This window comes from Lithobates pipiens, unplaced genomic scaffold, assembly GCF_037356315.1.
Source record: "Lithobates pipiens isolate NorthernLeopardFrog02 unplaced genomic scaffold, aLitPip1_a1.2 Scaffold_1, whole genome shotgun sequence".
Lineage (NCBI taxonomy): Eukaryota > Metazoa > Chordata > Amphibia > Anura > Ranidae > Lithobates > Lithobates pipiens.
The window spans coordinates 19,660,569-19,732,657 of NW_027507685.1; the positions used below are offsets into that span (position 1 = coordinate 19,660,569).

A 72,089-nucleotide genomic window follows, 5' to 3' on the forward strand; every position below is an offset into this window, starting at 1 on the left:
TGAAGTCACATTCCCACAGTGTCTCTTCTACTGGCCCGCCCCTTCCCTTTATCTCAGTCTGAGTGACAGAGTCTCTTCCCCCGCGATGTGCTGCATTCCGCCCCTCCCATCCCTCCTCTGCGGGGCTGCTGGAATACATCGCTCTGCACAGCGAGTATACTGACTCCCCCCGGAGACACTGTGTGCAGTCCTCCTCCCCCTCCCACCACCTCTCATAACCTTTCAGGGAGTCTCAGCTGCTGCAGATCTTCTTGGGGGAGTGCAGGGTTGCTGTGTGTTGTAGTGCAGGGCAGTGATTGGATGCTGCAGCAGAACTTCTTGGATGGGGGAGGGCAGGGCTGCTGGGTTTTGTAGTGTAGGGCAGTGCTTGACAGCTGTGGGCTCAACAATAACCCCCTCCCTGCTTCTTTACCATCAATAATAACCCCTCCCCCACTTCTCCACCCTTAATAATAACCTCCTCCCCACTTCTCCACCCTCGATAATAACCCCCCTCCCCGCTTCTCCATCCTCAATAATAACCTGCCTCCCCGCTTCTCCACCCTGAGCAATAACCCCCCTCCCCACTTCTCCACCCTCAGCAATAACCCCCCTCCCCGCTTCTGCACCCTCAATAATAACCTGCCTCCCCACTTCTCCACCCTCAGCAATAACTCCCCTCCCTGCTTCTCCTCTCTCAACAATACCCCCCCTCGCTTCTCTACCCTCAATAATCACCCCCCTCCCCGCTTCTCCACCCTCAATAATAACCCCCTCCCTGTTTCTCCACCCTCAATAATAACCCCCCTCCCTGTTTCTCTACCCTCAATAATACTCCCCTCCCCGCTTCTCCACCCTCAACTATAACCCCCCCCTCACTTCTCCACCCTCAACAATAACCCCCTCCCCACTTCTCCACCCTCAACAATAACCCCCCTCCCTGCTTTTCCACCCTCAATAATAACCCCCCACTTCTCCACCCTCAATAATAACCCCCTCCCCACTCCTTCAGCCTTAATAATAACCCCCTTCCCCGCTTCTCCACCCTCAGCAATAACCCCCCTCCCTACTTCTCCACCCTTAACAATAACCCTCCCCCACTTCTCCACCCTCAACAATAACCCCCCTCTCCACTTCATCCCCCTGTCAGCTCAGTAGAGGGAGATCACTGTACTAACTTTGCATAGTTATTACAACGGCTCTAACCGGAGCTGACAGGTGTATTATGCCGCGTACACATGATCGGAATTCCGGCCAGAAAAATACAGATGAGAGCTTTTCATCGAAAAATGCGATCGTGTGTATGCTCCATCGGAATTTAGCTGTGCGAATTTCGGCCAGCCATAAATTCCCGATGGAAAAATTCCCGATGGTAATTCCGATCGTGTGTATGCAATTCCGACACGCCAAAAATCACGCATGCTCAGATTCAACTACGAGACAGAAGCTATTGGCTACTGACTATTGAACTTCCTTTTTCTTGTCACGTCTGACGTGTTGTACTTCACCGCGTTATAAATGATCGGAATTTGATGTGACCGCGTGTAGGCAAGACAGCTTGAGCCGAACTCCGTCGGAATTCCGGTGGTGCAAACCATCAGAGCTTTTTCTGACGAGAATTCTGATCGTGTGTATGCGGCATTAGACTTAAAAGTGACCATATACCGCTAGTTCAAAAACCTGATGCATCAATGTGAATACCGAATTCCACTAAGAAGTCTACATTTTGGTCTGCCATGTTGTAAGCTTCACTTTTGATCGTAAAATGTGATCCATGTATAGGTAACCAATATTAGGGCACAGGAAAAGGCTAGCCAACTTCCTATCTGAAATTGATATTTGTATTAAAAGAGTTCCCTTTGTTTCAGGCTCCTGAGGAGCAATCAGATCATTTTTAATTTTCATATTGATGGAAGGTTTACTTTAATAAACAAATGTGACTACCCCATGTACATTTAGAAAAAAAAAACATTTTACATAAACACACTTATGAGGTTTTATACACCAAGCTTGTTTTTATACAGTAAAACCTTGGATTATGAGCATAATTCATTCTGAAAACATGCTTGTAATCCAAAGCACTTGTATATCAAAGCAAATTTCCTCATAAGAAACAATGGAAAATCAGATGATTCGTTCCACAACCATTTATTTATAGGTCTTTCAGTTTATACTCCATATAAAAAGATTATATGTGATAGGTTGCGTAACCATAAAATGCCCATCCACAAATCGCAGCCTCCACAAGGGGATTGGAAGCAAAATCCAGCAGGAGTTCCTGAGTATAAAAGAGAAGAGGTGCCTCTAATGCCGCGTACACACGAGCGGACTGTATAGCGTACTTAGTCCGTCATACAATCCGACAGACAGTCCGTCATACTTTTGACTGAACGGACTTGACCACACACGGATGCACAAACAGTCCGTCGAAAGCTTGCGCGATGACGTGTACAGCACGTACGACGGGACTAGAAATAGGAAGTCCAATACACAGCAAAGCACCCTTCCGCCGTGTAAATCCTTTCTGGGCATGCGCCATTCTTAGTCCGTCGAACTAGCCTACTGACGAGCGGATTGTCCGCTGAAACCAAAGTACGACGGACAGAATTTCGAAAAATCAGAAATTCTTAGTACACCAGACTGCACGCTGAAAAAGTCAGCTGAAGACCACACACGAGCGGACTGTCCGCTGAAATGTGTTTCGACGGTCTAAGTACGCCATACAGTCCGCCCGTGTGTACGCGGCATTAGTGTAGAAATATGGTTACATTTAATGAAAGTACAACATTTACATTCAGATGGTTGATGATTAAGAGGCACATCTAATGCCCCATACACACGGTCAGACATTCCGACCACAAAATCCTTCGGATTTTTGTTCAACGGGTTTTGTCCGAAACGTGTCTTGCATACACACGGTCGCACAAAGTTGACGGAAAATTTGATCATTCGGATGGGACTACGTAGAGGCCAGTAGCCAATAGCTTTCATCTCCAAATTTTTTCTGAGCATGCGTGGCACTTTGTGCGTCGGAATTCTCTACACACGATCGGAAAAAGTCTGATCAGATTTTGTTGTCGGAAAATTTTAGATCCAGCTCTCAAACATTTTTCGTCGGAAATTCCAACAGAAAAAGTCCGATAGAGCCCACACACGATCGGATTTTTCAACAACATAATCCGATCTGACTTTTTCCGTCGGAATTTCCGAAAAATGGAAAAATGTTGTCTGGTCTGAGGAGTCTTGATTTCAGCTGTGACATTCAGATGGTAGGGTCAGAATTTGGCTTAAACAACATGAAAGCATGGATCCATCCTGTCTTGTATCAACAGTTCAGACTGGTGGTAGTGGTGTAATGGTGTGGGGGATATTTTCTTGTCACACTTTGGGCCCCTTACTACCAATTGAGCATTGTTTAAATGCCACGGCCTACCTGAGTATTGTTGCTGACCATGTCCATCCCTTTATGACTACAGTGTACCCATCTTCCGATGGCTACTTCGAGCAGGATAATGCACCATGTCACAAAGCTCAAATCATCTCAACACTGGTTTCTTGAACATGACAATGGGTCCATTGTACTCCAATGGCCTCCACAGTCACCAGATCTCAATCCAATAGAGCACCTTTGGGATGTGGTAGAATGGGAGATTCACATCATGGATGTGCAGCCGACAAATGTGCAGCAACTACGTGATGTTATCATGGCAATATGGACCAAAATCTCTGAGGAATGTCTCCAACACCTTATTGATTCTAACACGAAGAATTAGGTCAGTTCTGAAGGCGAAAGGGGGACCAACCCGGTACTATCAAGGTGTACGTAATACAGTGGGCGGTGAGTGTATATATTTGAACAATGCGTCTAGCTGTGGACCTGGAGCCTTGCATTTATTCTTAATGCAACTCCTTTAGGTCTATAGATAGCTGAATAAGGTAAAAAGGATAGTAATCTTGACATCTAATGCTGCGTACACACGACCGGACTTTTTGACAGCAAAGGTCCGACGGAACGAGTCCTTCGGACAATTCGATCGTGTGTGGGCTCCATCAGACCTTTGCCTGCCAAAAATCCGGCGGACTTTAGAAATAGAACATGTTTTCAATTTTTCCACCGGAACTCCGCCGGCCCGAGAAATCCATTCGTATGTAAGCTAGTCCGACGGACAAAAACCAACGCTAGGGCAGCTATTGGCTACTGGCTATGAACTTCCTTATTCTAGTCCGGTCGTACGTCATCACGTTCAAATCCGTCGGGCTTTGGTGTGATTGTGTGTGGCCAAGTCCGTTCATTCAGAAAGTCCGTCGGAACTCCGCCGAAAGTCCGTCGGACCTAGTCCCTCGAAAAGTCCGGTCGTGTGTACGCGGCATAAGAGATGATTTGTATTGAGTCCTACAAACATCCTAATAACAGAATCGTTGTTTTGGTTGGCACATATATTGCTTCTGTAGTGACAGTTTGTACAAGTATGTATTTATATTTAATAATTTATGTATATAATAAATCACATTAATGGCTTAATTTCAATTTATTGTCATGACTTGAGTACACAGTATAATACTTTATTTTACCTGATTATAATTCACTTGGAAACTTTTACATTTGTATGTGTTTCTTTTATTATCTTTATTATATTTATTTTTGTATCTTTGATCCCTCTTGGGGGTGCAATCGTTAGCATTTAGGTATGTTTATTATGTGTTTTATTATTTAACATTTGACATTTGTATTTGACATTTTTTACAGCTTTTTTAATATTGTCAACACATAGTGATTGCATTTTCCCTTTGTTACACAGGAACAATTTGCCAGCCTTTACTGCCAGGCACTTTTGGCAGATTTATGTCAATGTCTGCTGTCAGTGAGCACAAATAGGGCAAAATGGGCTTGGGAAGAGTACAAGCATGTGTGCAGTCAGATAACCTTGCTCCCCTGAAATAAATAAACATTTGGAAGCACAAATCCACAATGTACCACCTAATCAATTAAGGTAAAACCCTTCTATATGTATTTTGTTCTTCAGTAATTGAAAAAATTTATGAAATGAAATTTTGATATTAAAGTCACAGAAAGACATATGCAGCCAAATAGACATTTGGGTTGATTTAATAAAACCGGGCAGTGCAAATTGAAATCTGGTGCAGCTCTGCATAAAAACCAATCAGCCTCCAGATATTTTTTTTTTTTTGTCAAAGCTTAATTGAACAAGCTGAAGTTAGAAGCTGATTGGCTACCATGCACAGCAACACCAGATTTTGCACTCTCCAGTTTTATTAAATCAACCCCATTGCACCTCCATTTGTATAGCCTTCCTGAGTTTTCTTATTATAGCAGCCAATTACTGTGCCTAAATACGAATGTGCAGCCCAACAGGCATTTTGTTAGACCCAATGCTCTTAGTAATGGTTTGCGGAGATAAAAAGTTAAAGCAACTGTTATAATGCCAAGGTGTTAGCCCTTGTACACACGGTCGGAGATTCCGACAACCAAATCCGTCAGATTTTGTCCGACAGATCTTGTCCGAAACTGTTGCATACACACGGTCGGACAAAGTTGTCGGAAAATCCGATCTTTCAGAACGTGATGACGTAATTTCGTTACGATGGGACTACGTTCAGGCTAGTAGCCAATAGCTTTGATGTAGGAATTTGATCTGAGCATGCGTGGCACTTTGTCCGATCGGAATTCTCTACACATGATCGGAGTATGTCTGATCGGAGCAGTTTGTCGGAAAATATTTCCAGCAAGTTGGAAAATTTGGTCCGACGGATATTCCGACGGAAACAGTCTGATGCATACCACACACAGTCGGAATATCCGACAAAACGGTCCGATAGGACACATTCCGACGGAATCTCCGACCGTGTGTGCAAGGGCTAACATGTGTTCTTTTATTCAAATATGTAGTTCAGGCAGCAACAGCCTGCGATTCTGGATTTTTACTCAACCTGCAAAAGATGGAAATAATGTTTGATGTAGATGGCTATCTATGAAGGCATTGTCAGAAGGATGCTTTAAGAACAGAACTGAGAATCATTGGTGGACCAGGTACTCTGGGGGACAGCTTTCCATAGAGAGTGTAATGTCCCTCTCAGCAAGACAAGGCTTTAGTTCTGAATTCAGTACACAGTGATTGTTAGATCAACTTCTGACAATTTCATTGGCCACACATGGATTGAAATATGCCCAGTCCGTGCTGGGCCAGCTGAATTACGATCCATCTTTGGCCAGCTTAAGAGGGGATTTTCCCTTACATTTTAGAGACTTTCACTCACTTCCTGGCTCATCTTCATGACAGGATGTGAAGAAAAATCTCCTTAACAGGAGCCAGACAGCAAAAAATACACTGAAAGGGATTTTAACCTTTTGCTTCTCTATCCAAAACTGGAAAAAAATTGTGGGTAGTCATACATGTCAGTTGGTGTACTTTAATATGTTAGTTTAAATATCTAATAACTTTAACTGCTAGGTGTACAGAGTAAGTAAGTAATGACCAGCAATCCATCAATCTCTGTATATTGTCAGTATAGGGATGGCTTGGTCTTCTTTCCAGCAAAACATGACAGCCATGTGCAGATGAGCATAGCAACTGCTGCTCCACCTCCTGTACAATAATATGCCCAGCCAAGCTTGCAGGAGCCTGGAACATAAGACAAAATAAATGTGTTACATTTTATAATAAAGACATTAAACAATTAGGTAAACTGGCTTGACAGAATATATGAGAAAAGTAAGCTCATTGTCTCAGTTTTTCAGGTTCTCACTTTGCTATAAACCTGTTGTTTACAAAATTCAATAGCTCAAGCTAAAATGACACTAGTGCTTTCAGATTAAAAGTCGCAATTGGTTGCACTGGTTGAAAAGTTTTGTCTCTGATTTGGTTTATCTCTACAGATAAATATGAGATTGATTCTCAGCTTCTGAATGAGTTAATATTTCTTCATTTGTTTTACAACTAACCTAGGGACTTTTGCATGGCCAAGAACAGTTTGAGCTTGGAATTAATGTACCAACCCTAAGGGAATCATTGACAGTGTCCAGGGTGTTCCAGACTCTTTAGTAATTATGCAGATGAAGTTTAATGTCTTATAGAGGACAGGAATAATGTACCCGGGTGGTAAATGCAAGAATTAATTTTTAATGTTGTGTAATAGCCTTCTACTTTACCTAAGCTTGCCTTCCACTTCATTGCTTGCATATATTATAATATTTATGTTCTCTGCTCTGCATCATTTTGATGCTTGAATCACCTATTCTTTTTTCCTTTTTTTTACAATAGGCAAAGGCAATGTGCTTTATATCCAGTTGAGAATTTTTCATTTCATACATCATTTACAGAGCAAATATACTGTGATTTAAAATTGTACCCATAATGTTCACTTTGCAAGGGAAGTTGCACTTTGCAAGAGAGTTTTCCCCAAACCTCAGGGAATGTGGTAAATATTTACTATGCAAAGAATACCTAATCACATGCAAATATAAGTTAGATACAAATTAAAAAACAGCTTTTTTTTTTCTTGCACATGATCGGACGATGGACGTCAGCAGAGCTTCTCCTCAATCACTGAGCTCTGGGAAAACTTCCCTTGCAAAGTGAACAGCATATTTGCCTTTAGTAAATCGGCCTCAATTTTTTTTAATGATATGAAAAAGATAGACATTATGTTATCACCCGCCCCTAGTGTATTTTTCTATGGATGTATAGGGGTTGCATTCTGGAAAAAGGAACTTAGTTCAAATCACAAGCACTTCTCAAGACAATGGAAGGAGATCTGTCTGGCATGTTCACCGACACCAAAAGAAAGGTCAAGAGAAAAGGGTCAAGAGTAATCCCTGAAGCCACATGGGCATCCCCATGACTAATCTCAGAGGGGTGAAGCTAAATACATTGGGGGCATGACCTGGTTGGAGCCCAGACTGAGGTTGCCACTCTGACACTAACCACAGGACAAGACGGGTGTGCGGCTTCAGGAATTACCTCTTCCCTTTTCCTTTGAGCTACAGCAGGAGCCAGGATGAGCTCCATCCCTTACTGGCACTCCCAGCAGTTGCAAAATGACCATATATACCCAACAAAGAGCATGACTGGCACATCAACATATCATAAGTCACCAAAAGAGAGGTGGTAGGTTGAACGTCGCATATTTTCTCCCAAATAAAAATAAAAAGGTTTGGGTGGAGATCAAATACAACTACATACCAATGTGAACTACATGATACAGCAGATCTTCCAGGTACACAGATACTGAGCAGTAGTAGAAATGGTGCTAAAAGTCATATATAGCTAGATGGGGTTGTGGGGGATGGGGCATTTTCCTCCTAACTGCTTAGGAACTCCAATATCAAAGATGTGAATGGACCACACTGGATGGAGTGGGGACAACATTAGAATAGCACTTTAGAAATTATTTTGTTTCTAAAGTATGGTAGATTACAATACACCACCATCCTGTCTTTCACTTTCCGCCTGCCAGCAAATTATATAGTTTATGGGAAGATTCGGGAGCTTTGTGCTGAGCTAGATAAGAAATGCTATGCCCCAGAGCAGCAAGTGAGATGATGGGCCTGGAGCTGAAATCTCCTTAGCAATAGTGTCTACTTCCCATCAGCAACAATTTGCAGCTCCTAATTACTATTTTCTTTATACAGCATCTGCCTTTTCTGGAGTTTAAAGCTGTATTGAACCCAAAAATAATAATGTATTATATTGTAGCTTACTGATTGGAGATGTTATGGTTGCATTATTTTTCTTTTGTTAGGCTTTATTTCTTTTATTTTCACCTGGTGGTCCAGCCATTAAGTTTGTTATTTTTCAGCTTCGAAAAACAGACCAAGCTGTCAAGCAAACATGTCAGTTAGAGGGTTGAGAGTAACCATTTACCTCCATCGGGGGCTTTTAGAATGGCCAGCATTTGATCATTTATAGGGAACCTTTATCCCAAAGGGAAAGAAACTGTTGCTGTAACTGCTTAGGCCGCGTACACACGGGCGGACTGTCTGACGGACTTGGTCCGCTGAAACGTGTTTCAGCGGACAATCCGCTCGTGTGTGGGCTTCAGCGGACTTTTTCAGCGGACAGTCTGGCGGACTAAGTCTTTCGGAATTTCCGTAATATTGTCCGTCCAAACTTGGTTTCAGCGGACAGTCCGCTCGTGAGTAGGCTAGTTCGACGGACTAAGTATGGCGCATGCTCAGAAAGGATTTACACGGCGAAAGGTTGCATTGCAGTGTATTGGACGTCGTATTTCTAGTCCCGTCGTACGCGCTGTACACGTCATCGCGCAAGCTTTCGGCAGACTGTCTGTTCATCGTGTGTGGTCAAGTCCGTTCATTCGAAAGTAGGATGGACTGTCTGTCGGATTGTCTGACGGACTTAGTTGGACGGATAGTCCGCCCGTGTGTACGCGGCCTTAAAAGGTGTAAACTGCAGGTTGGCTTTAATTTGTTAGTAGAGTCCATCTAAATCTGCTAGTACAGTTCAGCAGGGGCCAGATGAATTTTGATCTGTGTGTTGCCATTCCGGTTCAACCAAAGCCAATCATTAAATTGGCTTCTGTTGAACGGGACAGCTGGAAAACCTTGTTCAATCAGCAGCTTGCGGCCAATCAGTTGCAGGGTTGTTCTGTGTATTTTGACAGAGGGAAGTTCCAGTGGGGGGATTCCTGCATCCATATTACTTGTGTGGATGCAGGAAATTTTTAGATTGTCTTTTGTGAAATGGAACAGTTTGAAAACCTTATTCAAATGTATTCTAATTAGGAATCCTCGTGGGGGGGGGGGGGGGTGGATTCCTGCATCCATATTACTTGTGTGGATGCAGGAATCTGTTGATCTGCTGAATGAAAAAAACTGACAGCGTGTTTCCAGCTTAATACTACCCTCTCCCAAGATGGACAATGCTGTTATCCAATGGTGTCTCAGTTGCTCCTTCATCAAAAGTGAAGACACCATAAGACAGTAAATGCATTACTGGTAAGACCAATAAAGCAAAAGTCCTAAAGAAAATAATCAGGCTACAAATATACAGTTAATAAAATGTATATAGATGCTTGTTAATGCAATTTTGACAGCTGCAGTAAACACCAAAATGCTCACCCTGGATATCAGATGCACTGCAGATGTAAAACCCAGTGAACTGAAGGTTACAGAAACCTCCCCCATAGGCGAGCAAAGAAAACTCCCAAGGGCTACAGTATGTGAGTAAAATAACAATAATACATTTGGTGTCATATATAGTATGGTAGTAAGAAATACAAAAGAAAACTTTCTGACATAATATAGCGAGATGGACAGATATTCCATACATACCAAGTGCTAATGGTGATAATTATCAATGGGAAAGCCCTTTTATTTATAATGGCTGCTGATTGAGAAGCCTAAGCACGAGGTCAAGGCCTGGGATGAGTGAAATGTATCCAGGAAATAGAAGCCCCTGGAGCACCTCTGTGTTTTCTACAGCTGTCAAAATTGCATTAACAAGTGTCTATATACATTTTATTAACTGTATATTTGTATATCTATATTCTTTCTTTGTAGGATTACTGTCCCCCCATTTTTTGAACTCCTGAGGAAGTGGTTCCAACTGTGAAACATGTTGAGTATGCTAACTGTGCATACCAACTAAACTATGTGTTGTGCTTTATAGTCTTGGTAAAAACATTACTCTTGCTCTTATTATACTGTAATTGTATGGTTTTTCATATGATATAATAAAGACTTTTGTTGATTTTATGTGACTGTTATGCTTTTGCTGGTACCAAAAAAAGCCTTGCTGCCCCCCCGTGCAAGACTGAAGGTAAGGCTGGGGTCCAGCCTTAAGTACACTGCTGACAAAAACTATTTTATTGGTTGCTATGGGATACTGTAGTTTTAGCTGATGCATTGTTCCTGATACAGCAATACTAAAAAGTCTGTTAGTGATCAGCAGGGGATGAGTTAATTACATATTGAAGCCATGTAAATATTCTGTGTATCTTGTACTGTACAAATGGAAAGTCGGCTGTATTGATTTCAATCCCTCTCAGCTATAATGAGTTTTACTCTGATGCACAGCTAGTGCTCCTCATATACACACTTTCACCGGCCACGATTGGTGATTGTGAGTCACTTGTTACCTAATTGGAACTGACTGGATGCGTTGCCACATGCCTGTCGGATTTCAGGGCTGTTCCACCCCAGTGGATACAGGGCACATCCGGAGCTAATGAGGAGTCCTACAGAGAATCACATAAGGAAAAAAAGAGCATGTTTGTTTACTCAGTGTGAGCTACACAGCAATCTGCAATATTCATTACAACCAATTACACAGCTACTTCTATGCAAAATGCTCTTTTAGAGGCATATTTGCCACTTGAGAAACAACAAATATTTAACTGTAGTAGAAACAAAGCAAAAAAAAATGGAAAACATTTAAAATTCGATTTTTTTATTGCAGGAAATGCCACCCAATTGTAGAAACCTAATAGGCAGGTTAGTCAGGCTGAACAATTGATGTCACCTCAAGCAAAGATTAATAAGGCCACAGAACTGTTGCTGAGTTTAGACAGAGTTCTTCCATTTTATCTAAAAACATATTCATATATGGACAGAGAAAAATGTTCAAAAGTTTTTAGGTTCCCCCCTTTTATCCTAATCATGAAAACTTTCTGCCATTCAGTTTTGGTGTTCAGCTATTGTGTTTGTTGCCACTGCTTGAAATCCAATTGAACCTCCAGGTCAACCTCTTAGTGCTTACAGCACACAAATATGCAGCCTCTTGGTGGGTGGGCCTTGGTGGGTATTGCCAGAACAGCTGTGCCGAGAGCGCCAAGAGGGCACTCCCAGCACAGTTATAGATGGCTAACTGTGGTTACATGATCATAAACCCCGCTGCTCCTCCTGGCATCTTAAACCCCTTAAAGGGCCGGGAGGAGCCGATGTCAAGGGGTTGAATCAGTTAATAAATTCCAGATGCATCAAAAAAAAAAAAAATATGTGTTCAATGTTTTCCAGTTTTCTTTCTTAAGCAGCCAGAGTAAAAAAAAACTGTCCTCTGCCAGCAGCTCCGGGAAAAGCAGTAGCCCCATTGCAAAAGTGCAATGTGTCCCCTACTGAGCCAGACTTATAGCTTTGCAATTGACTCATGTTCAGTAGAGGGTGTCAGACCTCTTCGTAGAGGTAATTTCTTCCCTAAGACCCCTTTCACACTGGGGCGTTTTTCAGGCATTTTTCAAGCCCTTTAGTGTTAAAAAAAAAGCACCTGTGAAGCGCTTGAAAGAAGCCTCATCTGCAGTCCCAAAGTGAAAGCCCAAGTGCTTTAAGAGCCCTTTCACAATGTCAGCGCTCGAAAAACGATTGTAAAGCGCCGCTTAAACTAGCAGCGCTTTACCAGTGTTTTTCGAGCGCTATTGGGGTGCTTTTAACCCCTTCTATTGGCCAAATATGCCATCATAATTGATTTCAATGGGAAGGGGCGCTTTAGGAGCGGTGTATTCACCGCTCCAAAAGCACTGCAAAGAAGGTGCTTGCAGGACTTTTTTTGACGCCCTGCCAGCGCAGCCCTCAGTGTGAAAGCACTCGGGCTTTTACATTGGGATTGCAGTTGTGGCTTCTTTCAAGAGCTTTACATGCACTTTTTTTGATGCTAAAGTGCCTGAAAAACACCTGAAAAACGCCCCAGTGTGAAAGGGGTCTAAAGATAGCAAGGGTCCCACTCTGCAGCATGCTGGTAGGACACAGGCTTTTCTACTCAGGATGTGACTTTTTGTGGGAAAACTAATTGTAATAGTGTGTGTAACTTTTGTTTTGTTTCCCTTGGAATGCATCTAGTTAACTTAAACTGAAAGTTTATTTGGGCTTTAAGTATGTGACTTAGACCTAGTATACTAAATGTATTTTTTAAGAATGAAAAATCAGTGGTGAATGTTTATCAAAATTTAGGATCCCCATTCATCCCAAAAGCCCATATACCTGGTGGGCAAGTCTGGTAGATCTCTTTAAGGTTCCATTTATTCTATTGTCTTGCATTACCAGAAGTACAGCAGGCACAAGTGTGAGTGAGAGTGTGAATGGGCCCTAAAAGGGGAATACAGCGTATTGTATTTGAAGTTACTGTGAATTTAACATAAATTCATTGCTTAGTGCCATGGTATTTTCCCAACAGCAATTTCTTGTATCCTGATTTAGAGAAAAACAGTGCTTAAACACACCTTAAAACATTTCTATATTTCAACATGTGACTGGCAGTCACATGATCTTGCAGGCAGTGGGTGTATTCCTAATATCCGACTCTCTGAAAAAGTAGGATTTTCATACAGGATTTTGAGAGATCCTAAGATATAATGTACATGAATTTTAGGCAGTCAGAGGTATGTGTAAATGCTGGGCGGTGCCGGCTATTATGCTATAAAACTCACATTTACTACCTTTATATTTTGCATACAAAGGATTAGGACTCATTCACACAGGTGTATCTAAGCGTATGTTTGTATGAAGGGCCAGATATGTCATTATAGGATGTACAAAAGTTTTGTGCAAATATGTGCAGGCAGTCCTATTCATTTTATTGGGGCTCAGCAGCTGTACAGACACAGCTGATGGTCCCAATTTGATGCAGCTGTGCATGGTATCCAATCAGCTTCTAACTTCAGCTTGTCTAATTAAGCTTTGATAAAAAAATAAAAAAAAACTGAAGCTAATTGGTTTCTATACACAGCTGTACCCAATTTTGCACTCTCCAGTTTTAGTAATTAAACCCCACTGTTTGCTTTTGTGGGTGTGCACCCACACCTACACAGCTGTCAAATTTGGACCAGTGACTGTGTCTGTGCAGCAACTGCATCCCAATAGACATGAACTGGACCATCTGCACACTGATGCATGGAACACCTGTGCATCACAAACAGGCAAACACAGCCCTTCGAATGCCTCAGCCTTGTGAATGAGGCCTTACTACTTCTGTTTTTGATGTCAACTTTTATTTACTACAGTCATATAGCTGAGCATTTCCATATTCTAATTTCACAGTTCAGTCCTAATAACATAATTAAAATGCAATGCTTAAAAATATACCCTTATGCCGCGTACACACAAGTGGATTGTATGGCGTACTTAGTCCGTCATACAATCCGACGGACAATCCGTCGTAGTTTCCACTGAACGGACTTGACCACACACGGATACACAAACAGTCCGTCGAAAGCTTGCGCGATGACGTGTACAGCACGTACGACGGGACTAGAAATAGGAAGTCCAAGACACAGCAAAGCACCCTTCCGCCGTGTAAATCCTTTACTGGGCATGCGCCATTCTTAGTCCGTCGAACTAGCATACTGACGACCATATTGTCCGCTGAAACCAAAGTACGACGGACAGATTTTTGGAAAAACCGAAATTCTTAGTACTCCGGACTGCACGCTGAAAAAGTCCGCTGAAGCCCACACACGAGCGGATTGTCCGCTGAAATGTGTTTCAACGGACTAAGTACGTCAAACAGTTCGACCGTGTGTACGCGGCATTAGAGGCTCAAAAGTGCTCAAGCGTAAAATTCTCAACGCTTTCTCGTGCCTGGGAAGCCACAGGTGGCATGTACAGCCGGCCATATAAGTGAATGTCTGAACATGGCTGTACTGGTATAAACCCTGATGCACCTGCCCCTATGGCATATTCAGCGTTTGGAAACATTGGCCATATGGGCATTCCCAGGTATCATGAAAGGCTACCTTCCTTGTAGGGCTGGCTGTGCACACTACCTGTTGCTCCATGGGCATGGGAATTTTATGTTTGAGGATTTTTAAGCATCTAAATATCTGTGTGCATGAGGCATAAATTCATGTCAACTTTAAAATAATACTTGTTTTTGTCAAGCAGATTATAACATTCAAGCGTTTGGGACTAATTACTAAAGAAATGTTTTGGTGAAGTTAAACTTTGTTAATAAAAACCTCAAACAAGTGAAGAGGAAAATAAAAAGTAAACTTCTAAAGATAAATGAATGTTGTAAACAAATAAAGATTCTTTTTACCCAGAATAAAAAGTGACTCATCAGTAAATAACCCTTTTAATAAATCATCAGTATTAGAGAGGATATTAACATTTAATGGTCTATCATTATTGACCGCACCCAGGACATTTGGACAGACACACAGTGGTTTTTCATTAAAATATGAAATAATGTGAAATACTCTTTGAAAACCTCACAAAGGGATTACGCAGAGTTCTCTCAACAAACTCAGATTGTTAATACCAATATAAAAAAAAAGGTAAAACCGCGCTGAGACCCAAAAAAAAGGTTTTTCTTACTTATCAAATAAGAAAAAAAAAATGTGTTAAATGAATAAATATAAAGTCAATATATAAAACAAATACAAATAATAAATGAAAAAATGGACAAATCAATGTTCAAGTAATATAAGGCTGCTGTTCCACTGTGGGATACACACACATAAAAATAGAAACAAATCGGAAAAAGAGCTGCGCCAAAAAAAAAAACATATATAAAAAAGAAAAAAAGGAAGAAAAAACTACACCAATAAAAAAGCAAATAAATAAACCAATCCTATAGGCAAAAAGTCCATAAAGAATTTTGTGTTATTGAAGAGAAAAGTCGATCGCACCACAGTGATTCCACACTTCCTTATCACTACTGTACCCAACCACCGACAAATAAATGCGCTTACCAGACGGTAAAGCGTAAGGAGCGTTTATGATCTCAAGCTACTGACAGCTCCTCGCCTCCACCGAACGCTTTGCCAATCGGGAACAAACGATCCATATATTGAAGATTCATATGACGCTCCACATTTTTATTAATACCCAATGTGTACGTTCAGAATATAAAAAGAAAGAAGCTTCCCATAGTGTAAAAAACTTCGGTACTCATGTAATTATAATAGAAATACACTTACATAAAACCAAGAATGATCGCACATAAAAAACAAGCCGGCCGGCAAAACGAGAGCCCGTCCGCCTCTCATAACACGTGGTGACGTCACAGCGTGTTACGAGAGGCGGACGGGCTCTCGTTTTGCCGGCCGGCTTGTTTTTTATGTGCGATCATTCTTGGTTTTATGTAAGTGTATTTCTATTATAATTACATGAGTACCGAAGTTTTTTACACTATGGGAAGCTTCTTTCTTTTTATATTCTGAACGTACACATTGGGTATTAATGAAAATGTGGAGCGTCATATGAATCTTCAACATATGGATCGTTTGTTCCCGATTGGCAAAGCGTTCGGTGGAGACGGGGAGCTGTCAGTAGCTTGAGATCATAAACACTCCTTATGCTTTACCGTCTGGTAAGCGCATTTATTTGTCGGTGGTTGGGCACAGTAGTGATAAGGAAGTGTGGAATCACTGTGGTGCGATCGACTTTTCTCTTCAATAACACTAAATTCTTTATGGACTTTTTGCCTATAAGATTGGTTTATTTATTTGCTTTTTTATTGGTGTATTTTTTTCTTCCTTTTTTTCTTTTTTATATATGTTTTTTTTTTTGGCGCAGCTCTTTTTCCTATTTGTTAATACCAATGCCTCACTCTTTATACACCCCCCTATTTCTTATACAAGGAAAAGAAGTAAGGGTATATCTTCTCCATGGAGTCACGAACAGAAATAAATGCCTAACACAAATACTAACTCTTCCTGACTTTGTCTAAAATTTTAGGAAATATTTATTCGTTTTCCACTGTAAAAACATCCCGACCAGGGCTGTTGTGTTGCACTTAGGAGAAGAAAAAAAAAATCCATATAATGTCCCTCCTTCTTCTCTTAAATGTGTGCACACATGTGCAGATTATCTAAAGGAAAAGGTCAATTTAAACCTACTGATAATCAGTCAATCTAAAAGCCAATCAATGCTAAGTTGGGATAGGTGAAGCCTTCAATGCTAAGTTGGGATGGGTGATGTATTTGTTTTCAGACTTCATTGGAGTATGAATGTTACTCTTTTACAATTGCTCATATTGTCACCTGAATAATATAAATGCACTCATCTGAACTATCGTACCTACACTTTTCGTAGTTTCTATGAAAACCTGTTTCAAACTGGGCCTTTTGTTCCTAGAAGGGCATAGATAGATGGAAAGTCTTGCCACAGGGAAAAGATAACAAGATGCCTGCTCCATCCGAGATTAGGCAGAAAAGCTTCTTTACTGTGCATATGATGCTGGTTTTGCTTTGTCACCAAGGCCTTGATTTCATTGACTTTACGAAAAAGCCCTGCTCCATCTACACATCGACCCCCTGCACCAATTAGACAGGGGGTTAGTAGATGGGTTTAGCCTCAACGCAGAGAATGCTGACACTTTAGTAATAAAGTAAAACCAATTTCCAGGTACACATGCACAATTTTCACCTTTAAATAGTAAAAAAAGCTGACAAGTTCACTTTAATACACCTGTATAATGCCAAAAAACTATACAAATAATGAAATGCAGATAACTAATAACAAGATTTGCCAGGGTGAACAAGGTTCCCAGAGGTGTTTGTTGTGTGACCCAGATTAGCAAAATCTGGCTGTATCTGTATGCGGTCACCTGTCACGTATCCCATTTCATGAGCTAAAGTTCAAATTACCATTTGAGTACCAAAGACCAGTGTCAGGAAGATTCACATTTGTTTATTTACTATTATAAATTCATGTAAAATATCTCACAAATAACTTGTATGTATCACATGGATCACATATGCAGGCATTTTATTATGTTCTTGGGGAGTTTTACTGTAGGTTACACGTAGCACAGCACAGTGGGAAGGTAGGGCAGTGGAGTATTATCTCTTTGCATCCACTGGGGATTAGTGTGATACACACCTGGTGGAAGGTCCCTGCACATTTGGGAAATGCTGACTTTCTATGTGATCATGCAATAATGTAGAGCTTTGCTCTTTGAAACAAGCTTATTGGTGTGGTAATGACATATTTTTCACAGAAAATGATCCATAATTATGCATTGTTCATCACATACTAAGTTTGTAGCAGGTTTGTTTTGAAGTGCATGTAAGTGCAAAATTTTATCTCTTGTTTTAGATTAAGGTAGGGAAGGTGAGGGTTAAAGCCCCTATCAGTAGATTTTTTTTTTCTCTGGTTGCTGCTTTGGAGATTTTCCTTAATTTCCTTTGTTTGGAGAGGCAACCAGAAGGACAAAATTTCCCTAATGTGATGGGCAGTTCTAGCTTGAACAGTTTTTACTGGAATAGCTGTCCCCATTTGGAAAATTTCCCCTCGTGCCCTCATGACAACTCTAATATTCAAGTTTTTTTTTTCTCACTTTCTGTCTCAGTGACAATGGTCACAAGGTCATATAAAGGAGTAAATCTCCCCACAGACTGCAATACATACTTGGCCGAGGCTTTAACCACTAGGTGTCCGCTATATAGCCGAAAGACGGCTGCAGAGCGGATGCCAATTGCCGGGAGGTCGTCCCTGGACGGCCTCCTGTTTACTTCCGCAATGCGCGTGCATCGGGGAAGTTCTGTGCTGGCCGTGTCCCCTGGACACAGCCAGTCACAGATCCCTGTGAAACGGCCAATCACAGCGGCCGTTTACAGCACGATCGGCGTGCCCAATGAGAGATGATCTCATATGTAAACATATTAGCTGAAAAAATAAGCTGAAAATTGGTCTGGTCAAGAGGGGTGTTTAAGTGCCCAGTTGTCAAGTGGTTAAACTTTCCATGCTCTATTCAAAACAAAAATACATACACTTTAAATATATTATCAGCCAATCTTCTTTTCATCTATCATCAATTTATAGCCACCAGAACAATGAAAGATAACTGTGTCATAGCTACAGGACAAAAAAATGAGTAGGCTTTAATTATACAAAACATTTCACAAGTCTTACCTCCAATGAATTGTATAGCACCATAAAACCTCCCAGTCATTCTGGAAATAAGATCACCAATACAGCAGCCTAAAACAGAAGCTATGGACACTACGAGCAGTAAAGCGCAGCCAATACCAGTGACCAGGGTGCAGATCTGCCAGGATAGGCTGGGGATGGAACTAAAGCTGGCATATCTTCCACACTCTTCCAACATCACCATGTTCCTTTTGTCCGTTTGAATTGGATAGGTGCACCTGCGAAAAGTGCTGAATGAAACCGGTTTTCCCATTTGGAAGCCATAAAGCCAGTAGGGCATGAAAAAGCTTGTACAGCTTGTGGCTGCTGAGAGAAATGACAGCAGTGCCCAGAGGGTACCAAGTACAGTCAAGCTGTTTGCCATCTTTTACACCTGTCCTTCACAGCTCAATGCTTTTACAAATAAACTCTACAAGGGTTTGCATAGTTATGCAACTCCATTAGCACTCATTTGTCTTTCCTTGCTCCTCCTGAGTCCTGAAGTAGCACAATGATCTTCTACTGTGAGCTGGGTTAATCTTTTTCTTTCTTGCCCTAATGTCAACTGTTAAAATATATGCACGTCTGTAGAGAAATCATCCTGAGGCATAATTGTCTTCATCCTCCACTGGCTGGCAGTTCTGTAGTCTCAGAGAATATTGGCATCTCTTCTTTCCAGCATTATCTTATAAAACTCTTTTATTGTAACCACTAAAGCAGATTCTTCCTGTTGAGGGGCAACATAAGGACACTGGGTTAAATTACTCCATAGCAATTCAAAGAAAATTCACTGCAGGTGCAGAGTTCTATAGGATCAGTCAAAGAGATATACTCTATAGTCTTTCTTCAATCTATAGAGACAAATGCCATAAAGCTGTCACCTGTCATAGATAACTATTACTTGTAAAGTATTTTTTTTTATATATAGTATCGAATGGATTGGAATAAACTGCAAAAAATTATGGAATATGATAAAGGGTCAGGCCATCCAATTACAAGTTGTGCTTTATTGACTAAAGCCTCATACACACAATAGGACTTTGTACAAACTTTCCCTTGGATTTTTGTACAAAGGGTACAAAGGATTCTGTACACACGATCAGACTTTGCTCCATCTGACTTTTGTTGCCAGAAAGTTTGTCCGTTCGCACAGCCAACAAAAGTCTGATGAAAACCAAAAAAGTTTGTCCTATGGAGCGTACACACGGTCGGATGTTGCTCCAAAACAGCTAATTTGCATGTTTGTTGTCAAAAAGTCTGATCGTGTGTATGGGCCTTTAGTTGGACCCTTGCTTCTTGTGTTTTAGTTACTCCAGTATCAAGATTTCAGTGCTACAATTTCTTCCCCCATAAAGGCTGCAGCAGGTGTGCAGTCCTAGGAACGTGGAAGTATACTTAAGGCCCATACACACAATCAGACTTTTTGACAACAAACATGCAAATTAGCTGTTTTGGAGCAACATCTGACTGTGTGTACGCTCCATCGGACAAACTTTTTTGGTTTTCATCGGACTTTTGTTGGCTGTGCGAATGGACAAACTTTCTGGCAATAAAAGTCCGATGGAGCAAAGTCTGATCGTGTGTACAGAAAACCATAGGACTTTTGTACAAAGTACAAACAGGCATGCTCAGAACCAATGCAAAAGATCAGACAACAATACAGAAGTTGACCAAAGGTGGCGGTAAAGAGCAGAAAAACCACATGATCTGGTGAAAGTTGGCTGAAAAAGTCCTGCTGTGTGTATGCAACACAAGTTCAGGGCCGACGCCCTGTGTACAAAAATCCAAGGGAACATTTGTACAAAGTCCTATCGTGTGTATGAGGCTTTATAGGCACCTCAAGGATCGTAATAAATCTAAAATACAATGTCCTTATTGAATACTAATGATAAAAACTTGGTCTTAAAAAACAGACATTCTGTCTTTATGGAAGGAAGTAATAGGAACTCATGTAGATTTATGCCTCCAGCATCTACCAAAAATAAAATATCATTTTTAAGTGGACTGACCTTTTAAATGGGCTCTTTATTTAAATGAAACATGGAGCCCCCTTAAGCACTCACAGGCACCCTCATAAGAAACTGTATTTATTCACCCAAAATGTCTCTAATTCATGTGCTTCGTTCTCCGTTTTGGTGAAGCTCATTTGACAATATTGATATGGAGGTTTCACATAAATAGAAAATGGAACACATAAATTAGGGACATTTTTGATAAACTAAATGGCATGCGTTTGGAATTGTACTAAATTAAATTGCACATTATTTGACTTGCTAAGCTATTTCTAGACTTGCCAGGCTTCACAAGTTTGTTGCACAATTGCAGCAAGTCCGCATTGCATGACTCCATATCAAATTTCTTTGCAAACATTCTGCAGGTCTGCTGCAAGTTTTGGTTCAGTTATGTTGTGCAATAGTCATCCCCCCATGGGGTAACTGTGAATAGCAGAGCTCTTGCTGTAGACTCGCCACTGCAACTTTTCTTATTAGCCCTTGTACTCGGACATTCCGATGATGGATTTTGTCCGAAACTGGTGTTGCATACACATGGTCGGACAAAGTTGTCGGAAAATCCGATCCTTCATAACGTGATGACGTTAATTTGTTACGACGGGACTACATTCAGGCTAGTAGCAAATAGCTTTGGTCTAGTAATTTGAATTGAGCATGCGTAGCACTTTGTCCGATCGGAATTCTCTACAAATGATCGGACAAAGTCCGATCGGATCATGTTGTCGGAAAATTTTATAGCCCAGCTCTAAAACTTTGTCGGTTGGATATTCCGACGGAAACAGTCCGATGGAGCCCACACACGGTCGGATTATCCAACAACACGGTGTGTACAAGGGCTTAGAGACTTGCCATGCAAATTTGCTACAAATTGGAAAAGCGCCAACTAGAACTTGTGCTTCAAGTGCTCAGCAAGTGTACAACTTGCCAGTGAAAATGTGCAGCAAGTTAGCAAGACTTACAATTCAACAGTGCCACAGATTTGTGGCAAGTTATCCTTGCTAGCTGGGTACCTATTATGACATATTTTAATGAAGCAATAGACTAAAGAGAGAAGTTGGCAGGGCAAAGAAGATGGGAAGCAAAATAACAAAAGTATCCGTTGACTCTGTCACCAGATGCTGACTATTGAGACCTGACTCCTGATGCTGGCTATTGCCTCTAACACCTGACACTGACTATTGACCTTGACTACAGATGCTGACCTTTCACTCTGACACCTTACTCTGATTGTTGACACTGACCATTGACACCTGACTCTTGGCACATGATGTTGACTATAGACCCTGACTCCTGATGCTGACCATTGACTCTGACACTTGACTGAATATTGACTCCTGTTTCCACCTCCTGAGAGATGATACTGACTATAGACCCTGACTCATATTTACTCATGTGATGCTGACTCCTGACTATTTACTCTGATACGCGATGATAATTATTGACTCCTGATGCTGACTATTGTCACATACCTAGTAGGAGACTGAATTGATGAGGTTGGCCCCTCTTGTATCTCCAGCCCCCACTGAAGGGGGAACAGACGGTGCCCAGGGACAGGAGGAACACAAGTGGTGGCAGGTGTCGATAGCAGAACTTTCAGCAAGAGATGCAGGCTTGAGAATTCAGGCAGAACCGCAGGCCAGCCCTTAAAGGCCAATCCATAAATAGTCCAACCCATAAATAAGCCCGTCTGATGCCAGAAAATTGTGGACACGCTCCCGTGTGCATGCATTCCTGCGCATGCACACATGTGCGCACCTATGCTCATTCCTATGAGCAATGCTATGTGCATGCCCATATCAATGCGCCAGCAGCCATACTGGAATTCATTTACATTATTGTCTTTAACAATTTATCCTGATCCTGACACTTTATGCTGACTATTGACTCAGACTCCTGAGTTTGATTGTTTACTAGATATTACACTGCTCCAGGCACACTGGAATGTACCCTTTTGTATAATTTCCGGACTTTGTTGTGTGATCAAAAAAATTATTATCTGAGGTAATTAAGGGTCTGTTTTATATGTGGGCATTCTACTATTTAACTGTGTAGACCACCAAATAAGAGAAAGAAAAGATAGTTTCATGTGTCCAGAACTATAAGGAGCCTTGTGACTCCTCTCAGTATTCCCTAAACTCCTAACCCTATGTGTTGGTGTTATTGAGTTACAAAGCCTATGCCCTCATGTATTAGGAGCCTAATATATTAGGGGGCATCTAGCCACCATCTTGTTATAGACAAAGTTAAGGAACAATTTTGTTTTCAGTGCACAGCTTATTTCATAGTTCAAATATGCTCTGCTAATTTACAACACAAGTTCCTCTTTTTTTTAACTCCTGAACCATTCAATGCTTCAAAAATTCCAAGTGACATGGCAATGGTTGCCTAAACTTCCTCAAATTTAAAAACTAGAATTTCATTTTTTGAGCTCTATCAAGCATTGGCAGACTAATACAAAAAAGGTGTCAACTTATGTCAATTTATAATAAAATTGTGTTTAGGAGATGGTTAACCTTCTAGCTTCTGGATGAATTGTATTTTTCTTTTTGGTTATTTTATTTATGATGTATTTTGTGCCTACCCAATGTGGTATGTAACTCATTATTTAAGCTAATGTACCTGCCTTATAATCTCATGCTATAACAAACCAGAACAATTTCCTCTTTCTAATTGTTCTAATGCATGTGTTGAAATAAAGCATTGATCAAAAATGACAAGGGGTCTATTGTCCCTGAAAGAAAAGAATGTTGTCTACTTTGCCAGGACACCTACAGTTTTCTCTCCGAATTTAGCCACATATGTCCAGAGGTGGACAAACAAGGAGAGGAAAACAAATAAGGTGTTATCACAATTAATCTGTGTGCCTTTAAAGTGGTTGTAACCCTAAAAAATCCTGTTTCCTTATAGCAGGTTAAACAGCACAGTGCTTGTGTTGTCTAATCTGCCACTCTGGAAGCTGTAAAAAAAAACCTGGTTGAACCTACCTGTATCTGCCCTCCTCTTTGTAAACTAATCACGGTTTATCATGGCTGATGAGCCCTGATACCGTGGTCAGTTTACGTGCCTCTGTCATCCGCAGCTCTCCTCTCTGCTCTCCCCTGTCCTCCCCCTCCCCTCCCTGCCTGTCATCTCAGCAGTCTGTGTGAGATGTCTTTGCTTTTCCCCTGACTCTGTTAGTAGAAAACTAAAGTTTTAAAAAATTTCAAGGATCAAAGATCTTTACCAAGCTGGACCTTCGTTCTGCCTACAATCTCATTAGGATCAAAGCAGGAGACAAACGGAAGATCGCTTTCAATACTCGTTCAGGGCACTATGAGTGTCGCGTGATTTGCAATGCCCCCGCTGTATTCCAGGAGTTCATAAACAAAATTTTCAGAGATCTACTCAACGCTTTTGTTGTTGTATACTTGGACGATATACTCATTCACTCTAAGGATATACAGCATCATCTCTGCCATCTACTCACTGTTCTCCGACGTTTAAGGGATCATGGGTTGTACGCCAAACTTTCCAAGTGCTCTTTTTACCTACCAGAAATACCTTTCCTGGGTTATATAATTTTGTCCAATGGATTCCAAGAAGTTCGATGCAATCTTACTATGGCCCAAACCTACCACTTTAACCTCCTTGTCGGTATGATTATTTTTCAGATTTTTGGCGCTGAAAGCGGTACCATTATTTTGCATGGAAATTTGGCGTATATTGTTGGCTTGTAATTCTTAGGAATAACTCACTTAAATCTGTCCAAACCAGAGTTTAGTAGACATTTCGGGTATGATAAAGTTTGAAACACAAAATAATAAATTATAATATAATAAATAACTATAAATAATTATACCAAATAATAATATAATAATAATAAAAATTATTCAATAATTTAATCAAATCAAAAACACTGAAATTTGCTCAGTTGCAGAATTGTCGCTGTCATTACTGTTCAGTATTTGATGACAGATCTCCCCACAAATCACAATCGCTCAATTCTGCGAGTGATTCTAATTTATTATCGCTGTTTTCTAGCTGGTCTAAAACTGCTTTTGATGTAAAGGGGCAGTTTTGGTTGCTATGGAAAATCTCCAGTTTCCAGGCAGAAAGAACAGTTTTTATAATATAAAAGTGCATGCAGGGCACTGGACAAACCACTAGGGACAAATGAGATGTGAAATAATTCACTTTTAAATTTGTTAGTTTCACTTTTTGAATTTGGTGCCGTTCTCTGTCCCCATGCATTGCAATGCTCGCGGGGAACGGAGTCCGGCTTCATGATGAATCGAGCGGAGGACAAGCCTCTCACACTGCGGGGAGACATAGCTGGATCCAGGGGTCAAGGTAAGTAAGCTCTTCCTGGATCCTGCAATGCGATCTTGAGTCTGGCTCGGGGATACCGCTTTTGGTTCTGAAAATCCACTCGAGCCAGACTCGGGAATACCGCCAGGGAGGTTAAAAGAAATTCAGCGATTCATTGGGTTCTGTAATTATTATTGGAAGTTTATTAAGAATTTTTTCAAGATACTGGCTTCCATCACTGCTTTCACTAAAAAAGGGACCAACTGCTCTCTGTGGCCTTCGGGAAGCTCTGGAGGCATTCAATCTTCTAAAGTCTGCCTTCTGCTTCCTGTACTCTGCCATCCTCAGCCTTCTGCTCAATTTTTCTTGGAGGTTGATGCCTCCGAAGTAGGCACCGGAGCAGTATTATCTCAACGAGAACCTACTTCCAACAAACTTCATCCGGTTGCCTTCCTCTCCAAGAAAATCTCTGTCATAGAATAAATTATGACATAGGGAATAGAGAGCTTTTGGCTATAAAGCTAGCATTCACCGAATGGAGACACTTATTAGAAGGTACAGAAATTCCGGTTGTGGTTCAAACTGACCATAAGAATCTGTCCTACTTGGAGAAAGCTCAAAGACTGAATTCCCGCTGGGCACTTTTTCCTCTCCCCGTTCAACTTTGTAGTACTATACATTCCAGGCAGCAAGAACACCAACTCCAATGCCCTGTTTCAACAATTCCCTTGTGAGAATCTGCAAGTACCTCCAGATCATATTGTTCCTCCTGAACAAATTATTGCTCAACTGGATACAACTCTACAGAGGAACTTGTTGGCTGCCCAATCTCGGGCACCTTCTAATCTCTCGGTTCTGCCCAATACCTTGTTTGTTCCCCTAGAACTACAGAAATGGGCCCATTGGCAGATGTTTTCTGGACACCTTGGTATCAATAAAACCTTCCTACACTTGAAATCCCTGGTTTGGTGGCCTACTCTAAAGAGGAATGTTATAACCTTTGTTAGAGCTTGCTTGGTTTGTACGGCCATCAAAATGCATTGATCGGTTCCACTAGGTCTACTTTCCTGTTCCTCATGCTCCCTAGACTCATATTAGGATGGATTTTTATCATGGACTTACTCACATCCATTGGAAATACCGCCATTTGGGATGTAGTAGATGGATTTTCTAAGTTGGTCCACTTCATTCCTATGCTCGTGTTACTTTCTGCCCCCAGTTTGGCTCTATCCTTAATTGAAAATGTCATCTGTTTACAAGGCATTCCTGTCAATATTGATAGCGACAGAGACCCTCAGTTCATATTCTCATTCTGGAGGGCCATTTGCAAACATCTGGGGATCAGGAATTCCCTGTCTTCAGGATACCACCCCCAATCCAATCCCCAGACGGAAAGGGTCATTGAAGATTTGGAGATCTAACTATGGGCTTATAGCAATGCTGAACATGACAACTGGAGCAAGATGTTACCTCTAGCTGAATTGGCGCACAGTTTGTAATGGCACTCTTCCCTAAGATGTTCCCCCTTCCAAGCTGTGTTTGGGTATCAACCCAGGTTCCTTCCCTTCCAGTCTTCCCTGGTAAAGGTACCTGCGGCAACCAACATGGTGTCAAGATTAAAGAAGCACTGGAGGAACATAAGAGGTTCTGCTGCAGTCTGTACACTGATATAATGGGTTTGCGGACTGTAGCAGAAAACCTGCTCCCCACTTTCGTCTTAATCAGCTGGTATGTTTGTACCCCAAGAATATTAACCTGCGGCAGCCCTCTCCCAAATTAGGTCCTAGATTTATAGGGCCTTTTGCATCCTTCAGCAAGTCAATCCAGTGGCTTATAAACTTTGCTTGCCCCCTCACCTTCATATTCCCAATACATTCCATGTATCCTTGCTTAAACCCTTTTGTAAGAATAGGTTCTCTCTACCCTTTAGACCTCCTCCGGTCTCGGTGGATGACCATCAGGAATACGATGTTAGTAAAATTCTAGATTCCTGACGTAGGGTAGACAATTGCAGTATCTAGTGGACTGGAAGAGCTACTCCATTACAGAAAGGATTCATGATGTTCATGCCCCTCGGCTGGTCAAGTCTTTCCATGATGGGCACCCATCCAAACCCAAATAGGGCAGAGAGCATCTTTGTGTACGGGGTACTGGCACACTGTGTCCAGGATTTGATCCTGGGATCTGGTGTTCTTTGGACAATTCCCTAATGCCTGAGTCACTGAGGAACTTCCATTTGAGTAGACTGACCAGTTGTAGGCAGTCACCTGCTCTAGTGACCCTATAAATCTTCACTCCCCCTTCCTGCCTTCGCCCTAGTATAGGTCCTGTTTCCTGGGGTTAAACATATAGTATGTCTGGTTACTGTCTTGTGCTTGTTCCCGACTACACTTCTTGGACCACTCCTTTGGATATAACTGATTGTTTTTGCCGACTTTGCCTGTTCCCGACCCTGCCTCTTGGATTACTCTTTTGGATTAATGCTGATCGTGGTTGCTGGCTCTGCCTGTTCCCGACACCTCTTCTTGCTATACCCCGTGAACTGCTGCCTTGGTTTGCTGACTTCACCCTCTACTAACTGTGAGTTACTTGTTTGGTATTCCTTGATATAGCCTGTCTGCACTTCCTATTGTGGTCCCATATTTCTGGCTGCAGGATCTGAACTGCCCTTCCAGCTGATACTGGGATAAGAAGACTGCCGATCAGCAAACCGGAGAGATGGTTAGAGTATCCTGGCCGACCTGACAAAAACAAGCATTACATTCCCTTTTTTTATTTAATAAGCATTATAAAAATAATTTTTGCTGAAATTTGTCCTGAAATTTCTGGCACCAAAACACCTACGTCAAAAACAGCTAGTTTGCCAGAGCTAAAACCTAACATAGCCGAGTGCTACCATGAAGTAAGAGATTCCAAAAGTATAGATTTCTCCAGGTTGCCAAAATTCAAACACTTTTAAACAGACTTACTTGATGTGTAAGGTTTTTGAATATTGGGTTATAAGTTAACCTAGTATGGTTAGTATGTTATGATGGTCAAAGCATATTCTTTGCAGAAACCAACATCACAAAAACTACTCATTTGGAACATGACTTTTCCCTGTTCTGAGGAGCACCTTAGGCAAACGCATTGCTTCTAGGTTTTTTGGCTTGATTGTACTGTACTGGTGGCAGGGCATATGATTCTATGTATACTTTATCTCATTAGGCAAACAGGAAAGCAACAAGGGCCCTATGTATCTGTTTTTTCATACTAAGAACTTCAGACATTTTCCCAGAGCCATGAATCAGCTTCAGACTTTTAGATCAGGTCTGATGTCAGTGGGTGGTTTTTAAGGAGTAGCACCAATTTTTAATAAAAAGTGATACAAAAAGTAATATGTGCAACAACTAGTATTTGGCTGAATTAGCGGGCCAGATTTAGCTTTCTATTTGACTTCATTAGATATCATTATACTGCCCATGTGCTGCATCCACATTAAAAGAGTGAATGTAAAATTATCCAAGTATTGTGCTAACACATGCATCTGCTGTTGGTGGCATCAATTTTATTTATGGCAACATGACACCTCCATTATAGCAGATGTTTCAGCAACAAATTTAAATACACTATTTTTAGTGGACCTGTACCCCCATCACCATCATTTTTCCCCAAGAACACCGGCAATGTCACGAGGTCACAAGCACCCATATCAAACCAGACCACTTTTTTTTCGATATTCGCATAAGAAAAGTAGATGCGGGAACTAGCTAGTTGTATATAATGCCACACCTGGGAAGGGCTTTTGTGTTCCCTTATCAAACTAGGTGTGGTAAAATACCAATATATTAACAATCACTGACACAACGATACATGCCTCCGGCCTGTTCTTCCTAAAATCTGTTTGTTTTTTTCACCATAATTATGTTGCTGCTAAGGGACAGTCTGAAATAGGTGACCTTGTTTCAATTTCTGTCCCTGTACAATAAAGTATTATATGTGTTTGCTGAAGTTTATATGCTGTTATATGCAGTTACTTCCTTATTTCTTTCTAGTTTCTTTTTTCCATCTGATTTTTTTTAAATATAGAAAGAAAATGTTAAACATAAATATAAAAATACCTTTTCGAACAGCAAGTGTCCAAAAAATCCATATCCAAAATAACTGTACATCTCATTAACATTATTATGGTAGCATTACTAACTAAATTTCTCAGTATTACACCATTACAGCACTGTTAATAAAATAACAATTATCTTACCAGGATAGTTTACTGGGGCGTTTTCCTTACATTAAGAGCACTACTGGGAGTTCTAATGATATAAAACTATTAAAAGAAGATCTGACTGAATGAGCACACATTAGTGGAACATTTAAACTACATGTAAAACTCCAGATTCCACAATATCATTTGTATTTAACCCAGTTCTCTCCAATGCTTTGTTTTAATTGAGCTTACCCTAGATATGTCACACATGTGACAGTTATAATACTGTGTTAAAAGGCTTAGCTGACAATCATTAATACTATTGTGCTGCTTTAGCATAACTGCATTAATGCGCAATATTTTGCACATTAGCATGCATTGCGTTAAGGCAGCCTGTTTTCTTGACTGGACTGAATAACATACCAAAAGGTGCCTGTAGCTTTTCTGACAGTGTGCACTGCTCTGCAATGCAATGCCTGTTTGTTGGCAAGATGCATGGGGGTGCTGTAACGAAATGTCCCACACTCCGCTTGAGTGCTTTTGTCATATACCGCTTCCTTCAGTCTGAATATAGATATCAGATATTCCAACCGCTGACAACCAATAACTAGGCAGTACTCGTTTTGGCTGATGAACATGAACTGTTTATTTGAACATAGGCACACAGAGACATTCAAACTTCTCATCAGTAGACTGTCCAATCAGCAGGGAGAGCTGTTGGAGGAATTACTCCCCTCTTACAGCTAATCCACATAGACCTATACATCCCATAATAGGTTGCTCCCAAGGCAGACAGACACAATAGAACAATGGGATACAGCCACACCTAACAAACACATAGCAACCCCCGCCGCACCTTAAAACATCTAGCAATGGTCTCTGATGAACAGTGGACATTATCTTCATATATTCTTTAAGTCAGACTGGGGTTCGCGGTCACTCTGTGCTGCTAATAGAAACAGGGTAACTTACACATAGGAGGGGCTGGGGGAGCTGGACAAGGAGCTTCCAGTGCTCTTCAAGGTAACCTGGGTTCCACGAGCCCCCCACCCAAAGTGCCTCCCGTCACAGGTGCCATTCAGAATGAATCGCACCACATCGGACCAATGCATATAACATTCGATGATTACATTCACACAGTATGAATTAGCCCTAATGAAAAAATTTTAAATAATAAACATGATAGACCTTTTTAGTAACACAGGGGATAATGAACCTTACGTTATATCTGCCTAAAACATTATTAAAGTCATCCTCTACTTTCCCCACATTCCTTTGTAGGAATGTGTATGTCAAGACAAATAAAAAAAAAAAACACATCTCTCCAATACATGTACATTTCCTCACCTTAAAAGATGCTTCATGCCCAGAAAAATAACTGCTAAGCTGCCAGAAATCCAGTGTGTACCAAACTTCCTGTTTAAGCTGAGAACACAGTAAGGCTGATTTACTAAATGGTTTGAGAACATTCACTTAATAAATTGTGCCTCTTGTGCACTAAAATCCCAATCAGCATTGCCAACTCTGTCTGCTGAAAAATGGAACTCTGCCTATCCTTATCCTCCTTGCCCCCCTCCATGTACATTGATTTTTGTACCAGGGAATATTGCTTGTGTCTTGACTTCCAAAGGTCTGCCTACACATCATGTAGGGAAGGGGTCTTGGTGGATGTGGTTCTGTAGGACATGTCTTTTTCCGTAGTACCTGACCTCCCAGCATCTATCTCTGCAAACATTTTACAAGCTTCGTAATGTCATAGGGAGTAATAAAAGCAACTCACTTTAGGAATAAGAAAAAAAAATGTTGGGATATGCTCTAGAGGTGGAGAAAGAGATTTAGAATTAGATTTAGGTAATGCCTGTATACAGTATATTCTTTAAGATGATATTATTATCTAATTGCTTCCCCTCTGTCCTGCTGCACTCAGAGTCCCCCAAAGTACTGTGTGAGATCTGATTTTGATGAATCCTACACCATCTGTGCACACTTCCATAGAGAGCCATAGAGAATATCACATGTTCCCCAAATTTACAAAGTACAACTATACCTCTGGGATTTGGAGACAGATTGATGCATTGAATGATGGTGACAAAGTGGAAGGCAAGAAAATCTCCTTAAGGATCCCTGTTGTAAAATGAGTCTGATGAACAATTATAAATATTAGATGGCTTTGCAAATATGCAAATAAATGTCCAACATGCTTTATAAATAGGGCAAATGTTCCCCAGTGATTTTACATTGCATTTCTTAATAAATATGTATCTTGACACATCAGGCTTCTGTGTCTGGCTTATAAATACTGTATATAAACAGACATATGATAGGAGATATATACAGCCTTGCCCAAAAATTTTGAGAATTACACAAATATTACCATATTTATCGGCGTATAACACGTGCCTCAAGTTTAGGAGGGAATTTTGTGGAAAAAACTTTTAGGAGGGAAATTTAAGGAAAAAAACTTACATTTAAATGCCCATCAATGCAGCCTTATCAGTGTCCATCTGAAGCCTCGTCAGCATCATTTGCAGCCTGTCCTCATTGCAGCCTTGTCATTGCAGCCTGTCCTCATTGCAGCCTTGTCATTGCAGCCTGTCCTCATTGCAGCCTTGTCATGCAGCCTGTCCTCATTGCAGCCTTGTCATGCAGCTTGTCCTCATTGCAGCCTTGTCATGCAGCCTGTCCTCATTGCAGCCTCGTCATGCAGCCTGTCCTCATTGCAGCATCGTCATGCAGCCTGTCCCCATTGCAGCCTCATCATGCATTTGACAAAGCGCAGGAGCGCGAAACATGTAAGCAGGAGAGTCGGCATAGCAACCTTCCCCTTCACAGCCTTCCACGTGACAAGCCTCTCATGTGATCCACAGCCGCTCGGACAAGCGGCACTGCAAGCAGTGCAGCGTTCTCCAAGCTGCCTATGTGTACAGCTGATATCATCTGGTGACTAAGCTTGATCCTTACCACCTAGCGTGCAGCATTACACCTCTGCCTCCAAGCCGAACGCTTCAGATGGAGCTGAAATAAACACCTCCCCCTCGGTCATCAGACTGGACTCATCAGCTCTGCAGCCCATTGAACACCTATGAAGTGAGTGTCCCTAGGAACGTTGTTCCATTCGTTTACACTGACTTTTTGGGTTCTTTCAGATGATTGATTGCATTCATTAGGCATTCGAAAGCTGTGCACATTGGTCTTTGGTTTTGACCTTTCCAAAGTTATAATTGAGAGATCTGAGGAGCTTTTCATTATCAAACATCTGTCCGTTTTATGATTGGTGTTTTTTATGTGTTTGAGATCCTGCAGGGATCAGATGTCTGTGTTCATTTTTTACATTTAATAAATGACATTTTAAAGTCTTTTTCACATCAATCTACTAGTCCCTTTGATGCGCTGTTTTTGATCGTTTTTTCAGCCTCGTCATGCAGCCTGTCCTCATTGCAGCCTCGTCATGCAGCCTGTCCTCATTGCAGCCTTGTCATTGCAGCCTTAGTGCATTGTCCGCTTATTTTTTTTAAATGGCGGCGCCCAGAAGTTCGTGGCGGCTTTCGGCCGCTCTCGGACCTTCTCGGTGGCTTTCGGCCACCTTCGGCCCTTCTCTGTGGCTTTCGGCCGCTCTCAGACCTTCTCAGCGGCTTTCGGCCGCCTCGGCCCTTCTCGGCGGCTTTCGGCCGCTCTCGGAAGGCCAGAGCCCAAAAAATTGTGCGGAGATCACGGAGTATCGGCATATAACACGCACCCGCAATTTTCCCCTGATTTTAAGCGGAAAAAAGTGCATGTTATACGCCGATAAATACGGTAATTTTATTTTTACTGAAGTATAATTACAAGCGTTTCATAAGTGTCAAAGGCTTTTATTAAAAATGACATTAAGTTTATGCAAAGAGTCGATATTTGCAGTGATGACCCTTCTTTTTTAAGACCTCTGCAATTCGTCCTGGCATGTTTTTTTGGGTTTTTTTTTTGTCTCTTGAGGATTGACCACAAGTTCTCAATGGGATTAAGGTCTGGGGAGTTTCCTAGCCATGTACCCAAAATGTTGATGTTTTGTTCCCCAAGTCACTTGTGCCCAATAAAAGGGGCTTGACCATGTTTGAAAAGGCATTGTAACTCACCAAAATATTCTTGGATGGTTGGGAAAACTTGCTCTCAGAGGATGTTTTCATACCATTCTTTATTAATTGATGTGTTCTGTGAGTGAGTGATACTCCCTTGGCTGAGAAGCAACCCCACACATAAATGGTCTCAGGACTTAACTGTTGGCATGACACAGGACTGATGGTAGTGCTCACCTTTTCTTCTCCGGACAAGGTTTTTTCCAGATGCCCCAAACAATCGGAAAGGGGATTCATCAGAGAAAAGGACTTTACCCCCATCCTTAGCAGTCCAGTCCCTGTACATTTTGTAGAATATCAGTCTGTCCCTTATGGTTTTTCCTGAAGAGAAATGGCTTCTTTGCTGCCCTTCTTGACACCAGGCCATCCTCCAAAAGTCTTCTCCTTACTGTGCATGCAGATGCACTCACACCTGCCTGCTGCCATTCCTGAGCAAGCTTTGCACTGGTGGTGCCCGGATCTCACAGCTGAATCATCTGTAGGAGACAGTCCTGGTGCTTGCTGGAATTTCTTGAGCACCCTGGAGCCTTCTTCACAGATGTAGTGGAAATGTTTTTTTACGGGATTAAGTTAATTTTCTTGGCAAAGAGGGACTTTGCAATTAATTACAATTCATCTGATCACTCTTCATAACAATCTGGCGTATATGAAAATTGCCATCATAAATACTGAGGCAGCAGACTTTGTAAAAATGTATATTTGTGTCATTCTTTAAACTTTTGGCCAGGAGTGTGTATAGATAGACAGACAGATAGATAGAGAGATAGATAATGTTTTTTAACCATGCAAAACTTTTAGCAAAATAGTCAAAACGTCCACAAAATAATGTCACACGTGACGCATTATCATAAGGCTAGAGAACATTTTGATAGAGCATAGAAATGGTGTTCTCATTCCACATTTGCGCTGCTATTGATAAGAAATCAGAAGTGGGTTTCTGCATGTCAATATTTCTACGGGAGATAACTGCTAACTGAATTTTCTGTCGTTTAGACAGTAAGTGGTTTCCTGCAAATTTATCATATACATTAAGGGAGTGAGAGCAACAAAATCAAGCAACTTGTGACCCGACGATTTCTGGGGAACTACTATTCCCAACAATCCCATACTGAGGTATACTATTGTGTCCAAATGTGGCAGACAGCATATAGCCCCTGTCAGTAGTACTGAACATGTAACATGAGAAAAAGTAAGGCTCACTTCTTACTGATCTGCATCTAAGAATGCTACAGTGCTATACATCTCATCCATTGGCTTCAATACTTTGAAACAAACATGCAGATTGGGAGATCTAAATAAAGTCAGAACATCTGCTTTGCAAACTTGCTCCAGATCAGTAGCTCAAAAGACACTAAAGCTAGTGGATCAAAATGTCAGCTAAGCAACTAGCATTTTCAGAAGAAGGCAGGAAGGTTAGACACCATGCTATCTCAAAATACATTTCCTTGAAATAATTACAATGCATATTAATTCAAATTCATAATATACTACTAACATCCATCAGATTAGTGATACAAGGAAAAATTAATATAATCTTTTAAATTATACAGCTAAAATTAAATGGAAACACAGCATTATTATTTATGTTATTGCAATGAATATAATAAACTAACACACTAGAGTAGCAATTCATTATTAATATTATAATTACTCTTTCAGCTTGACTATATTTAAGGGAAATAATGAATTTACTAAATAATGTTCTTACCAGAATGCCCTATCACTGCTTTTGAATACTGGCTTGTCCTCTGCTATAACCGGAGCAGTCGATTCACCTTGCAAAGAGAGGTGGAGTTTGTTACAAAGAAAATCCAATAAATTACAATGATGATGAACCTAAGAGGTGCGTCTGACAGCCCTGGGAATCTGCCTTCTCCAGTATGTAAAGCAGAATAATAAGCAGGAATGGTAGCTGCTCTGTAAAGGGAGGACACATATGTACAAGCAGACAAAAGTGTAATCTTTTAAAGCTTTGTGCTAATATTTAAAATGTAATTTACTGTTTTAACCACTTCAATACCAGGCACTTAAACACCTTCCTGCCCAAACCAATTTTCAGCTTTCAGCGCTGTCGCACTTTGAATGACAATTGCGCGGTCATGCTACACTGTACCCAAATGAATTTTTTATCATTTTTTTTCCCACAAATAGAGCTTTCTTTTGGTGGCATTTGGTCACCTCTACGGTTTTTATTTTTTGCTAAACAAATAAAAAAATACAGAAAATTTAGAAAAAATATATGTTTTTTTTGTTTCAGTTTCAAAACTTTGTAAATAAGTAAGTTTTCTCCTTCACTGATGCGCACTGATGGGGCTACACTGATGGGCACTGATAAGGCGGCACTGATGGGCACCGATGAGGTGGCACCAATGAAGTGGCACTGATGAGGTGGCATTGATGGACACTGATATGTGGCACTTATAGGCGGCACTGATGGGCGCTGATAAGCGGCACTGATGAGCGACATGGATGGGCACTGATAGGTAGCACAAATTGGCACTGATAGCTGGCACGGATTGACATGGATAGGCGGCACGGATGGGCATGGATAGGCGGCACAAATGGGCATGGATAGGTGGCACAGATGGGCATGGATAGGCAGCACATATGGGCATGGATGGGCACAGATAGGCGGCATGGATGGGCACTGATAGGTGGCACAGATGGGCACTGAGAGGCGGCACAGATGGGCACTGATAGGCGGCATTGTGTTGTTTTATACTGTACTAATGGATGCCAATCAGTGCCAAACAATAATGCATGCCAATCAGTGATGCCCATTGTGGGCACTGATTGGCATCCATTGTGGGCACTGATTGGCATCCATTGTGGGCACTGACAGGAATCCCTGGTGGTCTAGGTTGGCATACCTGTTGCTGGGCATCCCTGGTGGTCTGGTGGCATCCCTGGTGGTCCAGTGTGGGCATCCTCGGGGGGGCTGCGCTGATAATCGATCAGCACAGACCCCCCCTGTCAGAGAAGCAGCCGATCGGCTCTCCTCTATTCGCGTCTGACAGACGCGAGTGAGGAAAAGCCGATCACCGGCTCTTCCCATTTACACTGTGATCAGCTGTGATTGGACACGGCTGATCATGCGGTAAAGACTCTCCGTCGGAGACTCTTTACTGAGATCGTAGTTGCGGGGTGTCAGACTGACACCCCGCAACAACGATCGCCGCGATGCGCGCCCCGGGGGCACGCAGCGGCTCAAAATCCTGATCACGTCATATGACATCCGGTCAGGATTTTGAAACCACTATGCCGCCGTGCTTTTGTTATAGGGTGGGCGGCAAGTGGTTAATCTCTTAAAAGAGAAAATTACTATTTTAAATAATATTTTTTTCTATTCCTTTGCTATTGGTCTCAAATGCATTAGAAACTGAAATAAATAGCTCTTACCCACATAAACTTTAAAATCTGATTGCTGACTTCATTTTTCCAGGGCAATCTGTTAACCAAGGGCAACTGTACTTTTTTACCAAAATTTAAGAAAGAGTACAGATTAGGCCATATGTGAGAATAATCCATCATCTAATTTTCATTACACCGAAAAAAGTGTGATCACAATGCTTGTCTTGCTGCTCTAGGCTTTGGATTCAGTTTCCACCAAGAACCCTACTTGAATGGAGGTTGTATACCCTCCCCACATCTGTTTCCATTTACTTCCAAAAACTATTAGCTATACAGATATGTTAAATGGCTTCCACTCAAACGTTTGTTTATGACATTGTATTTTGAACACCTTTGTGAGATGGGGACTGAAGTGAATGTTTCCACTTTCTCTGCAATGCATTGTGGAAAAGTTAGTACTCTGTAAAGTGAGCGCGGGAGCAAAAAAAAGCGTGTTGCAGATGTACCTCCCAACTTTCTGAAATTTTTAGAAATCAATAGACTTGTACTCCTGTAAAAATAGAAGACACTAACTGCTCTCACTAAACGATGCCCTGTGTGTAGATTGACATGCAAAAAACAATGATAAACAGTGGCGCTAGACTGATGTATATAGATAAATGGCAACTTGGATAAATTATGTTAAAAAAAACAATTAAAAACTCATATAGGTTAATAGTCCATAGATTAAGTCCATGATAAGTGTTCAATCAGCACTTGGAAGCAGCATCCTTAGCCCTTGTACACACGGTCTGAGATTCCGACAACCAAATCCGTTGGATTTTGTCCGATGGATTTTGTCCGACGGATTTTGTCCGAAACTGTTGCATACACACGGTCGGACGAAGTTGTCGGAAAATCCGATCGTTCAGAACGTGATGACGTTATTTCGTTACGACGGGAGTACATTCAGGCTAGTAGCCAATAGCTTTGGTGTAGGAATTTGATCTGAGCATGCGTGGCACTTCTCTACACATGATCGGAGTATGTCCGATCGGACCAGTTTGTCGGAAAATATTTCCAGCAAGTTGGAAAATTTGGTCCGACTGATATTCCGACGGAAACAGTCCGATGCAGACCACACACAGTCGGATTATCCGACAAAACGTTCCGATAGGACACATTCCGACGGATTCTCCGACCGTGTGTACAAGGGCTTAGAGAGAAGCAGTGGACTCTGTTCCTGCTGTAGATTGACATGCAGCTAACCTTCCTATCCTCCAATAAACCAGACTGTGCAAGCAATTTCCAAGGCTTTATTTAAATGAGCAGGGTGAGGTGAAACTGGAACAAATAGAAAGAAACATACAGTAAGAATACCATTAGATATAACAATAGTGTCTTCTGTTGCTGAGGTTTGTGACAAACACTGTAGAGTAGCAGTAGATCCGGTTCTTGCCAGTGATGCTGCCACTTAGAAAAGACAGGGATGTAGCTGTCCACTGTAGACATGTGTTAAGTTGATGGCTGGGCTTTGCAACTGTTTCTTCTTCACATGTGCTCCTGAAATGAAGCCAAAGCTTCCCAGGATGCATGGGACTACTTCTTTTTGGAGTGAGGGATAATGGGAAGATAGAGCCCTCACAGGTTCATACACCAACACCTTTGTTCAGGCTACTGCAAGTGTGGTGTGCAGTGTTGCCAACCGTCTGTATTTTTACTGGCAGCCAGTAAAAAAACAGGCAATTTTCTCCTGCCATTAAAAAGAAAAGGTTGCCAGTAAAAAATATGACTGCAATGCTCAGCCCTACAGTGTGCTCTGGCGGCTCTGGTGGAGGCGGTGCCTGAGCATGTCCAGTGATGTCATGGTGCAATGGAGCTAAGCAAAGCGACCAGAGCCTGGTGTGTGAGTCTGAGGGATGGGAGCAAGGCAGGCCAAGAGTGGGGCCATTAGTGCTGTTTGGACTGGAGGGACCACCTGGTTTAGAGAGAGACTGTCACTGTGACTCAGGAAGGAACGTGTTCTGTTGGTAATCTGTACTGCTGCACAGTGCTGTCAGTATCACTGTGAGAGTCAATTTCTTTTTTTTTTTTATCTTTTTTTTATTTCAAAAGACACAAAAATACAAAACACACATCTTCTCCAGATGTATAAAAGTAAGAAATGACAGGAGTTCAAATATATCAAAATAACATCACTCATCGAAATCATAACATTTCAAAGTATCAATATATATATAACATGATGGCCATACCTACCACTCCTAATGGACACCTAATCTTCTTACATTATTTCTCTATGCCTAGGTGTCTATTCCATCATGCTATAACCTGTTGCCATATGTGTCCCATGCTTCTTGCCTCAAATTTTCTCAAACTTAATATACTAAAAATAAAATCCCTCAAAAAAAAAGGGAGGAATTATATTTTAGTTGGGGGGGGGGGGGGGGGGGTAAGGAGGAGATGGAGGAAGCGAATGCGCTCCCCTCAAGATATTACTCCAGAGAGGTCCATTTGTCTCCCCGACTTTCTTCAAATTGGCCCCATGATATTATATTTATTTAGTCTACCATATCGCTTTCAAACAGGGTCTGTCCCTCATCTGAAAAAATGTACATGTTCCAAGAGGTCCATGTCTTAATATAACGTTCCTTTTGGTGCCGGTTAGTGAGAATTAAATCCTACATTTTCTTAATTTCCTCGACCTTTTTGAACCACATACCGATAGATGGCACTTGCATAGATTTCCAACATAAATGAATACACATGCCTTAGCTGCATCAAGAAGATGGCAAAGGACTGATTTTTTGTAAATTCTGCTTGGAATATTAGATGCGTGAAGCAAAAAAAAAATCCGGATCAAACGAAACTGAGAGTCAATGTCATGTTTCTGTGCCACCCATTCTAATTTCTTGTGCTCCTGAGTCCGGTCCCTGAGCTACTTAAATACTATATTGACTACCGCCGTGTCTCCCCCCTCCCCCCCTTTTTTTTCTTTTTTTTTCTTTCCTCTCTCGTTTCCCTCCCTTACTCTTATTCCCTTACCCCTTCTTCCCCTTCTGTCTCCTCTCCCCTCCCCTCTCTCCTTTGTCATTACTATTACCCTAGTCCTGTCATCCCTCAAGAAAGTGGAAAATTGGCGCGGGGCCTCCCGCATTTATTTACTCCAGGGGGAGCAGTATGCCTTTTTCGAGCTAAAGCAGATATATGTGGATTCCCTATATTTAGGCCCCCGATTCTTGAACCAACCTGCAAGTTATATTCATGACTCCCTTAGTGCACTTTGTTGTTATGTTGAAATGCTATATGCTATTGTTTGTAATACGGGGTCCCTGCCCCATGTTTGGTTTCTTAATAAATTTTATATTTGGAAAAAAAAATACTACATTGACAATAAATATGATATTTATTTACAATAAGAAATATGTTTTTTGCCTTATTATCTACCTTAAATCACATTGCTAATTACATATTGTACTTGTTTGTAGCCTAAATAGTGAAATTTGTACTTAAGACTGTCATTTTGTAACTTTTGGAAATGACAGTTAAAAACTTGGCTGTGCCAGTAGATTTTGTGTGTCGTGTCAGTAAATTTCAATCTGTTTGGTGGTGTGTGTCATCATTGTTTGTATGGAACACTCAATAAATGGACTTCAAGAACATCGGTGTGCAACCAATTTCTTTCCTTAACCTCTTGAGATCCACGCTATAGCCGAATGACGGCTACAGCGCGGACCTCCTTTGCCGGGACTACGTCTATTGACGTCGTCCCGTGCACGAGCGGCCTGCGCGCCCCCTGAGGGGAGCGCGCGGTGCGCTCTGTGATCGGCGAGTCAATCAGACTCGCCTGATCACCGATCCGAGCAAGGGGTCGATCCCGACCCCTTACCACCTGATCAGCTGTCAGCCAATGACAGCTGATCATGTGACAAAACAGAGACGGTAATCGGCTATTTTTCCTCCTCACGCTGACAGGAGGAGGAGAGAAAAAAAAAGCCGAACACCGGCGGCCGTGATCGGGACATCAGTGCCGATCACAGCCAGTGTATCAGTGCCCACCTGCCCCCTGCCAGTAACCCCCAGAGAATTAAAAAAGTGCCACCCAGCAGTGCCCATAATGTCACCCAGCAGTGCCATACATCAGTGCCCACAGTGCCATACATCAGTGCCCACAGTGCCATACATCAGTACCCACAGTGCCACCTATCAGTGCCCACAGTGCCACCTATCAGTGCCCACAATCTGCCTCAACAACATTTCTGCACCTCAGTGCCACATATCTGTGCCCATCAGTGTCATCTACCAGTGCCCATCAGTGCCCATCAGTGTCACCCATCAGTGCCACCTATCAGAGCCACCTATCAGTGCCACCTATCAGTGCCCATCAGTCCCATCTATCAGTGGTACCTATCAGTGCCCCTTAGTGCCACCCATCCGTGCCACCTATCAGTGCCCATCAGTACCGCCTTATCTGTGCCCATCAGTACTGCCTTATCTGTGCCTATCGGTGCCACCTTATCTGTGCCTATTAGTGTCTCCTTAACTGTGCCTATCAGTGCCCACCAGTGCCGCCTATCAGTGCCCACCAGTGCCGCCCATCGGTGCCCACCAGTGCCGCCTCATCAGCGCATTTCAATGAAAGAGAAAAATGACCTGTTTGCAAAATTTTATAGCAAACTATTAAACATGATTTTTTATTTTTTTATTTTTTGCATCTTTTTTTGTTTGTTTAGCAAAAAATAAAACTCCCAACTGTAATTAAATACCACCAAAAGAAAGCTCTATTTGTGGGAAAAAAATGATAAAAATTTCATTTGGGTACAGTGTTGTATGGCCGCGCAATTGTCATTCAAAGTGCATCAGCGCTGAAGGCTGAAAATTGGTCTGGGCAGGAAGGGGGTTTAAGTGCCCAGTAAGCAAGTGGTTAACCAACAAATAAGTCTATCCATTGTTGTAGGGTAGGGATGCACACATTGACCACCAGGTGGAGCCCAAAACACAACATTAAATACTGTGTACTTGAGCCTAACCCTGCATGTTATGCAGCAGTTATGGTACTAGGACAGTGGCTTATGACGCTTGTACTAAAGAACATTTTTTCTTATGTGAGCCATGCCAAAAGAATTACCATTAGGAAGAAAGGCGGTGCTTATAAGAGGCCAAGGCAAAGAGGCAGCTTTTCCTTGTGTACTTTTCAGCTACACATTTTGCCCCAATCATCATATGACTTAATTTAAATATTTACATTATTCTAATATGGGTAAAGACCAGTAAAAGTGGTGATCCTTGCAGAGGTAGGTTTCTTTGAACACCAAAGGCTATATGTTCACAGGCTCCAGTGATGGAAATTCGACCCTGTCCTTGGAAGATCATATTTTTGTATAGAAACATAATAGTTGGTACATAAACAAAGTTGACTGGTCTGGACAGGAGCCTTAGTAAAACCTATTTAAATTTAGCACTCCACAAAGGCTGAATAGCCTGAACCTAAGGGCACTTTAATATGCTTGCAAATAGTAATATGCGCAGACCGTACTTTTATTTCTCATGTATTGATTCTGCTAATGGATGGGAATAAAGCAAGAAAGAAAAGCTATTTTGGCTCCATGTGGACTGTGGCCATAATTGCCGAGAAGTTTAAACAGCTTCTTAATATTTAATAAGATCTGAGAGGCTGAGGGGAAGATTTACACACGTCTTCAAAGTGATGGTGTAGCTTAGATGTTCTCTCATTATTTAATAATACAGTGCACAGAGCAATGAACTGCTGTAACAGATAGTGACGTGATATTTGCTTTTAGTAATGCTAGTGTACTCATTAAATGAACAATGCTGTCTAGTAGTGGATTACTCCTAGGGATGCCACCCTACCACCAACCTTTGTGGAGTAGATGTGCCCATTTTATGGGGCAATTTAGCGTTAATCTATCATAAGCTGGCACAGCACTATCACAACATCTGGCAAGAGTGTTTGCTCCCTACCCCGGGTGGAGGACGCACCATCCCTGGTGTTCTTTTTGCGGTTGTGGCCTTTCCATTTGCCTTCGCTTCTGAATAAACTTCTTTCTTCAAGTGCAGACTGTTTCCATATATTTTGGTCATCATTTTACCTTTACAATATATACTTGGGGGTTGCGCCTCCTTCTAATATTCCCCCCAAGTTATAAAAAAATACTTTAACCAAATGTGTACCAAACTCATTTATAATTTGGGTTAAAGTATTTTTTATAATTTGGGGGGAATATTAGAAGGAGGCGCAACCCCCAAGCATATATTGTGCACTTATCTTTAACCCACAAGGTGGGGGAGTTAGATTAGGTTTGCAGCGCACCTATAAAGAAAGAAGGGGTAGGTCTGAGCGCTGGTATAATTGTAGTTTTTTCTCTCATTTTACCTTTATCTGAACTCACCTCATCATCCAGTGACTTTTTTTTTCCTATTGGTTCCAGCAGTTGGAATTTGCACATTTGCACTAAGAACTTTACATTTATCACTATTGTATGATTCATATGCACTGTATGACATATTGAACTTGTTATATGTTTTATTGTCGCCCTTCAGTGCTACACTGTGGGGGTTATTTACTAAAGGAAAATCTACTTTGCACTGCAAGTGCACTTGAAAGTGCAGTCGCTGTAGATCCGAGGGGGACATGCATGGAAAAAAAAAACTGCATTTTAGCTTTCACATGATTGAATGATAAAATCAGCAGAGCTTCCACTCATTTCAGATCTTCCCCTCAGATTTACAGCGTCTGCACTTCCAAGTGCACTTGTAGTGCAAAGTGGATTTGCCTTTCGTAAATAACCCCCTGTGTTTCAAATTTAAATCACTGCCCGAAGTATATTTTTTAGTCTCAGAATAGCATTTAGTGTATTGCTGCCTTTAGCATTCATTCAAAACTTTGCTTTGATTTTTAATCTTAATACAGAAAATGTACAACTAGTTATTTAAAGCGATAGTAAAGTCTCTTTTTTTTATATAAAATAATGTGCCCCCCTGCAGGTTTAGTACTGGTTCACACCTATGTATTTTTTTGTGCATTTTCAGTTTTGCAGAAACACACTACAGTCCATTTAATATGGTTTCCTATGGATGTAGTTCACATCTGTGCATTTTATGGAAAGGGATGGGATTTTTTTCTGGTTTTTGTTTCCATAGACTTCAATGGATCAAAACCGTGTATTGCAAAACGCAAAATGCACCTGCAATATGCAAACTGCAACCTGCATACATGTGAATCAGGCCTTAAGCCATATTGTACTAGTATGCTGCATACTAGTACATTATGACAGACTTGCCTATAAACAGAGCCCTACAGTAATGAGCTGTCAGGGCTCTCCCCAATGCTTCCACCTTCACCCAGTCTTCATTCTGGGTTTTGCATCTCCAGTCGCTTGATTGGCCGAGCCGATATTACATGACTCCCGCGCATGAGCACCGGAGTAGCAGCGCTGTGGCACACAGACCGGGCCGTAAATGTGGTCTGAGCTGCACAGGTGTGGCTTAGATCACACTACCCACTGACAGGGAAGGGGACATGTATGACAGAAGAGACCTCTAGGGCCTTTTCTGTTATAAAAAGCCTGCCTGTCAGTGAATTTGAGCAATGGGGGTTGTTTACGAAAGGCAAATCCACTTTGCAATACAAGTGTACTGCAAGTGCACTTGGAAGTGCAGTCGCTGTAAATCTGAGGGGTAGATCTGAAATGAGGGGAAGCTCTGCTGATTTTATCATCTAATCATGTGCAAGCTAAAATGCTGTTTTTTATTTTCCTTGCGTGTCCCCCTCAGATCTACAGTGACTGCACTTCCAAGTGCACTTGCAGTGCATTTGTAATGCAAAGTGGATTTGCCTTTAGTAAATAACCCCCAATGCTGACCTTACTTCTACTTTAAATAAGCATTGGTGCTAAAAGCTAAAAGTGTTCCTATTTTGTTCAATAATAACTCCACTTTTGTGGAGAAAAAAACATTCCCCTTTGGTTGATCTATGTATATTGCAAGGATTTTTTCAAACTTTGTTGCAGATTTCTAACTTTTGTTATTCTGAAGAAATAGCTGATTGTGTCCATGTGAGTGAATCTGTATATGAGTGGTTTGAAGATGATCAATCAGCTGCTGAACCTGCAGGGCTCTAACGAAGAAAGCTGCAGGTTCTGTGTTCCTTTAGATGTGATTTTCCTTTGAGCGCATCTCACCAGAAGTGCCATTTTTGTTGCAGGGGATGCTCAAAATCTGACTTGTATCTTAGTGCAGACTTCTGGGAAAATCAGTAAACCAATCACATAGCAGGAAATAAAATTTTCAGGCGGTGTTATGTACATCATCTGTGTACAGAATGCCTCATGGTAGCCATATTGCATTGCATTTTACAGAAAATTACAGAGCTGCAGGTTGAAAAGGAAAGGCATTTTTTAAATAATTTTTAATTACAATATGACTTAGAAACATAGAAAATTGACAGCAGAAAAAGATTGAGTAGTCCATCGAGTCTGTCCATTTTTTTTTTTTTGTTTGTTTTTGTTTTTTTTCATTACCTCATTGTCTGACTATAGAGTTATGTTTATCCAAAGCATGTTTGAAGCCGTTTACTGCTGACTGTCTCTACCTCTGCTGGTAGTTTATTCCAAACTTCAGCCACCCTTTCAGTAAAATAATACTTTCTAAGATTCGTTTTAAACTTTGAAGAAGATGATATATATATACAGCGCTTAAAGTGGTTGTAAACTCTTACAACCAACTTTGACCTACAGGTAAACCTAGATGAAGGCTTACCTGTAGGTCCAAGAAATATCTCCTAACCCTACACGGTTTAGGAGATATTTGCCGAAAGACAGGCACCGCTGTCTACGGTGCATGCGCCGTAGACAGCGGCGCGCAGGCGCACTGGGCGCGCCGCGGTCAACGGCGATTTGCCACGAGTGCCGTGTGCATGCGCGGGAGTGACGGCTTCGCCGAATGACAGCGGTGGAGCGGCGAGACCCACAGAGAAGATGGATGCGCCGGACTACAGGGGACAGCGGTGACTTCGCTGGCTCTTGTGTCAGGTAAGTGACACATAAGTGACATAAGTGACACATAATGGACTACTATGCGATGCATAGTAGTCCATTATGCTTTACCTTTGCAGGGATTGAAAGAGGAAGTAAACTCATCAGGGTTTACTTCCTCTTTAAAGGATATCTGTAAACCAAGTGTCAAAAACAGGGATCAGTTGATATAAACCTGCAGTGATACTTTCAACATAATAAAAATATGATTGAAGTGATAAGTGCTCCAAATAAAGTGCATATGTGCTCCAAGGAAATAGCTGGTGCCGTGTGCAAAACTCGTGTTTCCCGTGTGCCTTGGAGCACATATGCACTTTATTTAGAGCACTTATCACTTTAATCATTGAAAATATATTTTTATTATCAAGCGCAGAAATTATATCATCTTCTACTATGTGAGGTTTAGCACATTTGTGACAGCTGCTGATAGGTCTTATTATAAGGTTGGTATAAGTTTCACATAATCATATTTATATGTATATTTAATGTAGGGTTATCCTGCTAGTGCTATATGTATAAAATCTTAGTTTTAAACTTTGTATACGCTATATATATATTGTGGCAGCAGGCAGGTAAAATCACCTTGTTGTATCCAGGATGGAAAATATGTATGCCCTAGATTCAGGCTTTATGCGGATTTGTACAACTAGAGGGGAGTGCTGGGAGTCCTATAGGGGAAGAGTTAATGAGCCCAGCTGAAGTAAGTGGGCTCATTAAGGCCTCTACAAAAAACCCCAGCATGCTTAGGGAGATGCTCCATCCTGGAACCAGTTTTGTGTTTTTATAGACTGGGGAGTGTGACACCTGTTCTGTGCGGTGAGTTAATGCCTGTGTGGCAAACGTCTACAACAGAGACAGAGACAGGGACTGGTGCAGCACAAGGCTGCACTCAGTTGTTAGACAGGGAATCTATGTGTGTAATTAGAGGTCAAGCTGACCAGGATTTATTTTCATGTTTTTGTTTAATTTTTTGGCTGTTATATTTTTCACTGCATGTAGCATAAATAAACCGCACCTTTTGTTGTTTCCACCTACAACGCTGTCTGCTGTGCCTGATTTTTGTGTTGTGAACCCATCCAGGGGGTCACACACACCCGCTGCCGAGCTAACCCCTCACTATATATATATATATATATATATATATATATATATATATATATAATTTTTTTTTTTTTTTTGTTATTTGCTACAAAACTGGAGTTACCCTTTAAGGCTAGGTTCACACTTGTGCAATGCGGAAAGCAGCGCGATTCCAATGTGGGTTCCCATATCGCATTTCACTCACAGGCAGTTCACACTGCCCTATGCGAACCGATGCAGGTGTCAGTGTAAAATTAATGACACCCCCCAGATCGGTTCGATGATCACAGTGCGAACTGTGAAATGGTGCAGGAATCGGATTGCATGAGTGTGAACACTCATGTGATCCGATTCCAGTGCGGACCAAAAAAAGGGTCCTGCACCATTTTTGTGTGAATGTGATGCAATTTCATCCATACAGTTTGGCTGAATTTGTATCGCACAGACATCGCATGTGATCTGCACAGCAATGCATTGCGAATCACATGCAAACTCTGTGATCGCACAAGCATGAACCCAGCCTTTATATTGAGACTTCAAAAAACCTGTCTTGGGAATGTAAGTACTAAGTGTAAGAATGAGGTTCAGTAGGTTGTTTTATTGGGGAGACAGTGAAAAGTGTCTGTACAAAGGCCCGTACACAGGATCGGACTTTCTGACGGGAAATTATTGATGTTAGGCTGTTGGCGGTAAATCCGACCATGTGTACGCTCCATTGGACAATTGTTGTTGGATTTTCCGCTGACAAATTTTGGAAAGCAGGTTTTAAAATTTTCCACGAGCAAACATCTGTTGTCAGATTTTCTGAGCGTGTGTACACAAGTCCATCATACAAAAGTCTAAAATACAAACACGCATGCTTGGAACCAAGGACGAGCCAGAAGCGGTCTTATAAGCTAGCATTCGTAATGGAGAATTAACATTCGTGACGTGGCAAATTATGAAATGTCAAAATGCAGCGCATATTCTCTTCTTCTTTAATGGGATAATAATGAAGCTGCTCTGCTGGTGATACTGATGGAGTTATTGCAAACAAATTTTCAAAGGCTTTTTTTTCTAATGATATCAAGAATAATTTTATTATGCTTTTTTTTTTTATTTGGGCAAGTTACCACAACCATTATCCCATAGTTTTTAAGATCAAAGATACAACTATGTTGGTGTCCCTTGTCAATTTTACATTGTATTTTTTAAAATGTAACTGCCTCCTCCCAAACTGTCATTTGAAATAAAACATATAGCCAACATAGTATTATTCGACATAATTTTTTTTTTTTATTGTGCATTAAAAAAAGAAAACTTAGACATGCTATCTGCCAATAGAACTTAACCAAAAAGTGCATTCTATGCATTCAAAAATATAGAAAATATACAAAATCAAATCATTATTCAACCAAAAAAAACGTCAAAGCAATAACTCCAAGGCCAATAAAAAATAACACGTTATCTCCTCCGAATCCACAACATGGCTGGTTGATGAACCGCCGTTCAGAAACAAACCGAAAAGTGCAAAATGAAAAGTGTGAATCAACACTCACCAAACATCTACTAACATGAAATTAGCAGAAGAAGCCTAAAGGGTGGCGCTAAAGAGCTGAAAAACAAGGTAGTACATCACTACGTTCGTAATTGTTGGCCGATAAATGTGTGGCCATGTGTATGCAAGACAAGTTTGGGCCAACTCCCTTCGGACAAAATTCCACGGTTTTGTTCTCCAATAATCCGATCGTGTGTATGAGGCTTTACCCCATCACAATGTTTTGTTTAATAGGATGTCACGCATTTACATAGACACTCCTTGTGCAAAAAATATTTAAAATAAATGCAAAATAAAATTGTATTATGTATGCTACAACTACCACTGGAGGGAGACAAATAGTCACAAAACATAACTATTCACTGGCTGGCTCAGAATACAGCCTCAGTTTTTTTCACTACACTCAATCTACATGTTTTATTTAGAAGAGAGGGGACACTTCAACTAATAGGTAATATATCTTGTTTTCACAGGTAAACACATTATAACAAAAATCTCAAAGGAAACCCACCATGAGATAAACAGTGGAAATTACCCTTTCTGAAAATGCCAGCTGCCTGTTTGTTATTCTGATCCCCTAAGCCCTTGTACACACGGTCGGACATTCTGACAACCAAATCCGTTGGATTTTGTCCAACGGATTTTGTCCGAAACTGTTGCATACACACGGTCGGACAAAGTTGTCGGAAAATCCAATCGTTCAGAACGTGGTGACGTTATTTCATTACAATGGGACTACGTTCAGGCTAGTAGCCAAAAGCTTTGGTCTAGGAATTTCATCTGAGCATGCGTGGCACTTTGTCCGATCGGAATTCTCTACTCGGATCATGTTGTCGGAAAATTTTATAGCCCTGCTCTAAAACTTTGTTGGTCGGATATTCTGACGGAAACAGTCCGATGGAGCCCACACACTGTCAGATTATCCGACAACACGGTCCGATCGGACATTTTCCGTCTGAATGTCCGACCGTGTGTACAAGGGCTTAGAGTTAGTTTGAGTAAACTAGAAATGCATGCTTCAGTCACTTGTTCAGATATCAGACCTGTGACTGGGGCAGTCATTTCTTTACGTAAACTAATCTCTTTTGGATTTCTGATTTCCATCCAGATTAGGGTTGCCACCTCATCTCTTTAAACCCGAACACATATTAAATACACAGGTTCTGAGGCTAATTTAATGCAGATGTAGCACTACCCTCATGAGGGCCGCTAGTAGAATCTGTACCCCACTGGTTGCCCCAACTCTGCCTCTGACACCCCTTTTTGCTTTAAAAATAGAACTTGTAAAGTGCCTGAAAACCTCTCAAGCCACCCCAGTGTGAAAGCCAGAGTGCTTTCACACTGGGGTGGTGCAATTGCAGGATGGGAAAAAAAGTCCTGCAAGCAGTATCTTTGGGCGGTACGGGAGCGGTGTATACTCCTCTCCTTCACCGCCCCTGCCATTGAAATCAATGGGCAGCACTGCCAAAGGGCCTGCAAAGTGCTTGGCAGTGGCACTTTGCAGGAGCTTTTGACCCTTTATTTGCCCGCTATCGAAGGTTAAAAGCGCCCACTAGCGGCCGAAAAGCGCCACTATAACAGCGGTAAAGTTGCAGCATTTTACCGCTAAAGCCCCTCCGCCCCAGTGTGAAAGTAGCCTAATAGTATCTCCTTGTTTCATAGTTTCATAGTTAGTAAGGTTGAATAAAGACACCAGTCCATACAGTTCAACCTGAGTGAGTGTCTACAATTGTCCCTATCCCTGTACATTGCACACTCACATCGATCCCTACCCTCAAGTAGCCCACAATCCAAGGTCCCCATTCATATAATAGGGTCAATTTTGGACAGAAGCCAATTAACCTACCTGCATATCTTTGGATTGTGGGAGGAAACCGGAGTACACGGAGGAAACCCATGCAGGCACAGGGAGAACATGCAAACTCCAGGCAGGTAGCGTCGTGGTTGGGATTTGAACCAGCGACCCTTCTTACTGCTTGTAATTTGGTAATCTTCAGCTAGCACTTAAAGTATGATGAATTAAATAATCCTTGATGGTAGAGCAAAGCAAATTTAGCTGGTATGTGATTAACCCTTTGAGATTGCAGACTTTTCCTGTATGACCTAAGCACACGTGGTCACCATATATGATGTTTCAATAATATTGTATCCAGTAGGACTACAGATGACAGGGATGTGAGCAAAGCACAAATGTCTGCATACAGTGTCTAAAGAAGTGAATGAACTTACATCCAGTAGCACTACAAATATCAGAAACATGGACAGAGACAGTGATGTCTATATGCAGTGTCTATAGGATTGAATGGGCAGGTGCCTGCTCACCGACAGTGTAACAGAATCTGCTGATAGCAGATGAGGATGGTTCTTACAGGTTCTCTCTCTGGGTCCTGGCTCAGGGAATGGCATCTGAGCTCCGTCACACTGCGCCTCGGCCTACCTGGATCTGAAGTGCAGTTAGCATGAAGGATCAGGAACAGCCTCTGGAACACTGTAGATAGAAAGCAATGATGTCAGCAGATGTCCCTCTGGATACAGCTGTATAACTCTCTCCCATGCCAGCCGCCACTCGACTTCAGCTCACACTGGCACCGAACTCCTGCTGGCAGATCCAGGCCAACTTCCCAAGAGAGCGATCTAGTCCTAAACCAGCCTTTTTACATCCTCTCCCAGCAGTCTGTTCTTCTCTCCACAGCAATCTGGTGGTTGTAGTTCAGGCCAGTCCTGCTGGAATTGAAGCCCCAGCATTCTGAACTAAACATCCCACGATGCTTTGCTCTGGTCTAAGTTCTGTCTTTAGGAAATGACACATGGTGTCCAAGCCAACACTAGAGGGCATAGCTCCCAACTGTCCCTGATTTGGAGGGACTGTCCCTGATTTGGGGCAATGTCCCTCTGTCCCTCATTCCTACTCATTTGTCCCTCATTTTGGTCTGATCTATATAGATGTATATAAAATGCACTTTTTATCGATCAAAAAGTGTTTTCCAGCGCTAAACCTTTCATCTGATTTCTCTTTCAATAATTTTTATTGAATTTCATTCTTTGGTAAATACATCATGTATAGACAGAAAATAGAAATAAAGCAAAAACATAACATAAAAAAAACAGAGAATTCAAATAAAGCAGGATGCATCAATCAGAAAAAAAAGTCAAGATATACAAGGTATCTTATACAGATATAATTGGGGCTATTATATGTCAAGAAGGGCTTGGAGTGTAAAGATCCACTTCATTGAAAATTTGTAATAAAGATGTATATAAGAAAAAGGAACACCAAAATTAAAAAAAAAAAATATATATATATATATATATATAAATATATATATATATATATATATATATATATATATAAATATACATACAGAAACATAGATAAAAAAAAAGGAAGGAATTTGATTAGATTTAAATGTGAGGTGTAGAAGAATTAAGATATAAACATATCGGCAACTTCTAAGGAGACCCCCAAGGTCACCACTCCACCCCAATGGGCTCACACTGTGGAGTGGGATAGCTCGGGGGACTCCCGCCGAAGAACTCCCCATCTACGTCCCTCTAAACCCCCGGACAGCACCCAGAAATTGTGCTCCCCGGAGGGAAGTGAACAGCTGGACTTCAAAATTCCCAATTAAATTCCAAATGAACTCTTTAGAACTAGTAAACTCCAGTCCGAACCACAAAGGTTAACTAAGGAAAAATGTAGTAGAATAAGGTAACATCTGATCAATTACTAAATATGAGAAATCCTGCTTAAAGAAAAACAACAAAAAAAAAAAGGAAAAGTAGAAAGTGTAGTCAGGAGAGAAGAGGGAGGGTAAGGAAGGGAGAGATGTACAGGATTCAGGGTCCTGGCTCCATCCATGTAGAATTTAAGACAGAAGGTGTCCTGGAAACAATTGTACTTTGATGTGTTGGGCCCATGGATCCCATGTCATTTCAAATTGTTGAGTGGTATTCCGTAATTTAGCTACTATTTGTTCCTGAATCATAATCCATGAAATTTTTTGCCTGGTAGCTACAAGAGAAACCCTAGAAGTTTTCCAAGCTTTTGCTAAAGTGATCTTGGCTCCCAAGCACATAAAAAAGATTAGTTGTTGAGTATGTTTAGGGGTATTGTGTAGCCTGCGGTTCAGAAGGATATATGAAGGATCTTGTGGGATTGGGGCTTTCGTGACCTTCCTCACTAGATGTATAAAGTTATTCCAAAAGTTTCGTATGCGAGGACAAGACCACCATATATGTAACATTGTACCTAAAAGACCACATCCTCTGAAACAGAGCGGTGAAATCTCTGAGTACATCTTTGAAAGTCTCACAGGAACATAATACCATTTCGTTAGAATTTTGACATTAGCTTCGATTAAGGAAATATTTAAAATACCTTTGGAAGAACGTCTAAAAACTTGAAACCACAATTCCGTATCTAGTTGGATGTCCAAGTCTTCTTCCCAAGAACGAGCATATGTCGGTTTGTCACTCCTATCTGCCAGGGACGAGTAGATAAGGGAAATACCTCCTTTGCGATGACCATGTTTTAAGCACCATTGCTCGTAAATCGTAACATTGTAACTATTTGGTTTGTCAAGTTCAAGAGAATGTATAAAACGTTTAATCTGTGAAAGTCTCAATTGTTCTGAATCGGGCATCTCTAGTTTGGAGTAGCAGTGTCCCATTGAGATGGGTCCATTTGGTGTAATGAAATGTCCAATTCTGAAAAGGCCCTTGTTCAACCACCAATGAAAATCTTGGATGTTCAGGCCAGGAGGGAAATCAGGATTATGGAATAAATGTACGAGAGGTCTCAGTGGGGAAATCAGGTGTTCGTTTTTGTATAGTCTGTCACAAAGTGCTAGGGATTGAGAAAGCGTTGGGGACAATATGGCAGGTCTTTGCTTTGTTGGTCTCCATATTAGATGATCTAATGTGTAGTCAGGTACTGCCTGGTTCTCAATAGAAACCCAGTCTGGACAATTGGTTTTAGTATATATTGCTGAAAATTGTGCTAGTTGTGCTGCTTGATAATATAAAAAGAGGTTAGGAAGTCCTAAACCACCTTGGGTTGTCCGGCGGAACAGGATGTCACGCGCCAGTCTATGTCCCTGTTTTCCCCAGACAAATCCAATCACTTTTGATTGGAATTTGTTGAGATTCGACTTTTTAATAGGTATGGGAAGGGCTCTGAATAAGTACAAAATTCTAGGAAATAAGTTCATCTTGACTGCATTGAGCCTGCCCAGCCAAGACAATCCTTCTTTAGACCATTTAGTTAAATCTGCTTCTAAAGATTTGAAGGCGGGTGGGTAATTAGCCTTGTATAAATTACTGACACATTTGGTGAGAGAAATACCCAAATAGGGAATCCTATCTGTAGCCCAGGAAAAGGGAAAGAAGGGCGCAAGTCGGGAGATGGTTAATGAGGGAACCGAAATATTGAGAGCAACTGACTTGGAAATGTTAACTTGGAGACCTGAAATAGTTCCGAAATCCCGAAGGAGATGAAGTAAGTTGGGGGTGGAAATTAAGGGTGAGGTCAGAAATATAAGCATATCATCAGCAAAGAGAGCACATTTATGCTCTTCTAAACCACAACGAACACCTTTAATATTTATATCTGCTCTAATGGCGATGGCTAGAGTTTCTATAGCTATAATAAAGATTAACGGTGACAAGTCTAGTACCTCTATGGATATCTAATGGTTGAGAGAGGTGGCCTAATAGACGTACTTGAGCAGAGGGGGTTGAATATAGGGATTTTAGAATGTTCATAAAATTTGTTCCGAAACCCCATTTGGTGAGAATTTCAAAAAGATATGGCCATGAAACAGAATCAAATGCCTTCTGCAAGTCCAAAGACAGCAGAAGGCCTTCTTGTGCCGGGCCCCCGTCCCAGTGCGAATTCAATAATGATATTAAGTCAATTGCCCTTCTCACCTGATCCGTTCCCTGTCTCCCCGGGATGAAGCCCACCTGATCCTTATGAATATAGTTAGATATAAAACTGGACATTCTGTTGGCTAATATTTTAGTCATAATTTTAAGGTCATTATTGATCAGCGAAATGGGTCTGTAATTTCCCACTTCACTAGTATCTTTACCAGGTTTCGGAATAACAGAGATAAATGCAGTATTAGAATCATTCGGGAGGGGGGCTCCATCCCGGAGAGAATTAAAGAAACGAGCCATGTAGGGAGCTAATTTTGGTCCAAAAGTCTTATAATATCTGACTGAGAAACCGTCGGGGCCCGGTGCTGATTCTGATTTAAGGGCTTTTATGACGTCAAGTATTTCGGCAGGGGAGAAGGAATCATCCATTAGTTCTTTATGAGTTTGATGTATGTAAGGTAGATCGAGGTGATCGAGGAACTGATTTCTAGCTTTGGAATGTGTATGAGTTGTCTTAGAGTAGAGGTTTTCATAAAAATCATGAAATGATTTCAAAATTTCTACCGGATTTTGTGTAAGGGTACCCGACGATTGTCTGATTTTAGGGAAGACCAAGGTACGAGTTCGAGGACACAATTTACTCGCGAGTTTGGCACCTATTTTATCTTTTTGATAATAGAAGCGAGCACCTGTCCATCGCAGATGTTTTTCTGCTGAGGTAGTGAGTGAGAGATTAAGTGCAATGCGTGCTCTATCAAGTTCAGCCAGGCTCTCTGGGGTAGGATGTTTTTTATGACTTTTGCTAAGTGTTTGGAATTCCTCTTTGAGTCGTATAAGCTCTGCGGAGTATTCCTTTTTGAGTCGGGCTGAGAGTTGAATTATTTTACCCCTCAAGACCGCCTTGTGTGCCGCCCACAGGGAGCCTGGCGAAATTGAGTCTGTATTATTATCTGTAAAGTAGTCCGAAAGGGCTGAGTTTAATACCGCACAGTGAGCTGGATTGTTTAGAAGAGACTCATTAAGCCTCCATTGGAACGGTCGTTTATCTCCTCCTCCCCCTCTAATAATTAATGAAACGATGGAATGGTCAGAGAGAGAGGAATCATAAATTTTGGAGGATTCAACCAAAGAGATGAAATGTGGAGGAATAAAGATATGGTCTATTCTGGTTAATGTATTATGAGGGATAGAAAAGTGAGTGTAGTCTTTGGATCGGGGATTCATTTCTCTCCATATGTCTATTAGGCCTGCTGATTGGATGGAATGTGCAACCCTAAGACTGCATTTAGGAGGTCTTTTGGGCATTGGCTTAGTAGGATTGGATCTGTCTGAGGAAAGGTCAAATGGGATGTTCGAATCTCCCGCCAGAACAACAATTCTCTTCAGATGGGATTTCAGCGTCAAGAGAGTCTTTTCAAAAAAATTGTCCTGGCGGGAGTTTGGAGCATAGTAGGAAACAAATGTGTATGTTACTGTATTAATTGATCCAGAGACCAGGATGTATCGGCCTTCTGGGTCTCTAATTGTTTTAGAATGATGAAAATGAACTTTGTTGGCAAAGCATATCGCAACCCCTTTTGTTTTATTGGAAGCATTAGCTAGATAAAATTGAGAAAAGTTTTTGTGAAGGAAAATGGGGTTATAAGAAATGGGAAAGTGTGTCTCCTGCATCAAGATAACATCAGCTTTGAGGGCATGAAATTGTTGCATGATTTTACGCCTTTTCACTGGGGAATTAAGGCCTTGAACATTATTGGACATTATACATAGATCAGATTGTACCGGTGAGGTAGAGTTCATGGGAAGAGCATGTAGGAGTTAATACTATGAACAAAAGGAATACCTGTCTTTGTGGTGATCCCTGGCAGATAGGAGATGACACCTGTTCTTTTGAGGAAATGCTCGTGAGAAAAAAACGAGGAGAATCCAACCAGGCCCTGATCCTGTACAAGGGAGATGGGAAGGAAGATGTGATTAGACTGGGAAGGGTAAGAAAGGGAGAGTGGAAAGGGGGAATAAGAAAGTAGGGAGATAGAAATAAAATAAAAGTACATCAGAATATGCATTATATAAAATAACAATTCAAGCCAAAAAAAATTAGTAATGTATACAATAAATAAAATAGGAAGGAAAAAAAAATCCCAAAGCGGCCCAAAAGGGTCGCTGTAAACAAACCCCGGTAGGAGAAATAGTTCTCCTATCGAAGTAAACAGGGGGGTGCATTGTACCCACCCTGGACAACCTCGCCACATAGGTTGATTATCTCAAAGGCACTAAAACAAAAAATCTGAGCCCAGACTATAATAAACATAGGGGAAATATAAATAATGTGCAACTGCCCCCCTCTTCCTCTACAATATGAGTGACCGTGACTTAATGTCAAAAAGAGCCATTATAAGAATAAAAATAAAGAAAAAAAAAAACCATCAAATAAAAAGCCAAAAGGTCAGTTGGAGAGAAAAATAAAATTATAGAGGAAGAGGGGTCTAATGCAGGCATTACAGTAAAGTTATATGTCAAAAAGGAGAAATATTTTGAAATTTTCCACTTTAGAAAAGAGAGAAAAAAAAAAAAAAAAAAAATCCTTTTTAATGTCTTCTGTGGGAAAAAGCCTGGAGAAGTTTCCAGGAAAAACAGGACCAAATGTCAACCCGGTCCTGGTAAAGGTTCGTCCCTAAGGACAAACCGTAAGGAAGACAAAAAAATTTTCTTCCTTTTTTCTGTCCTTTTTTTTTTTTTTTTCCTTCTTTCCACAAAAATTGGACAGTTCAGGTGTATCTTCAGGTTGGTGGAGATTCCCTCGATCTCTTGGGCATCTGTTTCTGCCATATTTGCGTCAAGGGGCTTGTCGGTGAGGGGCGTTTGGATGACGAGGATCCTTTCGGTGTAGAAGTCTGTGGAAGTTCCTGGGTGATCATTCCCAATTGAAGCAGAAGCCGTTCACCATCTTGGAACGTCGAGAAGTGGTATGGTTTATTATTATAAGAGAAATTCAGGCGGAGAGGAAAGGCCCATCTGTAAGGGATTTCATTGCTCGTCAGAACTTGAAGTAGAGGTTTAAGAGCTCGTCGTTTTTGGACTGTGTATGGTGATAGATCGGTAAAAATTTGTATGGAATGATCCTGAAATGTCAGAGAATCTGAGGTTCTGGAAACTCTCATTATCTCTTCTTTCACTGAATAGTAGTGAGGTTTCACTATAATGTCTCTAGGAAGACCATCTGTGCGAAGAGGTTGCAGAGCCCTGTGAGCCCTGTTTAATTCTAGACGATCTTGTGAAATAGTGGGAATTAAGCTTTTGATGAGGTCTTGGATAGCGAGATGAATGTCCTTGATAGATTCAGGAATGCCTCTAACACGGAAATTATATCTCCTCGACCTATTTTCGAGGTCGTCAATTTTGGCTGTGGCTGTTTCTAAATGATCCTGGAGTTCTTGAATCCTGGCTGTGTTTTGGTTAATGCGTAGGCATGACTGATCTGATTTTTGCTCTATTACATCAATCCTGGTTCCTAATTGTTGCAAATCAGCATGGATGGAAGCTGTGATCTGTGTGGCAGTCTGAGATAAACCTCTGGACAACATTTGAGAAAATGCGTTCATCATAGAGGCAAAGTCTGTGGGAGGTGAGGGCGCATCTTTAGGAACTATGTCCCATGGGGTAAAGCTTATAGGTAAAATATGCTGTATGGATGAGTTACTTTCCCCCCTAATATGACTCAGAAGAGGGTCTGTGGATGCTGGGGATAGGGTCCCGAGTTGAATTTCACTCACTGTGCCGTTTGAAGTTGAAGTTGAGGTTGAAGAGAGGTGCTTAACTGTGTAGTCTTGGTCCGCTATGGATTCCTCATTGCAGGCTGTATTTTGTGAGGTAACGGCGGCCATCTTGGATCGGCCTGACCTCTCTAACGCTGTGGAAAGCGCGGGTTTGGGGTTCCGTCGGGACTTAGAACCGGGCATTCGTGTGAAGCCTGCGTTTTCCCCAATCCGAAGTGACTGTTTGCCGGTAGAAACGAGGGCTCAGAACGTCGTGGCGGCGAGCGTTAGTCCAGGGTGGCGCGGAGCTCCCGGTCTATGCGGCCATCTTGGACGCTTCCGCGCATGCGCCTCTTTCATCTGATTTCTAAATTGCTGCGTCTGTAAATTCCAAAAGCCAATATAAAGGAATAGTCGTGTTTAAAAAAATCATTTCCAAAAGGAAACATATTAGCAGCAGGATCACCAGGGGAAAATAAAGGGAAAAATGCCAGAAAATAATGCAGCCATTGTTACATTGTATACTTTTGGATTTAGATACACTTTAACTATAGTACAATTTAAAGGTAAACTCCAAAGATAAATTTGCTATGCAGAGAGAGAGAACAAGCTACCTTCTGAGTAGGTAAATTTTTTCTTCTAAGCCCTTGTACACACGGTCGGAGAATCCGTCAGAATATGTCCTATCGGACCGTGTCGTCGGATAATCCGACTGTGTGTGCTATGCATCGGACTGATTCCGTCGGAATATCCGTCGGACCCAATTTTCCAACATGTTGGAAATATTTCCCGACCAACTGGGCCGATCAGACATACTCCGATCATGTGTAGAGAATTTTGATCGGACCAAGTGCCACGCATGCTCAGATCAAATTCCTACATCAAAGCTATTGGCTACTAGCCTGAATGTAGTCCCATCGTAACGAAATTACGTCATCACGTTCTGATAGATCGGATTTTTCGACAACTTTGTCCAACCGTGTGTATGCAACAGTTTCGGACAAGATCCGACGGGCAAAATCCGACGGATTTGGTTGTGGAAATCTCCGACCGTGTGTACAGGGGCTAAGAATTGTTTTACTGCACCAGTCCACCACACTTCCTTATGTCTGGAATCTGGTGATCCTGGAGCACACCTTCTGGTGATGCTGGAACGACCTCTCTGCTTGCTCTCGCATACTAAAAGTCTAATATAAAAAATATTCAGAGGTTTCTCACGGTCACCATCAAATTCTTTGGGAGTTTGAATGTGATTGGTGGCTTAATAAAGCAAAGGACTTTCTTTTTGTGCACAGTCGCGGTATATGTTGGATTGCAGGAACTCACTGGAAGCTTCTGTCTGCAGCTTGGAATTGCTCTTTAAAACAGCTTATTTCAAATCATAGTATCACACCTTGAGCTTCAATAGTGTACCATCTGTTAAAATATAATCTATATTGTGGCTATAAAATTATGCTGTTCAAGTGTATTGGTCTTATGTTAAATGCGCAGAGGATTTCATATTAAATTATTACAGTAAATGCAAATTGCTAAATGGCGTTGACTCTGCATTTTTGCACTGTAGACTAGAGTGAATTCCCCCATTATCCACTTTCAGACCGGACCATTTTGCTGGTAAATGACCAGAGGTCTTTTTACAATTTGGCACTGCGCTGCTTTAACTGGTAATTGCGCGGTCATGCAATGTTGTACCCAAACAAAATTTGCGTCCTTTTCTTCCCACAAATAGAGCTTTCTTTTGATGGTATTTGATTGCCTCTGCGATTTTTATTTTTTGCGATATAAATGGAAAAAGACCGCAAATTTTGAAAAAAAATGATATTTTCTACTTTTTGTTATTAGAAAAATCCAATAAATTCAATTTTAGTCATACATTTAGGCCAAAATGTATTCAGCCACATGTCTTTGGTAAAAAAAAAGTCAATAACTGTATATTTATTGGTTTGCGCAAAAGTTGTCACATCTACAAACTAAGGTACGTTTTCTGGAATTTACGCAGCTTTTAGTTTACGACTGCCTATCTCAGTTCTTGAGGTGCTAAAATGGCAGGGCAGTACAAAACCCCCCCAAATGACCCCATTTTGGAAAGTAGACCCCCTAAGGAAATTGATAAGTGGCATGTTGAGCCCATCGAATATTTTATTTTTTTGCCTCAAGCGATTGAATAATGACAAAAAAATAATTTTTTTTTTTTTTTTACACAAAGTTGTCACTAAATGATATATTGCTCACACATGCTATGGGCATATGTGAAATGACACCCCAAAATAAATTCTGCTGCTTCTCCTGAGTACGGGGATACTACACGTGTGGGATTTTTTGGGAGCCTAGCCGCGTACGGGGCCCCGAAAGCCAAGAACCGCCTTCAGGTTTTCTAAGGGCGTAAATATTTGACTTCACTCCTCACTACCTATTACAGTTTTGAAGGCCATAAAATGCCAAGATGGCACAAAACCCCCACAAATGACCCCATTTTAGAAAGTAGACACCCCAAGCTATTTGCTGAGAGGCATTTTGAGTCCATGGAATATTTTATATTTTGCCACAAGTTGCGGGAAAATTACAAACTTTAATTTTTTTTTATTTTTTTTTCACAAAGTTGTCACTAAATGATATATTGCTCACACATGCTATGGGCATATGTGAAATGACACCCCAAAATAAATTCTGCTGCTTCTCCTGAGTACGGGGATACCACATATGTGGGACTTTTTGGGAGCCTAGCCACGTACGGGGCCCCGAAAACCAAGAACCGCCTTCAGGTTTTCTAAGGGCGTAAATATTTGACTTCACTCCTCACTACCTATTACAGTTTTGAAGGCCATAAAATGCCAAGATGGCACAAAACCCCCACAAATGACCCCATTTTAGAAAGTAGACACCCCAAGCTATTTGCTGAGAGGCATGTTGAGTCCATGGAATATTTTATATTTTGCCACAAGTTGCGGGAAAATTACAAACTTTTTTTTTTTCACAAAGTTGTCACTAAATGATATATTGCTCACGCATGCCATGGGCATATGTGAAATGACACCCCAAAATAAATTCTGCTGCTTCTCCTGAGTACGGGGATACCACATATGTGGGACTTTTTGGGAGCCTAGCCGCGTACGGGGCCCCGAAAACCAAGCACCGCCTTCAGGCTTTCTAAGGGCGTTACAGTTTTGAAGGCCATAAAATGCCAAGATGGCACAAACCCCCCCCAAATGACCCCATTTTGGAAAGTAGACACCCCTAAATTTAGGGGTACACTAGTGAGACTAGGTAATAAATGGCGGGTGCCCTGAAACTATAAAAAAAATAACTAACCAACCAGCGTCACCTGTAACAGTTATATGGTGATCACTGGTGAAAGGGTTAACTAGGGGGCAATCAGGGGGCTTTATGCGGTAGTATATGGGGGTCCCTGGCGCTATAAAAGGCTGCGGCGAACCTAAATACCTACCTGCCTAACTAGCGTCACCTGTGACACTAATACAGTGATCAGAAAAACGATCGCTTATTAGGCTGGGTTCACACTGGAGCGATGTGGGAACGCCACGAATGCGCGGCGGGTTCCCGCATCACATGCCTCCCGGCGGCAGTTCACACTGCCCTATGCGAACTGCTGGGAGTGTCAGTGAAATGTTAATGACACCCCCAGATCAGTTCGCATATCGCAGTGCGATCTGCAAACTCGGATCGCATGGTGTGAACACCCATGCGATCCGATTCTGCTGCGGACCAAAAAAAGGGTCCCGTGCGAATTTGCGGCGGGTGCGGCGGGTGCGACACGAATTCAGCCATACTATCTGTATGGCTGAACTCGAATCGCACAGAGATCGGATGTGATTTGCACTGCAGTGCGGTGCGAATCACATCCGTTCTCATAAACCGCTGCAATGTGAACCCAGCCTTAGTGACACTGGCGACGGGGGGTGATCACGGGGTTAAACCTTTATTGGGGGGGTTAGAGGGGTACCTTAGAACTAAAGGAGGCTAACCCTAACTGCCCTAACAGTTATTACAGTCACAAATGACACCCGCCGGGTGATCAGGGGGTTAAACCTTTATTAGGTAATAAATGGCGGGTGCCCTGAAACTATAAAAAAATAACTAACCAACCAGCGTCACCTGTAACAGTTATATGGTGATCACTGGTGAAAGGGTTAACTAGGGGGCAATCAGGGGGCTTTATGCGGTAGTATAAGGGGGTCCCTGGCGCTATAAAAAGTTGCGGCGAACCTAAATACCTACCTGCCTAACTAGCGTCACCTGTGACACTAATACAGCGATCAGAAAAATGATCGCTTATTAGGCTGGGTTCACACTGGAGCGATGCGGGAACGCCACGAATCCGTGGCGGGTTCCCGCATCGCATGCCTCCCGGCGGCAGTTCACACTGCCCTATGCGAACTGCTGGGAGTGTCAGTGAAATAATGACACCTCCAGATCAGTTCGCATATCGCAGTGCGATCTGCAAACTCGGATCGCATGGTGTGAACACCCATGCGATCCGATTCTGCTGCGGACCAAAAAAAGGGTCCCGTGCGAGTTTGCGGCGGGTGCGGCGGGTGCGACACGAATTCAGCCATACTATCTGTATGGCTGAACTCGAATCGCACAGAGATCGGATGTGATTTGCACTGCAGTGCGGTGCGAATCACATCCGTTCTCAAACCGCTGCAATGTGAACCCAGCCTTAGTGACACTGGCCACGGGGGGTGATCACGGGGTTAAACCTTTATTGGGGGCGTTAGGGGGGTACATTAGAACTAAAGGGGGCTAACCCTAACTGCCCTAACAGTTATTACAGTCACAAATGACACCAATGCAAAAAAAAAAAAGCAATTGGTGTCACTGTGACTGGGGGGGGCAGGGGTAATTGGGGGGGGTGATCGGGGGGTAAAGGGGGGGGTGTGAGTGTGCCTGGCATGTTCTACTGTATGTGTGGTGTGTTGGTGCAACTCACCGAACCTCTCTCCTCGGTGCCGGAACGAAAAATACCGACACGGAGGAGAGAATACATCACTTCCTCTCCTGTGTTTACATTACAGGAGAGGAAGTGATGTCACGGAGGATTTCCATTCGTCGAGAGCGATCGCGAGGGGGTGGCCATGAATGAATGGCCGCCCCCTCATCCCGGATCGCTCTCGAAGGAATGCCGACCGCCGCAGGCACCGGGGGGGGGCCCGATCGGGCCCCCCACCCGCGGGCAGGCAGGGACTTATATATACGCCCATATGCCTGCCCGTGCCATTCTGCCGACGTATATCGTCGTGCGGCGGTCGGCAAGTGGTTATACTGACATACACAATTTTATTGTTTTTAGTCAGAAAAATGATTAAAATTGGGATTGAAATGGAAAAGATGTTCAAGTGGCATTGACGTGAATGCCATTTGAATGAGCCCCCCCCCCCCATCAATCTACTAGTTTACTATAACACCTTACAATACAACCAGTGGCAATCCTATAGAAAGGTGGATTAGAAGACCTGTCAGTTATATTTTGCTGTCTGTGCCTCAATTAGTATTTATTCTCTCTGTTTGTTCTGTTTACTGCTGTTATCACAGGGAGTCCAAGTAAAAGAAAATCTAATTTTTTTTAGGTTGTCACAGGAAAGTATGGGTACACTAGTTTTGGGGACATCCAGGGATTTCCCTCCATTTAGAGACATTTCCTTACATGTCCTGTTTGGTTATAGGTTTAGGAAATGAAGGAAAATCTCTCCAATGGAACACACATGGCAAAACTGACAGGGGTTATATCCCTCCTTTATTCTAAAATAGAAACATTTTTTTTTTCTGATTTAAAGGACCATAACTGTCGGTAGTAGGCTGCTGTATTCAGTCATTCTGATAATTGGAAATGAGTTGAAATATCCTGAAAATTAAAACACATAAGGGGGACAGCAAGAAAAGCATGAGTGGCCCATCAAGTCTCCCATTTTTAGCATGGGGTGGGGGGATATATATTTATTTTCTGCTGTTTTTTTTCCCTTTTTTGTCTGAATATAGACCTATGTTTATCCCAAGTATTAAGTTTTATTGGTCAACAAAAATATTATTAACCTTTTTTTCTTTGCAGTAAATGTGGTTTCTGACACATTAGAATTATGCCGCGTACACACGGTCGAACTGTTTGACGTACTTAGTCCGTCGAAACACATTTCAGCGGACAATCCGCTCGTGTGTGGGCTTCAGTGGACTTTTTCAGCGTGCAGTCCGGAGTACTAAGAATTTCGGTTTTTTCGAAATTCTGTCCGTCGTACTTTGGTTTCAGCGGACAATACAGTCGTCAGTATGCTAGTTCGACGGACTAAGAATGGCGCATGCCCAGAAAGGATTTACACGGCGGAAGGGTGCTTTGCTGTGTCTTGGACTTCCTATTTCTAGTCCTGTCGTACGTGCTGTACACGTCATCGCGCAAGCTTTCGTCTGACTGTTTGTGTATCCGTGTGTGGTCAAGTCCGTTCAGTGGAAAGTACGACGGACTGTCCGTCGGATTGTATGACGGACTAAGTACGCCATACAATCCGCTCGTGTGTACGCGGCATTAGACTTCTGACTACACTGAGTAGATGAAGATTTTTAGGGTCTCCATATCAGCACACACGCCCGAGTTCTCACAGATGCCACTGATCTCCATTATCTGCATCACAACAAAGCCCCAGTGGTGTCTGTGAGCATGTGCAAGAACCCCCAGCACGTGCACAGATGTGCCTCCAGGTCCTGACGGATCTGCGCATGTGCACAATCTTGCACCCTTAGTAAAACTACATACTAGGAATGTGTGTCCTGGCAGTCCCCGGATGTATATATGTATTTCTCACCTGTGTGAGAAAGAAGAAAGTTCTGCATTGCAGCACAAAAACTGCACCGTAATTTGCCATGAATTATAAAATGTGTCCCAGTTTTGTAATAGAGAGGGGAAAGGAACCAAATAAGAAAAGGTTGATGGAATTGGTAAAGGTCCAATTTAAACCTAATGGTTTTGGTAGTGAGGCAACAAAATCCATAGCAGAAAATATAGTAGAATGTTGATACAGGAATTTATCTAATGACCACTAGGGGTCAGGTTTTTCCTTGTTAAAGCAAATTAGCCATATTCTAAAGGTTTTTCCATACTTTGAAGAAGGTAGCTCCTCTGAGAATTATTTTTTTATGCCAGCCACATAACTGTGCTAACAGGTGAATTAATTATCCATTGTTTCTTTCACCTCTATTAAAGGGCAAACTCCTTGGGTTCCTAGGAAGCATACTGTGTGAAGTAATAAGAATTGATCTGATGAATTACAACTGAAAGTTGCTGTATGGGGTCTTGGTTTGAGTGAAAACCCCAGAAATGGAGCTAAACTGTAATTCTGGCACAAGAAGAGTTTCAAATCATAGTGTCTCTCTATATTGTAAGATTATATTCTGTGGTGTGCAGCAGACATTTTAGTACTTTGATGGAAGCTTGACTAAATGGCTGAAAAAGTGATTCTGCTAAGCCAAGCTAAGAGTAGGCTCTGAGACAGTGGATTGAAGATAATTCCTTTACTAAAGGCCTCACAAAAGAACATGAATTAATCCTCATGCTCATGAATACAAGATGAAAAACTAAAAGTCTTGAACAACAATATAAATAACAGTGCATTGATAATTTTCAAGTTACCTTGACCTTAAGTATTAAAATACCACTTCAACATACCACAGATATCAGAAAAGTGCTGCCAACAAGGAGAGGTGATCCGGCAGCTAACGCTATTGTCAGCCACCATGTGGGCTACGCTGCTCTTGTTTCCCTTAAAGCAGAACTTCACTCCCAAGAAGTATATAAACAGTAAAAAAAGGGAGGACAGACCTTATTGGCCCCATAAAGAATGAGGAAGGACATCTGGCTACAAAGGATGGGGAGATGGCGAAGGTATTGAATTTATTCTTCTCCTCAGTCTTCACAAGGGAATTGAGGGGCTTCAGTAACCAAAACTGCAGTGTTTATCCTCATGACACATCACAGGAAGCACCTCCATGGTTAACAGAGGACAGAATTAAAATTAGTCTTGGGAAACTTAACATTAATAAATCACTGGGACCAGATGGCTTGCACCCGAGGGTACTTAGGGAACACAGACCATTGTTCCTAATTTTTACTGACAGTCTACTGACTGGAATGGTACCAACTGATTGGAGAAAAGCCACTGTAGCATTAATATTTAAAAAGGGCCCAAAACACATCCCTGGGAATTGCAGACCAGTTAGCCTAACATCAATAGTATGCAAGCTCTTAGAGGGGATGATAAAGGACTATATACAAGATTTTAGTAATGAGAATGTTATCATTAGCAGTAATTAGCAGTAATCAGTATGGATTCATGAAGAATCGTTCTTGCCAAACTAATCTATTAACCTTCTATGAGGAGGTGAGTTGCCATCTAAATAAAGGAAGGCCCGTAGACGTGGTGTATCTGGATTTTGCAAAAGCATTTAACACAGTTCCTCATAAACGTTTACTGTACAAAATAAGGTCCATTGTCATGGGCCATAGGGTGAGTACATGGATTGAAAACTGGCTACAAGGGCGAGTTCAGAGGGTGGAGATAAATGGGGAGTACTCCGAATGGTCATGCTTGGGTAGTGGGGTCCCCCAGGGTTCTGTGCTGGGACCAATCCTATTTAATTTGTTCATAAACGACCTGGAGGATGGGGTAAACAGTTCAATCTCTGTATTTGCGGACGATATTAAGCTAAGCAGGGCAATAACTTCTCCGCAGGATGTGGAAACCTTGCAAAAAGATCTTAATAAATTAATGGGGTGGGCAACTGATGGCAAATTAGGTTCAATGTAGAAAAATGTAAAATAATGCATTTGAGTGGCAAAAATATGAATGCAATCTATACACTGGGGGGAGAACCTCTCAGGGGAATCTATGATGGAAAAGGACCTGGGGGTCCTAGTAGATGATAGGCTCAGCAATGGCATGCAATGCCAAGCTGCTGCTAACAAAGCAAACAGAATATTGGCAAGGGGATTCATTCCAGAGATAAAATGATAATTCCTGCTCTACAAGACTCTGGTCCAGCCGCACCTAGAGAATGCTGTCCAGTTCTGGGCACTGGCCCTCAGGAAGGATGTACTGGAAATGGAGCGAGTACAAAAAAGGGCAACAACGCTAATAAAGGGTCTGGAGTATATTAGTTATGAGGAAAGGTTGCGAGCACTGAACTTATTCTCTCTGGAGAAGAGACGCTTGAGAGGGGATATGATTTCAATATACAGATACCATACTGGTGACCCCACAATAGGGATAAAACTTTTTTGCAGAAGGGAGTTTAACAAGACTTGTGACCACTCATTAAAATTAGAAGAAAAGAGGTTTAACCTTAAACTACGTAGAGGGTTCTTTACTGTAAGAGCGGCAAGGATGTGGAATTCCCTTCGACAGGTGGGGGTCTCAGTGTGGAGCATCGATAGTTTAAAGAAACTATTAGATAAGCACCTGAATGACCACAACATACAGGGATATACAATGTAATACTGACATATAATCACACACATAGGTTGGACTTTTTGCAACCTCACCTACTATGTAACTATGTAACTCTCCCAATCAGCATTATTATTTTTAATCCTCATGCTGCTGGCATTAGTAAATAGATAGGAAAGTATATCATATTTATTTGTTTAAAACATATTTTTTCACATTTGTCCAGTTAATCCCTGATTTCTTGCTTATGCAAATTATGTCATATATCCCAGGAGTCCTAGGGGGGGTTAACAACTGGGTTACTAACCCAGGACTCTTCAGGAGGGGAGGAGGGGTGTTCTCAGCTAAACACCCTCTGCTGTATGAATGAATGAGCTAAGGACAGATGGATTCCAGGAAGTAAATGCTACATGAATCATCTGCCCTTACTCAACTAACATTTATAGGTAAAGTTGATCCGGGGAAAATCCGATGGCTCTTGGGGGATCAGCAAGGATTTTTTTCCCCTGCTGTAGCAAATTGGAGCATGCTCTGTTGGGGTTTTTTTCCTTCCTCTGGATCAACTGTGGGTATAGAATTGGGTATATTGGATTGTACGATATTTTTTATTTTATTTATTTGTTTTTTTTATGGTTGAACTGGATGGACTTGTATCTTTTTTCAACCTAACTATGTAACTATGTAATCTCTATTCAAACTCCTGTTTACTGACAACTATGAAGTGCAAGAACCTCTTGGAATAACCTATTTAATGTATATCCAATTGGGTAAGATCTTATAAATATTGGTACATCTAAGGATAATGTCCAGTTAAAATGTGTACAGCATTCGAATGAGGCCCATACATTTCTGTTCAGTATGATGTGTTCTGTCTAACTTTAGAGTCATATATAACGTATGGGATGAAAATCTTGGTGAATCAATTATGCCGCGTACACGCGACCGGACTTTTCGACATCAAAGGTCCGACGGAACGATTCCGGCGGACCATTCGATCGTGTGTGGGCTGCAGCGGACTTTTGATTTGCAAAAATCCGACAGACTTTAGAAATGGAACATGTTTTAAATTTTTCCGCCGGAACTCCGCCGGACCCAGTTCCTACCGAGAAATCCGCTCGTGTGTATGCTAGTCCGACGGACAAAAACCGACGCGAGGGCAGCTATTGGCTACTGGCTATAAACTTCCTTATTCTAGTCCGGTCGTACGTCATCGCGTTCGAATCCGTCAGACTTTGGTGTGATTGTGAGTGGCCAATTCCGTTCATTCGGAAAGTCCATCAGAACTCCGCCGATAGTCCGTCAGACCTAGTCCCTCGAAAAGTCCGGTCGCGTGTACGCGGCATTAGCCCTTATCCTTGTGCACATAAGCAGTACCTTGTAGATTCTAGAACTTTCCCTATTAACTTTCCCTTTCCCTATTAACTTAAAGGTTTTTGCATTTTGACAAGGAGCATCCAAAACAGTTATCTGGGTAGCCCATTTATCTTTATAATGTAGATTTTACTGATCCGGTTAGTGTGGCATGTCCACATCTAATGAGACAGAGATAATCTTGATGTGTCCTCTAACCAGTCTCATAAATATCCTACAGTTTAAAGCAGAGCTAAACTGTATCTGAGCACCACAGACTGAATACACTTTTTAATTAATTTTTATATTTCATAGTTAGTAAGGTTGAATAAAGACACCAGTCCATTCAGTTCAACCTGAGTGAGTGTCTACAATTGTCCCTATCCCTGTACATTGCACGCTCACATTGGTCCCTACCTTCACAGAGCCCACGATCCAAGGTCCCCATTCATATACTAGGGGCCAATTTTTGGACAGAAGCCAATTAACCTACCTGCATGTCTTTGGTTTGTGTGAGGAAACCGGAGTGCCTGGAGAAAACCCATGCAGGCACAGGGAGAACATGCAAACTCCAGGCAGGTAGTGTCATGGTTGGGATTTTAACCAGCAACCCTTCTTACTGCTAGGTGAGAGTGCTACCCACTACACCACTGTGCCGCCCAATGATATTCAAAGTAAACTCACCCCACCAACAATGTCCCCATGCTTTATTTTTTGAGAAATCACTTTGAAAAACACCCCCTAGCATTTCTAGCCATGGCCATCGTGAGTTAGGGCAGATAATACCTGTAGATTTTATTTCCAGGAATCCATCTGCTCGTAGCTCGGGCATGCAGTCAGGAGGGTGCGCTTAGCTAACAAAAGCATCTCTTCAAGATGAAAGAAAAGAATGGCCATGAACGCTCCTGGGAAGTATCACACCATTTTGACCAGAAAACAACTGGAGAGATGTAAAAAATGTTTAAAACAATATAATGTACTGTACCTGCCTGTCTATTTACTAACACTAGTAGCAGAAGTATTAAAATAGTTAATTGAGAGAGTTTAGTTCCACTTTATGTATACCTGGATAATTATATAAATTTATTTTCAATGTGAGCAATTCAGACAGTGATTTTTGCATTTTATGAGGAGGACCTGGAGAATGGTCCAAGGCTGACTCACTTCAATGACTTTGATTCGTTTCTGAAATGTTTGTATATTAATTAATATGTTACAAAAAGAAATACACAAATTTGCCCACTGTTAGTTAGATAATGAAACTTGATTTCTCATGGATTGTCTTGGCTTACTTTACATAATAAGTGCTCTTGTGCTATGTTATTATATAAGCCCATTAATACTATAATTCATTCAACTAAACTCTTTTAAACAATTTGAGAAAGGAAAGATGAAGTCCTGGGATAAACGATAGCCACAATAAAAAGCACTACCCTTTTTTTTTTTTTTTTTGCAAGACAATACAAATCTCATTTGCTGAGCTTCGTGCCAGGTACTGTCAGACACTTCCAGATTATTTCTACAGCTCCTGTTTACATTCCCTCCAGCCGGTATTCCATTCTAAACATCCTGTGGTGATTTCCATGTAATTATTTCAGCAGCTGAACTATACAGTATGATGTTCTCTTCTGATCCCCTTCTCATATGAGCCACATAGCTCATTACTATTGTCTTCTACATTTCCAACGCTCTTTCACAGACACTCTTGGAAATAATTCAACGGGACTTGTTCTGTAATGTTGAAAATATTTTACCACGTATCTTCCTAAGTTCAGATGAGTTTCCCACGTTGGCTCTAAATGCTGGGATATCTTGTAAACACTCATTTGAAATGAAGAAGCCACTTGAACGAGTGTTTAGATTTGTTCAACATTATAAAAGATGTTTAATTAAACATGATTATTATTACTAGTTCAACAACAATTCGCCAAAAAATTTGATTCTGATTGAATGTCATTAGGGATGAGTAAAGTGATTTTGGTGAACTTTATTTTGCAATGTTGTGTAGGAAAGTCCTGGGGCCCCTGAAGCCCAATGGTGACCTCTAGAGTTAAGGACAACTGACATCCTTCAGCGTAGAGTGGGTTAAAAGGTATGGTGGGTGTAATGCAAGATGAACAGGTGGGCGCCAGACACTTTTTGCATGCAAAGAGATTTATTGTCTCTTAACCACTTACAGACCGGACCATTTTGCTGGTCAAAGACCAGGCCACTTTTTGCGATTCGGCACTGCGTCGCTTTAACTGACAATTGCACGGTCATGCGACGTGGCTCCCAAACAAAATTGACGTCCTTTTTTACCCCCAAATAGAGCTTTCTTTTGGTGGTATTTGATCACCCCTGCGGTTTTTATTTTTTGCGCTATAAACAAAAATAGAGTGACAATTTTGAAAAAAACGCATTATTTTTTACTTTTTGTTATAACAAATATCCCCCAAAAATATATAAAAAAACATTTTTCCCTCAGTTTAGGCCGATACGTATTCTTCTACATATTTTTGGTTAAAAAAATCGCAATTAGCGATTATTGATTGGTTTGCACAAAAGTTATAGCGTTTACAAAATAGGGGATAGTTTTATGGGATTTATATTAATATTTTTTTTTTTACTAGTAATGGCGGCGATCAGCGATTTTTATTGTGACTGCGACATTATGGCGGACACATCAGACATTTTTGACACATTTTTGGGACCATTGTCATTTATACAGTAATCACTGCTATATAAATGCAGTGATTCCTGTGTAAATGACACTGGCAGTGAAGGGGTTAACCAGTGGGTGGCAGTGTAGGGGTTAAGTGTTCCTAGGGATGTGTTACTAACTGTAGGGGGGTTGGGCTTTCATTTAGTGAACACTGATCTCTGCTCTAATCACATGGAGCAGAGATCAGCGTCACTAGTTGCTAGGCAGAATGGAGAAATGCTGTTTACAATGGCATTTCTCCATACAGCCGCCTCGTGAGACGATCGCGGGTATGCCCGTGGCGATCGAGTCCGCAGGACCCGCGACCGGAATCACGGGGGTCCCGACTAGCATGGGAGCACGCCGGCGGTGGCGCACTCCCGATGGCAGGGCGGCAAATTTAAAGGGACGTACAGGTACGCCCGTTTGCCTGCCCGTGCCAATCTGCCGACGTACATCGGCGTGCGCTGGTCGGGAACTGGTTAAACACAATGCCCTTGTCTTATCTAATGTCACTGATACCCAGCCATCTAGTGACAGAAGAGAGAAGTGCAGCAATTCCAGACTTAGTGTGAA

At 41.6% G+C, this 72,089-nt stretch overlaps 1 protein-coding gene across 3 annotated transcripts; it reads right to left on the reverse strand.

Moving 5' to 3' along the window:
• Window positions 1–4,489: 4,489 nt before the first annotated feature.
• Window positions 4,490–35,269, reverse strand: LHFPL1 (LHFPL tetraspan subfamily member 1). Of its 3 annotated transcripts, none has more exons than XM_077481013.1 (4): window positions 35,105–35,269; window positions 18,803–19,526; window positions 11,095–11,193; window positions 4,490–6,620 (listed from the first exon to the last, which is right to left on the reverse strand). In XM_077481013.1, the coding sequence occupies exons 2-4, from the start codon at window positions 19,182–19,184 to the stop codon at window positions 6,502–6,504; spliced, it is 600 nt and encodes a 199-aa protein (XP_077337139.1). In that variant the 5' UTR covers window positions 19,185–19,526; window positions 35,105–35,269; the 3' UTR covers window positions 4,490–6,501. The 3 variants fall into 3 exon arrangements, with proteins under 3 accessions (XP_077337139.1, XP_077337220.1, XP_077337305.1); XM_077481094.1 differs by lacking the exon at window positions 35,105–35,269 and adding an exon at window positions 31,332–31,428; XM_077481179.1 differs by lacking the exon at window positions 35,105–35,269 and adding an exon at window positions 30,632–30,713.
• Window positions 35,270–72,089: the final 36,820 nt, after the last annotated feature.

Coding starts and splice junctions, on each gene's coding strand:
- LHFPL1 (XM_077481013.1), bottom strand. CDS start 19,184: ATGGCAAACAGCTTGACTGTACTTGGTACCCTCTGGGCACTGCTGTCA. Junction 11,194..18,802: donor TGCTATACAATTCATTGGAG/GTAAGACTTGTG, acceptor GATTCTCTGTAG/GACTCCTCATTAGCTCCGGA. Junction 6,621..11,094: donor ATCCAGTCAGTTCCAATTAG/GTAACAAGTGAC, acceptor CTTATGTTCCAG/GCTCCTGCAAGCTTGGCTGG.